The sequence below is a fragment of the Schistocerca serialis genome, chromosome 1 (genome assembly GCF_023864345.2).
Source record: "Schistocerca serialis cubense isolate TAMUIC-IGC-003099 chromosome 1, iqSchSeri2.2, whole genome shotgun sequence".
Lineage (NCBI taxonomy): Eukaryota > Metazoa > Arthropoda > Insecta > Orthoptera > Acrididae > Schistocerca > Schistocerca serialis.
Genome location: NC_064638.1, coordinates 558901149 through 558973237, shown reverse-complemented (window position 1 = coordinate 558973237; position 72089 = coordinate 558901149). Strand labels below are relative to the sequence as shown.

The 72089-nt window shown below is 42.4% G+C and overlaps 2 non-coding genes across 2 annotated transcripts; one reads left to right on the top strand and one right to left on the bottom strand.

Annotated features, from left to right (window-relative positions):
- Positions 1-44672: 44672 nt before the first annotated feature.
- On the bottom strand, positions 44673-44747 carry Trnas-cga (transfer RNA serine (anticodon CGA)). The gene has a single exon. It is a non-coding gene; the product is annotated as a tRNA-Ser (tRNA).
- A 560-nt stretch (positions 44748-45307) lies between these two features.
- Trnas-cga (transfer RNA serine (anticodon CGA)) lies at positions 45308-45382 on the top strand. Its single transcript has one exon. It is a non-coding gene; the product is annotated as a tRNA-Ser (tRNA).
- The last annotated feature ends 26707 nt before the right edge of the window (positions 45383-72089 follow it).

Below are 72089 nucleotides of genomic sequence, written 5' to 3'. Positions count from 1 at the left end.
TCAATTGGTATCTCCTTTTAACGTCACAGAATCTAGCGCGATGTTTCCTAGAATCATTGCTGGGAGGATAGTTAGAAGGTGATGACCGTAAGTTAGGTACGGCTGAGTCAAATGTAGTAGAAAATGAAGTTTGTGAGTGGGGTGTGAAGAACTCGAGCTGAATAACATGTGTTGTAATAACAAATCCTTCATTTTGAGATAAAACATACGCATCGAAATGACCACTAGAAATGTTAAGCATAAAGCATAGAATCTTCATAGGGTTACCTTCCGTTACAAATTAAGCATAAAGGCATCCATTTCGAGAAACTTATATGTATCAGATAGGGACATGTATCAACAAATTAGGCATTGGCTTTGCTGTAGTTATTACCATCACCGTCATGGGATATGACAGAAAATTCTTCCCAGTTCTTTACGACGTGATCTACGATTTGATCACGAACTTCCCTAGCTAACAACTGATTGCCATATGTACGAAAGTGTCCTAAATATGAAGGCTCCATCCCCTACAATATTTACAACAGTGTAAGGCAGCCACGCACGGTTCATACTTAAAATCTCCATATCCAATCGGAAAATACACAAAAACAAACTGTTAAAAGAATTATTAATTCGATAAATTTTCCGCTCACACAAGAAACAAAGCAATAAACATAATCTTGTACAAGCCAAAGAACCTATTCTATATAAAAGAGGTAATGACCCTTTACATGCCTGCCAGTCTCTGCATAAATACAGAGTTCCAATGGTTTTAATTTAATTTCCTATTGCAAGTTAAAAAAAGAAAAAGACGAACTGGCTAATTGGTTCTAAAGTTATTAGCACCAATCTTACACCTGGTACTAAATTCTCTCATCTCAGACGGATATTCGAGTACATGGAATCGCATTTAAACGTGGTTCTGTTTTGTCATCAATAATGTTTACTTCGCCTAGCATTTACAACAATAAAAATGTTGCAAACATATATATTAGGGGTACTGAAAATAATTTTATAAACACTTATTAAGACTACTTGAAACATTAGTGTATTAAAGATCCGTTTCTTTTTCTACGCAGTTTTGCAAAAGTCGATTTGTTGTAGTGGCTCTTCGATTTAGGTCTCAAATTGCAAACCTTCTAAATATTTCACGCTATTTAATGCCATGGAAGCATAGTCTTTGCCTAATGTACTTCTGACCAAAAAGGGTTACTGGCAGCTAGAGTTGTTTGTATTCGTTAATACTGTCTTTTGAATTCTTGTGGTGATATTTCCATGGAAACTTTCACCGCTTAACACATATTCCTTTATTTCTGACCTAGAAGTCAAATACCAATCTTCATACATTTAACTTTAAAATTTTTTCGTAATGATATATTTTCGTAAAACTTTTCATCACCTATTTCACACTCTTAGGGGTTGAATTTCCATATACACGGAAACACTTATTTTTTTGTTCTTATTTCTAACCGAGAAGTTTTCATAGATGTAGCACTACAAATGCTTTAGTGGTTCATCAATAATGATTTATTTTAAAAACTAACTTTCACCTACTGTTGCACCCCCTTATGGATTGAATTTCCAGCAGTACTGAAACACATAATTTTTTTTTTGTTTCTGAGCGAGAAATAGCAATGTTCGCATTTGTAGCTTAAAAATTCCATTAATAACGATAAATTTTCAAAAAACCTTTCATCCTCTATTTCAACTCGTTGAGGTGGATCTTCGAAAAATCCCTTCCTAAACGATACCTACAGCATAAGACCAACATCTTCTCCACATTTGAAGTTTCTATCCTTAGTCGTTTGGGCTGTGCGACGATGAGTCATTGAATCAGTCGGGACATTTCCAATTATAGAGATTGCAGAGAAAGCGTACATGTCCCTCCCGAGACGCGCCTGCCCCACACATAAAAGGAACCGCTGAAATGTTTTCTTGCACCGTCCAGCCTCTTCGGAACCTGGGACGAAAACAATGCCGACCGACCGCGAAGGACGGAATATCCCGCTAGCCTTTGTTGTATCTCACAGTTAGCAGAGGGGGGGGGGGGGGGGGGGGGCGGGGGGGGGGGTGGTCCTTTTGGCACGAGAAAAGCAAACTGCTTCGCTGCACCTGTTGACCACGGAAACTAGCATAATGGACTCGTGGGCCCCAGCAGATGGGAGACCACCCGAGTTTTCTCCGCAAAGCTGAACTTCTTTACAAACACACCGCGAGCTGGAATCTTGCGGGGCCATGAGTGCTATCCCTGGATGCATGCGCAGCAACGGAAATTCAGCTTCCTGGAAACCGGCTTTGAGATGAACAGAAGGACAAAGAGAAATTTTATATTGGGTGACGCTAATAACCCACCAGTCAATGACGAGACATGATACACTGTAGCATTGGCAGCACAGGACAGGGGAGACAGAGAATAAAATGTGGAACTTGAGTCTGGAGAGATGATTCTTTGGTTTCTGGTCTTATTATATCAACTTTCCCTTCTTATAATGTGCTTGGATGATCTTCGGCTCTTACCTTCTGCGGCTTGGACCTCTCCCCATATGGAGTTTCTGACTGATCTGATCTCAGTAATGGCTCTGATGTCACTTGCTGCTCTTCTCTACGACTACGCCCACGCTCTGGTTATTCTCAGATTCCTGGGTAACTTCCACTTACGGCTTATTATTATAACTCTCTCTTCAGCGATCGTTGAAGATAGCTCACACTCCAGTGCTCATGTCGGGATATTGTTGTTCTGTGTCTTTTCTTAAGCTAGTCTTCTATTTCCCATCTGATAATGCTTGTCCAGCTTAATTACCAGTGCCAAATCGAGTTTCGACTCCTATTCATTAAGTGCAGCACACATCTCGGTCAGGTCAAGTCAAACTGTCTCTTTACACGTCTTCAGTCTGTAATCTCATTGACTGCAGTAAAATTGTTTTCAGCGATGATTCGATTTTGAAGTGAGCCCAGGCGACCAGTAAAGACGTGCCTGGAGACGTTTCGGACAGTGGCCCGAGGACGTAGAGTGATGGTTCATAGCTTGGACCCCTTTGGTTGCTACTCGAGGTACCCTTGCACCTCAGCGGTACGTCGATGATATTCTACGCCCTATTTTGTTGCCCTTCCTGGCAAGCCGCCCTGGGCTTATGTTTAAGTATTACAATGACAGCCATCACAAGGCGAGAGTTTCTACTGCTTGCCAAACCGTACCTTGACCAGTAAGTCGCCGGATCTCTCCCCAACAGAGAATGTTTAGAGCATTATGGACAGGGCCGTCCAACCATCCCGGCATTTTGACGATTTAATGTTCCAATTGGACAGAATTTGGTACGATATTCCTCAATAGGACATCCAACAACTCTATCAGTCAATACTAATCCGAATAACCGCTTGAATAAGGGCCAGAAGTGGACCAATTACTGATCTGCTCAATTTGTGAAGTTCTTTCTCTTGAATAAATCATTCAATTTTTCAATAGGACATCCAACAACTCTATCAGTCAATACTAATCCGAATAACTGCTTGAATAAGGGCCAGAAGTGGACCAATTACTGATCTGCTCAATTTGTGAAGTTCTTTCTCTTGAATAAATGATTCAATTTTTCTGAAACTTTTTTTCATTTGTCTGTACGTGTGCATAACATCTAGTGATTTCTGTTCCATTCGGCTAATTCCTTCGTTGTGCGTCTTTTTTTTGTTTTAGAGTTTATTTATGTGCATACATGAAGGTGTAGATGAAATATATTTATACATCATGTATACACATATTTCATCTATGTGTCTGTATATCATTTGCTATACATTTTAATGGCATTCATCGCAATAAAGTGAAATAACAACCTATTGATTAATATCGGTTACGGTTGAGTAGCAACCCTTTTCAGGCCCAAGGGATTAAAAGAAATTCTTTTTCAGCTAACCTGAAAATTAAGGAAAAAACATACATTTTTACAAAAATATTAAGACAAAAAATACTAAAATGCTTCCATGCTTACACCAGAATTAGTGCGTTAATATATTGTTGGCCACAACAACATCGTTACTAATCGTAAAGTGTCAATATGTAAAGGTTGGTCAAGGATGACCGTTAGCGCATAAAACCAGCAGGAAGCTAATCGCTGGGCATGCTTGCCTTCGTCCACAGTGGTTTGCAATTTATAGTTGACAGGTGGCGCACAAGGACAGTTACAATTTTGGGAAACAAATAGAGATAATTATTAACATTACCGTGACGCTTACAAAATTATTGAGAGAAGCAGACACACATAAAAGAAAATGCCTAACCAATACCAATATGAAATTCACTAAATCTTTGTTAAGAATATATAAAGACATAAATTAATTACCGAACGGTAGCAGTTAATACAAAGGGCAAAACCAAGAAACGTAATTTGCATATTTTGAATAAATTTTTACGAATAAGAAGATCGCTTTAATCTAACAATAAAAGTGTTGTCACTCCTACGGGTTGTACGGATATCTTACTCCCACAGTATTTTTATACGAATAATGATTCATGTGCATGTAAGTGAAGGGTACTTCGTCCAGAATATTCACCTTAATCCGACAGTAACCGATTGTCACTTCCATAAAAAGGATGTCACTAGCAACTCTCTTATTTTCTGCTATTTTACACAGTGTGATCCAGAGAGGGCGTTAAACCACAGTCTGACGCATACAGTAGCTACACTCAGTGCTGTGAGAATTTTTGCCTTTTGACAGTTGGAAAGACAGCAGTGCCCCTAGCGGCGAGAATTCTTTAGGATTAACGTTTTTTTAATTATTTTTTTGCTCAACTGACAAAATAGTTATTATATTTTTTGCCTTCGAAGCATTAATAAATTATCGAGAGACGTGAACTATCATGAAGTAAATATACAAACATCCAAGTCTCACTGATTCAATGCCAAAAGCTATTCATGAAGAAATAGTTTCGGGTATGTGTATAATTGCAGTTTATACTGCCGAAATCTAGAGATTATAAATACACGTTTCCTGCATGAGAAAAATATATTTTTGTTGTTGTCTATTCTTATTATGATAGGTAGTTTTCTTTTTTGTTGTTGTCTATTCTTATTATGATAGGTAGTTTTCTTAACACCTAGCAGTTTTGTGTGGAGGCTAATGATTCGCACCTTATTACACTTCACTCGACTCTAAAACGCACGAATATTTTTGTAAATTGAGGTATTTTGCGTCAGAAGCGAAGATGTTGTAGATTCTTGTCATTTATGGCTCAGATGTAGCGACAATAGTGGAACTGAAACTTCCTCGCAGATTAAAACTGTATGTCGGACCGAGACTCGAACTCTGGACCTTTGCCTTTCCCGGGCAAGTGCTCTATCATCTGAGATACCCAAGAGCGACTCATGACCCGTCCTCACAGCTTTAATTCCGCCAGTACTTCATCTCCTACCTTCCAAACTTCACAGAAGCTCTCTTGTGAACCTTTCAGAACTAGCACACCTGGAAGAAAGGATATTGCGGAGATATAGCTTTGCCACAGCCTGTTTGCAGCTAGGGTGTCCATTTAACTATCGTTTCATTTCTAGCAAAACTGCATGGTCATCCACGGTAACTGTTCTTTCGGGAACAGATACTACCGTCATATATAGTTAAAATATGGCTTCCCGGCCATTGACCTTCTTGGGCGAAAGCACACGCTATGCCTGAACTCGTACGGGACTTGGTAGATTAATCTGCCACGAGTAATGAATATGATGGGCAAACATCTATTAGGCGCACTACGAATGTAGTGGTGGGGACATGTTGGGGATGTGGATCTCACGGGGAGCGTACAAGGGATAAGTCCCTGCAGACGCACTATCCTCTGTGCCCGCGGTGGCTCAGATGGATTGAGCGTCTGCAATGTAAGCAGGAGATCCCGGGTTCGAGTCCCGGTGGGTGCACACATTTTCGACATGTCCCCAATGAAGTACATCAACGCCTGTTTGCAGCTAGGGTGTCCATTTAACTATCATTTCATTTCCAGAGTGAGATTTTCAGCCGGCTGGAGTGGCCGTGCGGTTCTAGGAGCTACAGCCTGGAGCCGAGCGACCGCTACGATCGCAGGTTCGAATCCTGCTTCGGGCATGGATGTGTGTGATGTCCTTAGGTTAGTTAGGTTTAATTAGTTCTAAGTTCTAGGAGACTGATGACCTCAGAAGTTAAGTCGAATAGTACTCATAGTGTAGAGTGAAAATCCCATTCTGAAAATAGTGGAATTGGTTCCTTGTTTGTGAGGAAATAGTTTTATGACTTCTGACGTTTCATTATCATTTCCTCTGTGGTTTCCCCTTCAGCTATAGTTGTGGTTGCTTACTTGGTAGATTACATAATGCAAGAATTGGATTCCATACAAGTTTCCTGCGTTTGACATTCACTGATTTGACTGGAAGTTTAGTACACAAAATTTGGACAAATATATTATACTAGAACTGACATGTGATTACATTATCACGCAATTTGGGTGCATAGATCCTGAGAAATCAGTACCCAGAACAAGCACCTCTGGCCGTAATAACGGCCTCAATACGCCTGGGCATTGAGTCAAACAGAACTTGGATGGCGTGTACAGGTACAGCTGCCCATGCAGCTTCAACACGATACCACAGTTAATCAAGAGTAGTGACTGGCGTATTGTGACGAGTCAGTTGCTCGGCCACCGTTGACCAGACGTTTTCAATTGGTGAGAGATCTGGAGAATGCGCTGGCCAAGGTAGCAGTCGAACATTTTCTGTATCCAGAAAAGCCCGTACAGGACTTGCAACATGCGGTCGTGCATTATCCTGCTGAAATGTAGGGTTTCGCAGGGATCAAATGAAGGGTAGAGCCACGGATCGTAACACATCTGAAATGTAACGCCCACTGTTCAAAGTGCTGTCAATGCGAGCAAGAGGTGACCGAGACGTGTAACCAATGGCACCCCATACCATCCCGCCGGCTGATACGCCAGTATGGCGATAACGAATACACGCTTCCAATGTGCGTTCACCGCGATGTCGCCAAACACGGTTGCGACCATCATGATGCTGTAAACAGAACCCGAAAAAATGTCGTTTTACCATTCGTGCACCCAGGTTCGTCGTTGAGTACACCATCGCAGGCGCTCCTGTCTGTGATGCAGCGTCAGGGGTAACCGCAGCCATAGTCTCCGAGCTGATAGTCCATGTTGCTGCAAACGTCGTCGAGCTGTTCGTGCAGATGGTTGTTGTCTTAAAAACGTCCCCATCTGTTGACTCAGGGATCGAGACGTGGCTGCACGATCCGTTACAGACATACGGATAAGATGCCTGTCATCTCAACTGCTAGTGATACGAGGCTGTTGGGATCCAGCACGGCGTTCCGTATTACCCTCCTGAACCCACCGATTCCATATTCTGCTAACAGTCATTGGATCTCGACCAACACGAGCAGCGATGTCGCGATACGATAAACCGCAATCGCGATAGGCTACAATCTTACCTTTATCAAAGTCGGAAACGTGATGGTACGCATTTCTCCTCCTTACACGAGGCATCACAACAACGTTTCACCAAGCAACGCCGGTCAACTGCTGTTTGTGTATGAGAAATCGGTTGGAAACTTTCCTCATGTCATCACGTTGTAGGTGTCGCCACCGGCTCCAACCTTGTGTGAATGCTCTGAAAAGCTAATCATTTGCATATCACAGCATCTTCTTCCTGTCGGTTAAATTTCGGTCTGTAGCACGTCATCTCCGTGCTGTAGCAATTTTAATGGCCAGTAGTGTATTTTTATTTCTTATAAGAAAGCAGTATTCTTCAATAAATATCTGTAGGTCACAAGGGAATCGTAAATAAACTATTTTGTCTAAAACTAACATGGTGAGGCCATGGATGTGTACAATTACGTAAATAAACTGTTCTGTAGCATACAGTTTCATATCTCCCAGGGTCCTTAGGAAGCTAAAGAAAGCCAAGTGTGGTTTCATTTTATATTTTTGTCGATTTTTGTTACACCACATACGCTCTCCATTGTAAAAAAACTGTGTTACAAGTATACGATACTCACTCATCTGATATCGTATTCAGAAGTGTCGCTTGCTGATCACTTGGAGCGCTGGTGTTGCAGAGCACGACAAAAATGAGCAGGAGTGTCGCGACTGTAGACGTTAGACTGTGCTTAAACGTGATATTCATCTGCCTAGCATCATCTTCGTCCCCGAAACACGCTGACAAAATTATTGATTCGTTGCAATGCTAATTTGCGCGATCTGGTAGACGCAATGAACACCTCAAATAAGATACAGCTTGCTCTTCGTACTTTTCAAGAATCCAGTGTCAGCTAAATACAGAAAAAAGTACCACCAGGTCTTTTCAAGCAGTTTCACACTTTGCTTCTTCTCGTCTCCACCCCCACCCGTAGAGGTTATAGAGGAACCTTATATAAAAAAAAGTATTTTTATATAGATAATAAGACACGTGTTACCAAATTTGGTTGAAATTGGTCCTGGCTTTTCTGAGTTATGCATCTATGTGTCACCCGTTTTCACCCTCACCCTAGATCTCAGGGGTGCTAAGAGTGTACTTTTTTTCCAAATAACACCAGAAACCTATGCTTACGTTGGCAGAAGTTGTTTCAGGTGCTACATATATGCTGATACTATATGTCACTGCCTTTATACCCCTCTTCCTCACACCTAGGGGTTAAACGTGGTTCAGAAAGTCAGGAATGAGCCTAGCGATCCTTTAAACTATGCATTCGGTACTAGTGTCAGTCGTTATGGAATATATTATGTCACGAATTCTCATCCCTACCCCAAGCACTAAGCATGGTATCGGTTTATTATTCCAATAGTATTTTTGTATAAATAATGATCTATGTACAGTGTATAACAAATTTGCTTTAAATTACTTCAACTGTTCTTGAGTTATGTTGCTACATTACTCCCTCTTCTTCCGCAGCCCCACCCCTACGGAAGGTACGTGGTTGTTATCCCCACAGTGCTTCTTTCCATATAGTAAGAGATATGTGTATCAAGTTCCGTTGAAATCCATGCAGTAGTTTAGGAGGAGATGTGGAACGTCCATATGTACATACATGCAGACGTAGATACAATGATTTTTATAAACACATAGGTTAGTTATGTATTGGCGGGAATGCTATCATTTTCTAAGTGCCTCTATGAACATTAGACATGTTTGCTTTTCTTTGAGTATATTTACAATGTGTTGCGATACCTTCGGTTTCCTGATCTACCCCATCTGACTTCTTATTTTGGCAAAATCTCCAGAATACTGTTCACAAACTCACCATCACACTATTCACAAACTGCTGGAAAAGACTGAACGCCGTATTGCTGTAATTTCTCAACGAACGTTACAACGTGTATTCACCAACAATGAACGTCGCATTCCACAACTTTGATAACTTCGACGTTTTTCCCATAAGGTTGCGCTACTTTTTGAACACACCGTACAACATACTATATTTAAGTCAAAAATTCTTAGAGTCAGTCACGCATTTGTGCAGCGTGGAACGCATACTAAAACATTTCTGCTTCTGGTGGCATAAGTCGGGAGCTCAGAGTGCCTGAAGGACTGTTTGTCTCAGCAGGTACCTGTGTCACGTGCTTATCCAGCAGCTTCCCTCCTTTGAACCTACACCTGCCCAAACAACGGTGAACAGCTGCTGCGTACCCACAACATAGGCGAGGCGCAAACGGAGGTGCCGCATGTTTTAAGGACTAAGTAATGCTTTAGAAGAAGCAGTGGAGCTTTGTGCACACTGTTTGTGGGAACGAAAGTTATCTTTTGTTATCTCTAACAGTTAATCACGGACTGCCCTGCAAATCAAAATAATTATTATATCTAATCGTTGCACAAAAGGCACTTGGAAATGTGCTATTCAGTGATGGCGTGAACTCCCACTGCATTCTCACCGAACCAGTTTGGCTCGCTTCGGGAGAACGGTGTGGTGTGTGTGTGTGTTTTTTTTTTAATATTTATATTTTGATTTAATTATTATTCTCTTGTGAAGATTCAGAAAACTGTTGTGAGTTTTGCCCACTTCTTGGCGGGAAGAGCAAAGACTTTTCAGAAACTTAAGTACTGTTACTGTACGTGTTGTTTATACGTCACCTGAAATCGTTTGCACCAGGCGTAGCGTTCTCAAGATTAAGAACAGGTTTCGCATTGCCATTTAATTTTTTTGTGTCGTCATCATGTTCGATCACGACCGGATATGAGACATAGTAACTACGAACAGAGAAACCTAAGGGACCAGACAGAGCTGGAAATTTTCTTTGCTATACTACACCACACGTTAAAAGAAATTGGATTTAAATCACAAACAAGGTAAATGGCAAAGCGCCTTCTGCCTACGACGTTTGCCGACATGCAGTCGCTCCCTGGTAGCCGTATGAAAACTATAAAAACACCGTTATTTCTGTTGCCATTAATAGGAGATGGATAGAATAGAAATACTTTAAGTAATAAGCAGACACTAGAGCATTTAAGAGCAAAATATCCAATTCAATTACCTTAGTCATTATTGGGAACAATAGGCTCCGTACAGTTTTAATGATCTAACTTCGATATTTCATCTTAGATGCACACATAAATTCTTACATAGCACTGAACAATAGTAGTATTTTATAATAACTAATTAGTGCGCCGGCCGGTGTGGCCGTGCGGTTCTAGGCGCTTCAGTCTGGAACCGCGTTACCGCTACGGTCGCAGGTTCGAATCCTGCCTCGGGCATGGATGTGTGTGATGTCCTTAGGTTAGTTAGGTTTAATAGTTCTAAGTTCTAGGGGACTGATGACCACAGATGTTAAGTCCCGTAGTGCTCAGAGCCATTTGAACCATTTTTTTGAACTAATTAGTGATTGCGGACCGCGCCACATACGCGTCCGCCGTCTTTAAAAAATATATCAGGACTGTGGTAACAGAAGAGGATTACAATTCTTCAGCTGTCTAAAAATAAGAAACACAGAATATCGCTATCGATACAATTTATGAACAATTCGTATTCTGCGCCGTGGCGCGTAAGGTATTCTTTGAAATATCAGCAGGACGCTGCTCAGCGACCGTCTAAGAAATTTTTACACAAATTGTATGGCTATTATGAGCCGGCATGGTTAGATTATCGAATGTAAGTTTATTTAAGCTATCGAAACAGATACTAATATTACAACGGGGATTCAATTCTCATTCTGCCAACCAGATTTAGGTTTCCCGTGGTTTCGCAAAATCGCTTAAGGCAAATGCTACGATGGTTCCTTCGAAAAGAATGTGGGGTCTTGCCCACTCGTTGCTTATAGGGTGCCTAATGGACATTGCGTTCTTGGAATTCTGTACATCAACTCAAACAAATAACATTATTAGTTTCATTTCTAGAAAGCAAACTGACATTACTTAACTTTAATTACAGCAAATGTCGCTAGCGATAGGAGACATGAAAACTGTAAAGTTCTTGTTACACACAAAGTCCAAGTAAGCACTTTATACGGATCACGACAATCTGATAGCATAGCACTATTGTCCGTTGCAGACGGAACAGACCCGAGCGGTCGAGGCTAGCAGGAGCGGCGTTTATATTCACTTCTTCCAGGTGTCGCTCTTGGTACAGCGCTGCACAGTTCCGCGCACCATTGGCCGCCGTTTCCTCACCGGATTCGCTGCTCTTGCGTTCGCATCTTCGTTCCAGCGCTTGTGGTTACGCCAGAACAAAGAACACGGTTGATTTACGTCGTCATCATTACCCAACATGATACTGTGCTCCATCCCTAATGAGATCGTCCCAGACAGGACGCTGAAGACTATTCTTTGTTGACATTATTTTGTTCATAATTTCGTACTTTATGTGACTATACTGATCACAGATAGGGGGAAATTTAAAAGCTGGCAGTCGCTTCTTTATGTAGGTTTACTGCTTTATTTAAACCACATCTTGTTCCAGACACACAGGGAGTTGCAGATAGTATGTTTTTCTCTGTAACTTACAAAATACGCAGTGAAAGGAATATTTATTTAAATTGCTCAACGTAAGGGACGTTACACTTCCTATGGAGTTACGAACAATGTTTGTTTAGTTACTACCTGCCCCCAGCCACGCACTACTGTCGCTCAGTATGGTTCAACGGAAAAGAAAGAAAAGAGAAGTCTCGCGTTTCTAGTATGTATGGGAGTTGGAATACGTCCTAATCTCCTTCTCCGCCTTGTCTCTGTGCATCTCCTCCTCCCCCTCTCTTTGTCCATCTCCTCCTGCTCCTTCTCCTCTCTGTCAATCATCTTTTCCCCCTCTCTCTGTCAATCATCTCTTCTCCTCTCTATTCATCTGTCCATGGCCCCTCTCTCTGACTATCGCCTCCTTTTCGCTTTATATAACCATTTGCTCCCACCCTTCTGTCCATTTCATGTCCTCCCCTCTCTCTGACATTGAACCTAGTTTACTGTTACTGGAAATTCAGATTCTGTAGCAGTATTCTAATTATGAGCTGGTATGATGTAGCGGGCCGGGATGGCCTAGCGGTTCTAAGCGCTACAGTCTGGAACCACACGACCCCTACAGTCGCAGGTTCGAATCCTGCCTCGGGCACGGATGTGTGTGATGTCCTTAGGTTAGTTAGGTTTAAGTAGTTATAAGTTCTAGGGGACTGATGACCTCAGAAGTTAAGTCCCATAGTGCTCAGAGCCATTTTTTGGTAAGATGTAAATACAACTTTCCTGTCTGTAACAATGTTCCGCCAAATACGTAGCGTGCATGTGTCCATACATTTATTGCAGTAACGTGCAAAAATTTCACACAACTGGGTCGAGCACTTGTTGGGAATTTTGGTAAAAATGTTTCTCCTTTATATATTACATATATTTTAGTATATTATATGTATTAAAATATATATCTGATGCCCATCCGAATGTTCATCACAGCATTGAGTAAAAATTTGAAGTAAACCGGCCAAGAACTTTTCGAGATTTTTGGTAATAACATTTCCCCTTTATATCTTACATAGTTATTCATAATTATATTAGATATGTTTAAAAATTTAAAAAAAATGAAACCTGGGAGTATTCGAATGGAACGTTACGTCAACATTTCAAAGCAACTGGTGAAGAACTTATGGAGATTTAACATTCTGAACAAACGAACGTTTGCATTTTATATAAATTTCTCCTATAATTTTTACATATGTATTTATATATAAAATGGAGTGCTCCAGTAAGAATATACGAATACGTACATATTCTAATGCAGCTTAGTGTCAAAATTTCAAAGCAATCCATGACGAACATTCACAAATTTAAGAGTTTGGTCAAACGAACTTTTACATTTTTATTTATATGCGTCACCTCCTTCGAAGTTTTGACACAATGTTGCATTCGAATACGTGAGTGTTTTTGTATACTGGAGCGCCAATGGTATATAAATACACAGGATGTACAGCCTTAGACATAAAAACTGACCGCCGGCCGAGTCGTTCACTTAAGATGACCAGTGAAACCGACCGCCCCCGACAACGCTAAGTCCTGCCATCAGCACAATCTGGCAACACTGTAAGATGCAGAAGCGTCAGGAGGAAGCGTTGTCTACTTCCGAGATATCGTTGTGTTGAATGAGCCCGTGGTCTAGTGGTAATCGTCGTGCATTCTGAGCTTATAATCGCGTTTTCGCGTCCAACCGTATTTTTTTTAACCACATTTCGGCCCTCGTCTAAAGTTATGAGTCTGATTGAATATATAAGATAATTTGCTTCACGTTCTACCCACTAGCAATAACAAATACTTCCAGAAGCAATTTCGCAGGACAGCTCGTGGCTGTATCGCGATCGGTGCATCTTACGCTCGAGCGTTTCCTCGCGCTGCAGCGGCCACCGGCCATTGGCCAGACGCCGCCCGCCGCCTGAAATCCGGCGCCGTCCAGGAGAACGTGGCGCGACGATGTCAGTATATGTATCAACCGTTATTTTCGAATTTGAAGTTCTAATTATCATCTTGCAGTTAAGCATTGGATTTTGCACACTTGAAAATCGTGAACTACGGTTAAGCGTTACCAAATTGGGTCGCAAGTGGAAAAAGGTGTAACATTTGTAACACAATATTTACTTTTGGTATAACAGAGGGGTGAATGCAGAGGAGGCAGCTCGGAAGACTTAAACTGTGTATAGAGCGAGTGCTTTTGGGGGAAATACGCCAGAAAAAGATATTCTTCTTTCATCAGAGATAGTTCTATAGAAATAAATAAGTGGCATATTAAACGTTGTTGGGTCCATCGTCAAATGTGCGGCACTTAAAAAGTTTCAAGACAAAGCTCTACCGTACAGAGATTTCCTTTAAATCGTGTTTTAAATAGTGAGTCAGAGGGTGACACGCTCATGTATTAGATAAAGTCAACGACTTCCACATCGGATGTATATAATATGTGGATGTTACTGAGTATTCTTCACTAAAATTATTTGCAAACATTTCCTGTAATTTTGTTTGTTCTGATGATAATACCATATTTGTTCTACACAATGTTGTAATATTTGTAAATAGGCACAATAGTTTCTGAAGAAATACCTACATTTTGCAACTAGTTGGCTGTTATTTTTAATCCATTGAAGCACTTAATACACAGGATGGGTCAACTAGAAGTTAAACCGAAAATATTGCGCAAGTGGAAAGTGCTATTGGTGTACGGTTTTCACAGAATGGATTGGTAGTCAGGGGTTCGTATCGTTAGCCAATAAACAGAGTGTAATAATACTTAGAAAGTGTATTTTTCATACATACATACATTTATTGACATTAACAAATTAAATGTAGGATAAATTAGAATGTCAGTGATGTTATTACAGGATTCTATTGTGAGTCGTTTACGAGGTACCGTGTTTTGAAAAGTTTCCACAGCGACACTTGTTTGTGCCATTCAAACCCCGTAATTGCTAGGTACGATGTTGATGTGTTTACTTACAGTGTGCTTGTGTGTTCCTTGAGTGCATTGCGACCTGTTAGTCAGTTAGAGAGTGAGAGTCCAAGCAGTACGTCGTGACTGGACGATGTGACTTACAAATGCAGAAAAAGCCGACGTGTTCATGGTGTATGGAGAGTGCAGGAAGAATGCGGTTAGTTCTTATATGCTGTATGCGGCGAGATAACCCAATAGACATCAGCAATCTCGTTAATTATTATCAGTCTCTGCAACCAGTTACGTGAAAGTGGTAGTGTAGCCCCTATACAACGTAAGAGAAGGAAACAAGAGATGACAGAAGAGTGGGAATTAATGTTTTTGCTGCTGTTGCAGTTGATCCGCACGTTAGCTACCACACAATCGCACGAGGAAGCGGCTTCAGTAAGGTAAATGTCCTACGCATTCTCCAGCAACATAGTTTCCATCTCTATCACATCTCTCTCCATCAAGAGCTGTACAGAAACGATTATGAGATACGTGTTAACTTCTGTGCATGGGCATTAGCCGGCCGGGGTGGCCGAGCTGTTCTAGGCGCTACAGTCTGGAACCGCGCGACCGCTACGGTCGCAGGTTCGAATTCTGCGTCGGGCATAGTTGTGTGTGATGTCCTTAGGTTAGTTAGGTTTAAGTAGTTCTAAGTTCTAGGGGACCGATGACCTTAGCGGTTAAGTCCCGTAGTGCTCAGAGCCATTTGAACCATTTTGAGCCATGGGCATTAAGACAGTATATTCCAGATATATCCTGTATCTTGTTTACTGATAAGCCACATTCACCAATCATGGCCAGGCCGCCGAAACATGCGATATTGGTCTGTTAATAATCACCCTTGGGTTCGTCAGGTGGAACGCCAGCGTCCATGGAGTGCAAACGTGTGGTGTGGGGGTTAGTGAACCATCTGCTCACATGGTTCGTTTCTCATAGACGGAACACTGAACGCGCGCGTATCGCAGCCTCCTAACAGACCATCTTCCACGAATGCTAGAAGACGTTCCTCTGTAGTCTAAGAAGAACCTCTAGTACCAACATGATAGCTGTCCAATCCATAGTGCACAGAATACTACAGCATGTCTTCACGAGTTGTTTCCACATCGTTGGACTGGACGCAGAGGACCTGTACTGTGGCCGGCCCGTTCGCCGAATTTTGATACCTGTATGCTTCATTCTGTCGGAAAACTGAAAGACGCCACGTAGAAGGACATGTCAACTACACACGATGATATGCAATGAGGCATTAGTGCAGCCTGCTCGAACATCTCCGCTGAAATGTTAGCACATCTGCAGCAGTCGTTCCACATCAGACTATAAGCCGTGTATTGGCACTGCCAGTGGTTATTTTGAACACAACCCGTGACGGTCTATTGTCTCGTTACTGGTTAGAATCCACATAACTGGTGTACATGTTGTTTTTTAGTGTGTGCTACCACAGGTATTGTACAAGTAGCGATGTGGGAACTTTCCAAAACACGATATCTCGTAAACGACTCGCACTAGGACCCCGCAACAGACACGACTGACACTTTAATTTACCCTACTTTTAGTTTTTTAATGTCAGTAAGCATTGTTCCATTTAAAAAGATGTATATTTGCACAAAAATACACAAACTATGTATTATTACGACCTGTTTACTGGCTGACAGTACGATCCATCTGTGCAATATTTGCGGCGCAAGTTTTAGGTGATTCAATCTATGGCGCTCGCTGTTGAGGTAGGTATATAAGAGTACGCTAGTATTTAAATGTGACGTTGTGTCAAAATTTCAAAGCAATCGGTAAAGAACTTTCGGAAACACACGCATTTAAACAAGAGAACATTTACATTTTTATTTATATAGTTCTTAGAGAGTTACAGCAACGAGTTATAGTTGTTTCAAGCAGAACACTATTGTTTCCTGCCATGTAGCTGCTTTAGTTAAACCAACTGTGTGCAAATCAATTTAAATCAAATTTATGTCGGTTTTAGTCAGGGAGCTAGAACACTCAAGGCTGTAGAAGTGGATGCAACATGCGGTACATAACTGGCTTTGTTCAGACGGAAATGGAAATGAGCGTTTGGCGTCATTTGCCGGGAGGCCCCTTACGGGGCAGGTCCGGCCGCATTGGTGCAGGTATTATTACATTCGACGCCACATTGGGCGACCTGCGCGCCGGAGGGGATGAAATGATGATAAAAACACCCGGTCCCTGAGCGGAGAAAATCAGCGACCCAGCCGGGAATCGAACCCGGGCCCGTAGAACGGCAATCCGTCACACTGACCACACAGCTATCGGGGCGGACTTCGTTCAGATGAATGTTCCAGAAGCGGAATGTTTATTTAACCGAGGCGTTCAAACAAATGCCCATTTTCCTGAATGTACAGTGTATTAGCTCATAGAAGACGCTGACCAGTTTATCTGACGGCACAAGCCATGATTGCTTCATTGGCATCATGTCAGGATTCACCGAGCATCGGTAACATGGAAACGGAACCATTGGATTTGTATGCCATGCTTAGTCCACGCCAGTATCCGTTGCAGACCGAACCCATCTGTTTGTACATTCCAGCTAGACTTGTATACGGCTGTGTAAGGATACGTTCCACTATCTAACGTACGTGACTTCAAACAGCGCATCGAGTAACCTTGTCGTTCCATAAACCTAGCGACTTTCCGCCTCGTTCGTAGGACGTTAAGAAGCGCAGTGGGTAGTGCATTCAGAAAAAAGGGCACTCGTTTCAGGGCCTCTCTTAAATGTGGATTCCCCCACCAGAACATCCATCTGAACACAGCCCATTATATACAGTACGTCGCATCCATTCTTTCGAACTTTTCGACATGCTAATTCAAAATGATAGAAATTACATGTAAATCAATTTGTACGCACTTCGTGTGAATACGATAGCTACATATTAAAGCAGAAATGTTGAACTTAAAAAATTCTAGTTCGTTGCTATACTCTTTTTTGGAAAATAACGAAATAAATTATTTTCACAACTCTGCAAAAAGAGTAATGTTTCTTACGTTTAGCTCTCTAGATAAATATTATAGTGTAAGTAGCAGACATAACAATCTTATATGAAACATCTTGTATAGTCCAATCTTCAGATGGCCGCGTTAGCATGTGCTCTCACGAGGAGGGTCCAATAGTGTATGTGGAGTGGGTTATTATATGCTATTTTATGGACAAGAAAAGCTGCGTATTGAACGCAGCTAGGATTTCGTCAAAACCGAGAATACTCTGCAACAACAGACGACAAGGTGTTTATAACATGCAGTGCTTAATGTGTGAATGATTGGAATAAATAAGTAACAACAATAAAAGAGTGGCGGTTGACTTTTAATTTTCTCCCAAAACGTAATTTTACTTCTTCCAGCACTTCAGTCGCTTGTAAGCGAGTGTGTTTGAGCGGCGTCACTGGTTCATGCTAAATAATTGATGTTTCACCCATTAGTAAAGCTCAAAGCCCTACAGGTCCTCCGTCCCCTCATGCAGTACTCAGAAGTTAAATGTTCTTCTTTCCTGCAGGGCAGTATCACGGGAGAGTAACTCTCAGAAACAAACTCTGCGTTTGTCGTCACGATAACATTCAGGCGTTGCACCAGTGCAGTGTAAGTACCGTTTCGTTTGTTAAGAAATTGACTGTGTAGATAATGCAATGTTTTCTTCATTTCGTTACCCCCATCCCCCAGTTCTTGGATAGACTTAAATAGATTTGTTTTTATTTAGCACATGACAAAACTACAGAAAAAATTGGAAAATACACTACTGGCCATTAAAATTACTACACCAAGAAGAAATGCAGATGATAAACGGGTATTCATTGGACAAATATATCATACTAGAACTGACATGTGATTACATTTTCACGCAATTTGGGTGCATAGATCCTGAGAAATCAGTACCCAGAACAACCACCTCTGGTCGTAATAACGGCCTTGATACGCCTGGGCATTGAGTCAAACAGAGCTTGGATGGCGTGCACAGGTACAGCTGCCCATGCAGCTTCAACGCGATACCACAGTTCATCAAGAGTATTGTGACGAACCAGTTGCTCGGCCACCATTGACCAGATGTTTTCAATTGGTGGAAGATCTGGAGAATGTGCTGGCCAGGGCAGCAGTCGAACATTTTCTGTATCCAGAAAGGCCCGTAGAGGACCTGCAACCTGCGGTCGTGCATTATTCTGCTAAAATGTAGGGCTTCACATGGATCGAATGAAGGGTAGAGCCACGGGTCGTAACACATCTGAAATGTAGCGCCCACTGTTCAAAATGCTGTCAATGCGGACAAGAGGTGACCGAGACGTGTAACCAATGGCACACCATACCATCCCGCCGGGTGATACGCCAGTATGGTGATGACGAATACACGCTTCCAATGTGCGTTCACCGCGATGTCGCCAAACACGGATACGACCATCATGATGATGTAAACAGAACCCAAAAAATGTCGTTTTGCCATTCGTGCACCCAGGTTCATCGTTGAGTACACCATCACGGGCGCTCCTGTCTGTGATGCAGCATCAAGGGTAACCGCAGCCATGGTCTCCGAGCTGATAGTCCATGTTCCTGCAAACGTTGTCGAACTGTTCGTGCAGATGGTTGTTGTCTTGCAAATGTCCCCATCTGTTGACTCAGGGATCGAGACGTGGCTGCACGATCCGTCACAGTCATGCGGATAAGATGCCTGCCATCTCGACTGGTGGTGATACGAGACCGTTGGGTTTCAGCACGGCGTTCCGTATTACCCTCCTGAACCCACCGATTCCATATTCTGCTAACAGTTATTGGATCTCGACCAACGCGAGCAGCAATGTCGCGATACGATAAACCACAATCGCGATAGGCTACAAAAAATGTTCAAATGTGTGTGAAATCTTATGGGACTTAACTGCTAAGGTCATCAGTCCCTAAGCTTACACACTACTTAACCTAAATTATCCTAAGGACAAACACACACACCCATGCCCGAGGGAGGACTCGAACCTCCGCCGGGACCAGCCGCACAGTCCGTGACTGCAGCGTCTGAGACCGCTCGGCTAATCCCACGCGGCGATAGGCTACAATCCGACCTTTATCAAAGTCGGAAACGTGATGGTACGCATTTCTCCTCCTTACACGAGGTATCATAACAACGTTTCACCAGGCAACGCCGGTCAACTGCTGTTTGTGTATGAGAAATCGGTTGGAAACTTTCCTCATGTCAGCACGTTGTAGGTGTCGCCACCGGCTACAACCTTGTGTAAATGATCTAAAAAGCTGACCATTTGCATATCACAGCATCTTATTCCTATCGGATAAATTTCGCGTCTGTAGCACGTCATCTTCGTGGTGTAGCAATTTTAATGGTCAGTAGTGTATTACGAAATAAGACAAAGCAAAAATAAGGCTGTGTTTCTTTATTCGTGTCAGAGGTACACTAAAATGAACACATGTCCAATACATACAAAGAAAAATATGCAGTATTCGCCCAGAATTGGGCAACTTTGGTACCATTGGGCGCTGCAGACGTTAAGTCCTTCATGATACAGCTGGTTGGGCATGAGTTACGTTTGAAGAGATGCCGGGTAGTCTGCAATTCACCGCATCACAGTGTTGTGTTGGCAGTTGGCAGTTAGAAGTTCCATTTAAGGAGATTGTCCCTCAATCTTGAGACTCCGTCCGTAGTCTGTTCAAGAACTTCCAAATGACCCACTTCTCCATGTGTCCAGGCGGCAGGGATTCTTGCGGTGTCATCCAGTTTGACAGGTGTTGGCATCTTTCTTTCCACTTGATGAGTCTGGTAGCCGCAGCTGATCCTTCTAAGGGCTGTGAAGTTGTTAGGAAACTCTTCCTGGACTTCAGCCTTGGCTTCGCAGGTTGATGTCCAAAGAGTGGATGTGAGGTCACTGTATTTGATTTATGCCTTTCGATGTTAGCGGCGACCTCTCTTCCGATGTCAAATGGAGCAATCTCAGCGAGACATTGAACTTTGTCCATGGGGTTGGCCTTAGGCAGCCTGTAACAATCCTACAGCTGTCATTTAAGGCTACATCAACCTGCTTTGCCGGCACTGAATTGTACCACGCTAGCATACTCTCCTGCAGAATAGCATAAGGCAATGGATGTTGTTCTTAATGTTTGTGGATGTGTATCCCAGTTCGATCCCGCCAGTTTCCGAAGAAGGCAGTTTCTGGAGAATACTTTCTGCTTCAGCTTCAGACAGTGTTCCTTGTAGGTCAGTGTACGGTCGAGAGTGACACCCAAATACATGGTGTGGGAACAATATTCTAGTGCAACTCCATTCCAGAATATTTCAAGTTTCCTGTCAGCTTGTTTATGTTTCAGATGGAATGAACACACTCGCGTTTTCTTAGGATCGGGTGTGAGTTGATTCTTTTCATAGTAAGTACCAAGCTGTTGTAGACCGTGTGTAAGCATTATCTCTACATATTCAAACCGATTGCCCTGAGCAGCAAGAGCAAGGTCATCAGCATATATGAAGCTTTTGCATCCTTGAGGCTGTGGTTGATCGTTAGTGTACACATTAAATAAAATAGGTGACAGTACACTTCCATGAGAGAGACCGTTATTTTGAGTTATCCGTCAGCTGTGTTTTCCTAGGAAGTCGACGAAAAAACGTCGATTCTGTAGGAGTGTTGCAATTATCCTCGTCAGCGCGTAGTCGTTAGTCAGGCTGTAGATTTTGTGCAGTAACATTCTGTGGCTTACGGTGTCAAAGGCCGTCGAAAGGTCAACAAAAGCTACACCTGTTATCTTCTTTGCTCAAAGCCATCTTCTATGAAATGAGAAAGATAAAGGATTTGTGAGGTGCAATTCTTGCCTGGTCTAAAGCCAGCTTGCTGCGAGATAAGAAGTGGATCAACTACTGCAGTTAAGCGGTGAAGAATCATTCTCTGTAGGATCGTATAGAGATGGCAAAGGAGAGATAGTGGCCTGAAGTGTTTCGGACCCGTTGGTGGCTTTCCAGGTTTTAGTATCGCAATCACGCGTGCCTTGCGCCATAATTTCGGGATCTTGAAACAAGCTAGACAGTGGTTATACAGGTTTAAGAGCCAGTCTTTGGTTGCGGTGCCAAAATGTTTAATTTGCTCTACACAAATGTCGTCTAATCCTGCCGCCTTGCCATTTTTGCATTTGTGGATGGCTTCTTCTAATTCACCTAGGTTGAATGGTCTAGTCAGGTTGTTATTCTGAGATTGTTCCTTAAACTTTAATTTGAAGTCAGATTTTTTGATAGGAGGTCTTGGTTTAGCATTCTCAAGAATCTGTGTATCAATTTCATTTGGAGTAATGTTAGCGTGATTGGCATGTTTGGTTGGATCGTTATTTAGTTTTATCAACAGTTTCCAGGCCTTCTGGCTACTAATTGAAAGATATGTTTCCTCCATTAGTTTAATCCATCTTTCTCTTTTGTTTTTTGCTATGGAAGCCAATAGTTCTTTACCAGCCAAGATAGTTGGCTCATTGAATGAATCTTGTTCAAACAGCGACAGGTTTTTCTTTAGGGCTGCCGACTGAGTTGTTAATCCGTAGAGGTGTTGTGTTGTGCAGCCCCGTGGCATAGATGGCAGTGATACCTTCTTCACTCCATCCACAGACTTATCGTAGTTTTCTGGTGTTGACTGGAGATCAGTTACAATTTTATCCAGGTTGGAACTAAAAAGCTCCCAGCTAGCCTTACGGAAGTTGTATCTTCCGCATAATGGAATGGTTCTCGGTTGGGATACTGCAGTAACTTGGCACACCACAGGGCGGTGTTGAGAATGGGGTTCAGGGTGGCAAACTGTCTTACCACACTGTTGGCCTATGTGCTCGCTTGCAAAGATCAGATCTGGGCTGGCTGTGTTAACACACTATTATAAATTTATCGCAAATGGATGTCAACATAAGCATTAATATTACTAATTCATCAGAGATCTATGTCCAGGGAACTTACCCACTCAGAAACCTATGGAGTTGCATTTCTAAAGTTGTTCCAATGCCTTGATATCTATTCATCTGACATTCACTAATTAAAGTGTTCTACTGTTTGTTCCATTGTGCCACTATCACGTTTTGGGCCGTGCGCAATACCACATGTATGAAGGCAAGTTTTGCATCTCACTTTTCTGATTCCTGTGGGCTAGTATGGGACCCAGATTTTCCTTGTTATCTGCACAGATCTATGGACTACGGTTGGGGTACTCTGATTTCCTAGGCTTATCCAGCAAATAATTATGAGTTAGCTGTGTGGTGTTTTTCTAAACCTCAACGAGTAGGCTGGACCAGGCTACTGAGATCCCTTTCATTCATTTTCTGGTGTGTGGAAGGTAGGAGCGGATTTTGTTGATTGGAGAGCACCTAGGAACCGGCCCGTCCCACATCTTACATTGTTCTCAGTCCACGGCCTGTTATCGAAGGTAAGATAGGAATCCAACTAAAGGGTATTGATTTTAGTTTACTGGTGACATTTCTCATTGTGTCGTTTAGTAGGACATCAGTCTTGTTGACATGATTTCTCGTACCCCACTCACAATCAGTAAAATACACAACAAAATGCGACTAAAAAATTTAATTCGAGATAGCAAAAGTAATAATGTTACAGGACAAGAAGCCGCTGAACAAACAAATTGCTTCATATATTTGCTATATGAAGTAACTTACTATACAGTAACTGAAAATAAACTAAAACCTACCAGGAGCTGAAGAAGCAATGCACAGAAAAAGACACAATGAAAGTCTGTGTAGAACTATGGCTGCCCCGATGCTAATACATGGAAAAATCAAAAAGTAACATACAGCAGGTGAAATGAGATTTCTTAGAAGAGAGTGTAACTATGCGAGAATGGGCAGAATAAGAAGAAAAATTTTAAGAGAGAATTTCAAATGGTTCAAATGGCTCTAAGCAGTATGGGACTTAACATCTGAGGTCATCAGTCCCCTGTACTTAGAACTACCTAAACCTAACTAACCTAAGGACATCACACACATCTATGCCCGAGGCAGGATTCGAGCCTGCGAACGTAGCAGCGGCGAGAAATTTCATCTTTGCAACCTCAATGAGAGATAAGATCGAATCTTTTAGATGGAATTTGCATCTGGTGTGAAGGGGCAGTGAAACATTATCTCTAAAAATCGAAAATTATGAGTTTCGTGGCAAACGAAGAGTGGGCATTCATCCTGTCAAATGGGTGCTTTAAGAGACCACATTGCCTAATGCACGAAAAGTAATAGCTGAGGAAAGGTTTGCTGTTATGATTGAATTCTTCAATAACTGGTCTGGTGCAACTCCCCACGCTATTCTCCTCCCTACATCCCTTTGAGGCTGCTTTCTGCTTCGTAAAAAGCTTAGTGTGGCTCTACAATCTTCGTTCTCCGCGCTTGCCCCATTACTAACTTAAGTATTCATTGATGTCTCAAGATGTGCCGTAACAACTTATACGCCATTTTGGTCCATTTGTGCCTTAAATTTCTATTCAGACCAATTCCATTCCGTACCTCCTCGTCAGTTACTTGACCTATCTACTTCATCCTCAGCATTCGCCTGTAGCACCAAATTTCAAAACCTTCGATTATCTTATTGTCTGTTGTCTGCATAAGGCCACACTCCAAGTACTGAACAAAAAAACCTGCCAAACTTAAATTTATGTTCGATGTTAACATATTTACCCTTTTCAAAAAAGTTTTTCTTGCTATTGCCAGTCTGCATTTACTGTTCTCTTTATTTCTGGCATGGTCAGTAATTTTTTTGTCTACTGCTTTAATCGTCTTAATTCATAATCTAATTCCCTGAGCATCACCAACCTTAATTGGACCATCCCTTTACCGTTGTTATACTTATTCACGGTTATTGTGTAATCTGTTTAAAAAGTCTCAACCGTACTATACTCTGTATGTCTACGTGACGCGCCTCCACGCCAGGACCGCTGCACGACTGCGAGGCCTAAATGATAATGGATGGGACTGAATAAGGAAGAGAGCTGGCTCGCTTACGGTCCCTGGATAGCGAGAAGGACCGAGTGCGCTATAACGCCAGGCACTGCCAGGAGTTACAGCCCGTGAGACTTGGTATACGGATTTTTACGCCTGTACGGAAAAATGGTTCAAATGGCTCTGAGCACCATGGGACTCAACTGCTGAGGTCATTAGTCCCCTAGAACTTAGAACTAGTTAAACCTAACTAACCTAAGGACATCACAAACATCCATGCCCGAGGCAGGATTCGAACCTGCGACCGTAGTGGTCTTGCGGTTCCAGACTGCAGCGCCTTTAACCGCACGGCCACTTCGGCCGGCGCCTGTACGGAAAATTAGGACTATATTTAAAGTTACTAAAACGGGTAGGTAGCCTGTCCACAGTTGAGAAATACTTTGCTGCTTTCGAGCAATCTAGGATCTCATGAATACGCGCATCTTCTTTTATCTTTTTTCATAATAGTGTTCAATTTTTCGCTAATCGATGCCTTTTGAGGATCACTATCAAGGACCAGGAACTCTCTGAAGGCAGAATGATGCCACCTCGCAGTCTGAGAAAAGGAGAAATGTGTCGAAATACATGTAGGAATTCGGAGTGACAAGATTGTGGCCTACCGAGACTGCTATTTATCTTCATTATCCGATACCGTTTATCACTTCCGTCGGGATACCACGACTGTCATGCGACTACAGAATCAACAGCTTGAGGACGGCCATGTTGAAGGCCATGCCGGATTTCAGCGTCTAGCGCTCGGCCATGCAGGATCGCACAGCCAAGTGACGTACCGTTGGCTCAAGAAGTTGTCTTGTCTGCAGCAAGACAAGTATCCACATGGATAGTGCGACAGTGTCTGGGGCACCAAGTAAGTCAGCATGGACATCATCACTGCGGCTTGCCTTGACGCGACAGTAGAGAGTCAGTGGTACGGCCAACAAAACACTGGGCACAGGAGTGGCGCCACGCCATCTTCTCAGGCGAGTCCTGGTTCTACATAGAGTATCACGATGGACGTATCTGTCGTGGAGGCTTCGGGGAGGAGTAAATTTTGCAGAATGCATTCGTCTTCGTCATATGGATCCAGCATCTAGTGTGAAGGTATGGGATGCCATTAGGTACACCACACAATCACCTTTGATTCACTAGCAGATATTCTGGACAACATTCGTTCCATTTATGACGTGATAAGGTTGCTGGCTGTGCCCTACCTTTTAGGTGTCCGTGACGTTACGTTTAAATAAGAAAACGTGCTGTCCTGAGCTATCTCTATCAAGAGGGTGTTGGACTGTAGCCATAGGCACCATTTTCCCAATGCTTCTCGTCCACTGAAAACATTTGCTCACGGGCTGCTGTGAGATACGTACCACCATTCACCAACGTCTACGATTGTCTCTTTGGCATAAAGCAGAAGCAGTATGGGATGATGAACCCACATCTGCTTAGTTCGACTTAGTGCCCAGCTGGGTTAGACCCGCAGTTGCTGCCAGAGGTTGTGGATCTGTGTACTACGTTTCTTACCCAGTATACCCCCAAATCACCTGAAATCGTGTACTCTCCCTACTACACTGTATGACATTACTGCCACATATCACTAAGCGACACTGATTAATTTTTGCCACCATTTCATGGTTAATTTTATTTAGAGTCTACTGGGCACATTTGGCAGAATTAAAGCTTTTCATTTTTCTCACTGGGAAGGTGTTCTCCCGGTATGGTGTCACGTCATCTTTGTCGGCAGCACGTAGTCAGTGAATCTTATTAGGAATGACGGAGGTCCCCTGGGTGCTGGGCAGTTTTCGCGGAAGTAAGGCTGCCACCTGCTTCATTCTTTTGTCAGCAGAGCTGGTGGCTCTCCCAGCCCTGATCGGAAGCCTCTGTGCAATCACTGCCATCCCCGTACAACAGCTGAGCACGAGAGTTTTGCCTGTTGTGTTTGGACATCAAAAGACGAGAGACCGAGACGCAGTCCGATCATCATGGGAACTTCCGTTGCTTTCACCCCAAAATTTGGTTTACCCAGTAGGATTGAGTCTCCCACCACTGTGTTTGATGTGAAGAAGCTAGCCTCATTTTGTAATTTGTTTTAATATTTTGAGAACTTTAATGTGTCTTAATTTTTATCGTGATTTTTGTCAGTCATTATAGTAAATAAGTATTTTTTAACCTCAGTCATAACTGATTCCAAGGTCCTTTACATCATCCTACAACTTATTCATGGCTAGATGAATCACTAATAATATATATACTTGGAACTTCACACACTGCCACAGCCTCATTACCAACATTGGATGCAACGTCGAACCTGTTCGTGACAAGCTCCATGTTGTATTGAATGTTTGTAATGAGGCTGCGGTCGTGCGTGACTCATAAGGAAAGTCACCAACTGTCTGTCTGCACCTCTTTATGATACCCATGTACATCATATGAAGAACTATGCGAACAGTTAATAAGCGATTTACAGTAATTTTACTCTCTCCATCACTGCCCTTTTTGCATATGTAGTCTGACACATGCGCCTTGCAAACATTTTAAACGTCACATGCAGTATTTGTCACCGTAAGCGATGCCATCCACTCATTTGTGATGTAGCTCTACTTAGTAATTTTCTACATGAGCAAAACCCTGTATTGGTTTGCGTTGTAACTCTACTCCTTCATAATGCAACTACTTGCTATACATATGTAAAGCCAATTTCTCAGTCTTAAGGTTATTTCATTAACTTGTTTTATGTTTAATATTTTTAAAATTTTCTGTCCGCCTGCTTAGCTGAATGGTAACGTGTTTACCTACCATGCAGCGGTCCCGGGTTCGAATTCCGGCCGGATTGGAGATTTTCTCTTCTCGAAGACTGGATGTTGCGTGGTTCTCATCATCCTATCATTATCATCACCGTAACGCAATTTGCCCAATGTGGCGTCTTCTGAAATAAGACTTGCACCTCGGCGGCCCAACTTCTCCGGATGGAGCCCCCCATCCAACAATGCTACAACATCATTTCATTTCATTTTAAAATTTTCTGTACTCTATGGGTAAATGGCGGTATATCGCTTCACTAGCACCCTCTGGTGACTTGACGTGAATTAACACAATGTAGCATTACGATTAGTTTGCAATTGGCTGTGGTACACAACGTGTGACGAGGCATGTACCCATATGTCAGTAGTCAACAGTATTTTAGCATGAAGACTATTTATATTTTTAAAATTGGTAAAATTTCTTAATAACTTTTGAAGTGTCATTGTAACAATTATGAACCATTACCTACTTATGACGCCGTAGATATGCTTCTTTGTAGCCTTCGAAAATTATGTAGTATCGAAACATGTAAGGTAATTTTCTTCCAAGAAAATTGTGTGGTCGAGACAAGTGAAGTTTCAAGTGCAGATATAGCCACGACTTCTTATACTGCGTTTTTGCTTAGTATCAAGAATAATAAATAGCACCTGGTGCACACTTAAGCTTGTTGCTCTCGCTGTCACGGTGTTAACATTGTGCTTAAGAGAACACTCAGCGATCCCTGGAAATTGAAAATTTATGGTAAGATCTTATGAGACCAAACTGCTGAGGTCATTGGTCCCTAAGCTTACACACCATTTAATCTAACTTAAACTAACTTACGCTAAGGACAACACACACACCCATGCCCGAAGGAGGACTCGAATCTCTGACGGGGGAAGCCGTCCGGACCGTGACAAGGAGCCTCAGACCGGGTGGCTACCCCGCGTGGCCCAGAGATGGTTCCAAAGATATGGAGACTGAAGCGGACAATGAATATTTGTACCATGGCCAGGATGCGAACCGGTGTCTCCTGATCACTAGGCATATGCGTAGTGGTTAGCGCATCTGCCTAGTGAGCGAGAGACTCTGGTTCGAATCCCAGCCATGGTAGACACTTTCATTCGTGGCTTGAGTCTGAATTAATATTAAAAATGTAGAGAAAGAACGAGAATTGCACTCAGTAGTTTTGTAAGACCAAAAGATTTCTTTCATAAATGGCATGGCACTTATGCTCTTCGACTCTGATTCAAAACTGGGACGCAACTTTCAACTGCATGGGTACAATAAGTAAAATTCTGTAATTTGCTATCCTTCCTGGCTTAACACTTTTAACGGCCAGCAGTATAGAAATCTATCTGTCCCTTGTTTTCCGTGAATGTGGCGATGTGGACATAGGTGAGAAAGTGAGAGATAAGTGCTTCCATCATTACGACGAACAAGTGCGGGCAGAGATTGATGGGAGAGTAGTGGGATGGTGTCTGGAGCGAGGCAGCGTCTCGGCTGCACCTGGCATCGATCCCGGAGCCGGTCCCGCCACGCCGCCGAGCAGCCAGACCAGCAAAAGCGGGGCAGACGCGGTCGATATGGCCGTTGCCGCCGCCGCCGCCGCCGCCGCCGCCGCCGCCGCTCAGACGGCTAAGCGCGGCTCACTGTATCTGTTAGCGGACGGCTGTCAACCAACTGTTCCGTCACGGACGCGCTGGTAGTGGGCCCAATCAGGACACCGCGTCGTCCGGTCGCCGTCTGCCCGTTAACACGCTAATGCAAGTGACGCGTCATTCAATGTACGACCCATGTGATATAGAGGAAAGCCGGACTCCATCTACATATAGGCTGTTCGGAAATTCCCGTTACAAACTTCTGCGGCTTGTAAATAGGAGTGGGTGTATAAATTTTGATTGGGAACCCATGTCCGTAGACGTACCGTGTCCGTGCTACAGCCGTTTGAAAACATGTTTGCTAGGTAGGTTTGCAACAGTGAGGCATGGATGGGGATGGTTACGTCGGATCGGTTGATGCCATTTGACGTCTGTCCTACCTTTCTGACCTATTTGGAGCCTCATTCAAGTTTCTGTGAGTGCTGGAGCAACACGGTTGAGTACACGTTTGCGGGATACGACGACACGATGCTTCTGTATGCCGAAGCTCACGGTAGTGTGAGAGCTGCTCATAGCCCCCATCAACACCGTGCTCCACAAAGTTCGACTCGTCGCGCACCCTTTACGCTATTGTTACGCAGAGAAAGGGTAACGTAACGGCAGCAGACGTGACTGTAGTGCGCCGCACATCCGAATTAGAAGACACCGTACTCCATCACATTCAAGAAAACCCATCAACGGGTTTGGCTATTAGCGACTGGAAATGTAAAACAAGTGATTTTCTGGGTCACGCCTAATCGATTACTTGTCAAAGTGGTTGCGTTACCAACATGTTTTCAAATGGTTATAGCACGGAAGCGGTACGTTTCCGGACATGGATTCTAATTCAAAATAGTACCTCCTCGCTCCCCTCTACATGTCTCAGAAATTTGTAACGACAATTTCCGAACTCCCTACATACAGGATGTTTAAAAAGATGAGTCAGAAACTTTAGGGATCTATTCTCGATATCAGAACATTCCAAAAAGCTCTGATGAACATCGGTCCGAAAATCCATCGTTAGGGGCTTGTGGAAAGATTTATTATTCATGGTAAAAAATTATAAATTTACTAAAAACATTTACACTTACAAAAATTGCTCGAAATGACCACCACCTCCGCCGGCCTCTGTGGCCGAGCGGTTCTAGGAGCTTCAGTCTGGAACCGCGCGACCGCTACGTTCGCAAGTTCGAATCCTGCCTCGGGCTTGGATGTGTGTGATGTCCTTAGGTTAGTTAGGTTTAAGAAGTTCTAAGTTGTAGGGGAATGATGACCTCAGATGTTGAGTCCCATAGTGCTCAGAGCCATTTGAACCATTTGACCACCACCTCCTTCCAAGCATCCTGTGAGCCTCCGTTCCATAGTTTAACGTATGTTGTCCAAAATCCCCGGCGTGTTCCATCTGTGATCAAATCCATTCTACATATGCTCCCTCAGAACATTGACACTGGATACAGGAGTTAATACACTAAGAATTTTAAATGTGTCCAAAAGGAAAATTCCATTATTCAAATCTGACAGGCTATGTAATGGATCCCCATTGACCAATCCACCTGTTCGTAAACTGGCTGTCGAGATACTGACGAACTACTCGTGTAGAGGAAGGTGCAGCACCATCATGCTTTTTGTGCATGAACCACATTATTTGGATGACTTCCACAGCTACATTATCAAATAAATGAAGCAACTCCTGTCTAAGAAACCGTCCCGTACATCTACATCTAGATATTCGGCTTCTGCAAGCCACCGTACGATGCACGGCACAGGATATCTTGTACCACTACTAGTCATTCCTGTTCCACTCACAAATGGAGCGGGGGAGAAACGACTGCCTGTATGCCTCTGTATGAGTCATCATTTCTCTTATCTTATCTTCGTGTCCTTACGCGAAATGTACGTTGGCGGCAGTAGAGCCGTTCTGAGCCGGCCTTAAATGCCGGTTTTCTAAATTTTGTCAACTCTGTCTCGAGAAACGAACGTTCTCTTACCTCCGGCCATTTCTATTTCAGTTCGCGAAGCATCTCCGTAATATTTGCGCGCTGACCGAGCCCACAGGCCCGGCCGCTGTGACCGAGTGGTTCTAGGTGCTTCAGTCTGGAACCCACAGTGCTCAGAGCCATTTGAACAAATCTATCAGTGCCCTTCCGATTTGCTTGCATGTCTTCCTTTAATCTGTCCTGGTGGGGATCCCAAATAATCGAGCAATACTCAACAATGTGTCACACAAGTGCTATGTACGTGGTCTCCTTCGTAGGTGAGCTACAGTTCCCTCGACCTACCCCAATGAAGCGAAATTGACCATTCCCCTTCCCTGCTTCCGTCCCTCCGTTTTCGTCACACTTCATATTGCTTTGCGACGTTTAATCGATGTGATTTCGTCAAGTAGTACACTACCAACGCTGGATTCAAATGATACAGAATCGTTTTTCCTGCTAAGCTGCATTAACTTGCGTTTTTCTGCGTTTAGAACAAGTTGCCATTCATCAAAGCAAACAGAAATTCTGTCAAAGTCATCCTGTATCCTCCTACACTAATTAAACGTCGACAGATTCCCATACACCACAGCGTCATCAACAAATACCCGTAAATTGGCGTGCACCCTGTAACTGGTAGCGGAGAGAAGTAGAGGCTAGTGAGATGGTCTTTAATGATTCCACCCCATACCTTGAGACCGAATCTGTGTTGAAGCGAGTCTTGTCGTACTTCATGAGGCTTTTCTTAACCCCAGACGTGAATTCTGTGGTAACTGCAGATCCCGTCACTTGAAAATCCAGCCTTGTCAGTTAAAAAAATACATGCTTTTGCAGAAAAAAAACGCTCTAACATGCTTTGAGAGACTGTTGTTCTCAGCTGAAAGTCTACCTCATTTAATCCTTGCACCCACTGAAAGTTATACTCGTACAGAAGATTTTCTTGCAGAATGATCCAGATCACCACATGATTAACGTCTTCCCTTCTCGTAATTCTCCTTGTACTAGTTGATGGCGTTTCATCCACAGCGCGAAGAACCCGTTCTTCATGCTCAGGCTTCCGTACATCGGTCGTCTCCCACCATCTGCAACTCTCCCCCTAAATGAGTTTTTCTTTCTCCTGCATTGATGGAGTCGTACAACGTCCTTGGGCAAGGTAACTGCCTCAGGATAAAGTTGAGCAAAAGGTTGACGTGCTGCGTCCGCGTTCCCACCTGCTACACCGTATATACAGTGCATATCCGTCACTTCAGACACTGAATACATCCTTGTGATCTGTTGACGTGCAAGTTGCTCTAAAACAGCACAAATTTCAATCACAAAAAAAACGAAATCGAAGATAAACTGTAAACAAGAAAGTCAGTAAAAATGTACGTATGAGGAAAATTACACAACTACGACTGACTACACGGAAATCCTTTCATACCTCCCTAACAAAAGATTTTTCGGATGCCTCTTCATATGAACTTTGTCTAATGTTTTCATGTCAAGAGTAAATTGCTAAAGTATCTAACGCATATTTTTATACATCTCGGTTAAAGGATGAACCCCAACTCCACAGAAAAAATTTCGGAAATTGTTCAAGAGACTTCGGTATAAGGAAAGAGAGGTCTCTGGTGGCTCGTTATAGTGCAATTGTAATTCGTTTTATTTCTTGTCCCAATTTATATTTGTATCTTCACTGATCTGAAGATATCTAGCCGACCGGAGTGGCCGAGCGGTTCTAGGCGCTACAGTCTGGAACCGCACGGCCGCTGCGGTCGCAGGTTCGAATCCTGCCTCGGGCATGGATGTGTGTGATGTCCTTAGGTTAGTTAAGTTTAAGTAGTTTTAAGTTCTACGGGACTGATGACCTCAGAAGTTAAGTCCCATAGTGCTCAGGGCCATTTGAACCATTTGAAGATATCTACGAAGCAGCCCAAATGTCGACAATGTGCGCTGTGTATCTTGTTTCGAAACAAGCTTGTGCCTGCCACTCACTCGTGGTACGGCAGTAATGTGCAGTGAACTCTTCACTTCAAGCTTGCATTCGATTCTGTCTCAGGTTTATATTTTCAGATGCGTTATTAGCACGTTAACAGTAATACGTAGCATTTTGGATAATATTCATCTTTTGGACTTGCAGCTCTTGTATTTCTTCTGTGTTTGCTGTTAAAATTATTTGGTAAGGATTCCGCCTTCTCCTAAGCGCAATCATCAGTGTGTTTTGTTTATTGGACAACTTCATTTTACGTTATATGATTTTGCAGGACCATGTGTATGCTGTCCTGCACTGATAGCTTGCCATGTTTTGTTGCGACTGTCCTTGCTCTTTCTCGTTCCGAGGGCACTGCACACACACACACACACACACACACACACACACACACACACAACCTACTGATGATGGCACAGAGGAGCTGAAACATGTTTGGGTAACAAGAAAAAACAGTGTTTTGCATAAAAGGCGGAGCCTATACTCATCCATTTTGAAAAAGTTCACTAATGAAGATTTGGTTGATATGCAACCCGTGTATGGGTTCACTAAATGCAGTGGAAGTGCTGTGTTGAGGTGTTCACTTAATGATAGCAACCACATCTTCATTTTTATAGTTTCTGTCGTTTATTAGTTGCTTCTAATGATTGCAATTAATATCCGCCTCTACCGACTCTCATAGCCTATCGAGTACCCCGCCAGCTTGTGAAACCGAAGCGAGAGCCATACCGACATCGAATCTGCGTGGCACGTTAGTTTTTAGGTTGTTTCTTACCCTCGTTTAGGCAAATTGTTGGCATATCCCCAATTTTCGACTCAGAAAATGATGGCAGACACGGCTTCTTTCCCTTGAGTAACTGCGGCGTTATTTTCCAAATCCATGAGTACATGAGACCGCGTACTAGGCGGAATAACCGCTAACAAGGAACCTCTTGAGTACGAGGTCCCAAATGGCCAATGATGTTTACGGCGTTCGACGACCCATGTATTGTCTGCCATGCAACCACAATATCGGTTGCTATTGTGGCGGAGCTGGAGGTATCACAATGGCGAGCACAACCCGAGGCTACGGAGCGCAGTTGAACTGCTTAGTCGACGAGTTACACACAACAGAGCTACAGTGCTAGAGGTGCTGATACAAAACACAGCAATGGCAACGACAAACAAAGAAAACATCGCACTATACATACAGCAACAGTTGCAGAAATTGACATTTCGTCACAAATGAACCCAAGCAATTTCACAGAGTGAGAAAGAAGTGGCAGATGAAATATTAGCGTTTCTGCAAGATGAGCCAGTGGAATGTGTGGTGTCGTATACGCCCGACTGTGCGGACAGTGTACACGAGGAGTTCAATGATGAGATACGTGCTTAACAAGTGAAAATGATACTGGAACAGGTGTCGAGCCATGTAGTTATTCATTCTTGTCAGACAGGGATCCATAAATCCCGTCTCCAGTGAAACGTACGAGAGTAATCCCAAAAGTAAGGTCTCCTATTGTTTTATAAGTACATAGACCTGTTTATTTCTACAATGGTTTACATCACTTTACAGCTTGAACATTTAGTTATTTTTCGACATAATCACCATTTCTGTCTACGCATTTTTGTAGACGCTGTGGCAGTTTTTGTATCCACATGTCATAACAGCTCGCCGCCATGATGTTTAGAAAGTTATGAACCTCTTCTTACACCACGTCGTAGGAGCTGAATCTCTGGGACAACACAATTAACGCTGACAGGTACTGTGAGACTCTGCAAAAACTCAAACGGGCAATTCAGAACCGGAGAAGAGGAATGTTGAGCAAGGGCGTACACATTCTCCATGACAACGCTCGCCCACACATCGCTCGGCAAACCGTTGCTCTCCTGCAACAGTTTCAGTGGAACATAATCACCCACCCACCCCATAGTCCTGACTTGGCGCCCAGTGACTATCACCTGTTCCCTAGGTTAAAAGAACATTTGGCCAGAAAGCGATTCAGCTCCGACGACGAGGTGAAGGAAGATGTTCATAACTTTCTAAACAGCATGGCGGCGAGCTGGTATGACAAGGGCATACAAAAACTGCCACAGCGTCTACAAAAATGCATCGACAGAAATGGTGATTATGTCGAAAAATAGCTAAATGTTCATAACACATACATGGAAGGTCATTTGCAGCATAGTAAAAAAAATTATGGACAGATTTCGAATAAGTCCGTAGCAATACGACAGTATAGTGCATAAGAAAAACTACGTGTATTCAAGGGAGGACAAAGCGCACTTATTACAAAAACTGATGTTTGCGTGTTTCGAGAATTCTCGATACAATTTTCAGATTGTGCATTATAGTGACCTATTACGTTATGCACATCAGATTGCGTGCGACATAGATTACAGTGACTTCAAGGGAAGCGGTGGATGTTTGCAAAACTTCAAACAGTGGTACAGAATTGGATCACGTAGGAAGACCAAATTTCGAATAAAGCATCAACTTGACGATGCACAGCAAACTGTTGAAACGGCTGGAAAATTTCTAGATGAGATAAACAAACTTACCCCATCCTTTAATAAGGAATTTGTTTTCAACTCCGACCAATCAGGATTTGAAAAAGGAAATTCATGTGAAAAGAACTCTGGAAGTTAGAGGTACCAAGAGAGTTATATCAAGATCATTTAACATAAAGGCCTTAACACATTCGTATACAATTATGCCGACTGTTGATCTGGATTGCACATTGGCTGGAAAGTTATTTATTGTGCAGGGAGAAGTTGAAGGTACTCTACACCCTACGTTTCTTTCTCGTGTACGTGATCTTAAAAGGGCAGTAGGGAATATTTACGTCACAACAAGCAAGGGTGGGAAAATTGGCGTAAGAGAACTGCAGCTATGGTATGAGCACTGCTTTTGGCCAATAGCTGATCAAAACAACTTGCTTTTGTTTCATTCCTGGCCCATGTATAAAAGTCGTACACCCTTAGCGCAAACTATACCTCCTGAAATGTATATGACATTGCAGTTCAAGCCACCGGATGTTTGTTTTTTCCGTGCCTATAAAATAATTATCCCACTCTCTGCAGCTGCGTCTCAAAGGACAGCCAGTTCCATGATACGCTCCACGAGAGATCGTTTCACATTCGGTTGCATACTCCTACATTCCGTCAGTTCTCATCACCCCTTCACACCAATATGATTCTATATGCAGTCCTTAAGAGTGAAGAACCTAGCTGAACGTCCTGCGCGGTTTGTTAATCCCAAGGGGTTCGCCTTCGATCTCGATGGTGCGAACCTCTGTGATCACTGTGACGCATCATTTTTCATACGGTGTCCATGGTGCAAGTTGATGGTTCGGTCTGAACATTTCTTGAATGTCGATGATATCCTTTTTTGGAAGTGTAATACATAGGTCTAATCCCGGACACTAAATTTCTGTCGCCCTCCTGATGCTCATGGTGGGTCATTAGCAGTTAATATTTTTCTGTCATAGCTGTTAACACAACATTTTCAAATGAGACTTACTAAAGACTGAATTTGCGACCTCGCACTCAAGGGGTTCCTTGTCAGTAAAAGGAGAATGTCTTCTTCAGGATATGACCCTTTTATTCAACTGAGCGATCGGGTGTTTGCTTTTATGTAATACACGTTTCATTTCTTTTTATTTGTGAGCATCGTCACGACCCTATAATGCATGTTTGTTGTATGCATATAATGAATGTTCACATGGTTCAAATGGCTCTGAGCACTATGGGACTTAACTTCTGAGGTCATCAGTCCCCTAGAACTTAGAATTACTTAAACCTAACTAACCAAAGGATATCACACACATCCATGCCCGAGGTAGGATTCGAACCTGCGACCGTAGCGGCCGCGCGGTTACAGACTGAAGCGCCTAGAACCGCTCGGTCACTCAGGCCGGCAATGAATGTTTCCGGATATATCACTATAGCATAGTTTTCTCGTCACTGTCTTATTGTTAGGTAAGAAACAACATATTGGAGTACAGGTATCGTAAGGTTAAATTACTTTTTGATTCTGCTTACGGTTTTCTTAATATTTTGCTGTCATATACCTACAGTATGAACGCAAGTTTCGTAATGTCCAATTGTTTCCAACCAAACAATAGGAGAAACCACTGGATGTATGTATGCATGTATATTTGAATCTTCCAGATCTCCTCCTAAACCAAATTTGGTACACTTAATCCTTATTGTCCGAAAACAATCGCTGTGGGATAAGAATTACCTGTCTATCATAGTTCAGGAGATGTGACGTCATAAACAGTGGGATATCTGATGAGATGTGTGAAAAACTGCCGCATCATGCATGACGTCTAAATTTATTACTTCTGTTCTAATAACTCTATTCGCAATACGTTTTGCAAGCAGCATCCACATGTGCTGCTAAATGCAGCTCCAGAAATATATCATGGTACCACAAGTAGTTCAGGAAGTATGACATAAACATTGAGATGAAAGAAAAAAATGGTTCAAATGGCTCTGAACACTATGGGACTTAACATCTATGGTCATTAGTCCCCTAGAACTTAGAACTACTTAAACCTAACTAACCTAAGGACATCACACAACACCCAGTCATCACGAGGCAGAGAAAATCCCTGACCCTGCCGGGAATCGCACCCGGGAACCCGGGCGCGGGAAGCGAGAACGCTACCGCTGAAAGAAAAACTGCAGCATCGTGCTTGACGTTTAAATTTATTATTTCTTTGCTACTAACTCTATCCACAACATATTTTGTAGACAGTATCCACATATGCCGTTGACTGTACTTATACAAATATCTAATTGAATGACATATAGTTCAAGAGTATGACATCATAAACACTGAAATGCGTAAAAAGTGCCACATCACGCATGACGTTTTAATAGATTTATTCTTTACTACTCAGACACTCGTACCGACGAGTCAACTTTAAGAAATCGCTGACACCTGATAGTGCTTTTGACAGTCTTCATTTGTGAAGCGCAAACGGCTGAAGGCGAAGGCAATCGCCGTCTATAGAGCTACGAAGAGGCGTCGCCATAGAGATGTTTACAAATTCAAGCTGTAGATACGCGAAGCAGCTGCGCTCAGCGTATAGAAACTGTCCGGCATATTTCACTACAAAAACAGATAATTTTTGTGTTTTCGTTTCTAATATAATACTGGCCAAATGAACATATGGTCAACTCCCGGTTTGTCAGTTAGTAAAAAAATGAAAACCGGTCAACTGGGCGCCGCGCGGGGTAGCAGCGAGCTCTAAAGCGCTCGTCACCGTCCACTCGGCTCACCGTCCCAGTCGGAGGTTCGATTCCACCCTCGGGCATGGGTGTGTGTGTTGTCCATAGCGTAAGTTAGTTTAAGTTAGATTCAGTAGTGCGTAAGATTAGGGACCGATGACCTCAGCAGTTTGGTCCCATAGGAACTTGCCTCAAATCTCCAAATTTCCGGTCAAGTGCGACTACGAACCGCGCACTGAGGGTTCCGTTCAAAATGGTTCAAACGGCTCTGAGCACTATGGGACTTAACATCTGTGGTCAGCAGTCCCCTAGAACATAGAACTACTTAAGCCTAACTGACCTAAGGACATCACACAACACCCAGTCATCACGAGGCAGAGAAAATCCCTGACCCCGCCGGGAATCGAACCCGGAAACCCGGGCGCGGGAAGCGAGTACGCTACCGCACGACCACGAGCTGCGGACGAGTGTTCCGTACAAAGTATTGGTTTTCATGCGTGACTCTGCAAGTATCAAAATACCTGATACATGGCCGTATCTTTTGCCTGCACTGACGTAGAAGCTTAAATTTTTTATGCCTCCAAAGGATCCTAGGCTTCAGTATTTGACCTAAATTTCAAGTTTATGTGTTTGCCCGTCCCTGAGAAAAAATGATGTTAACAGACAGATAGAGATACAGAAAGGTGGACGTCAAAGTGATCCTATAGGGGTTCCGTTTTTACCGGAACTCAAAAAATGTGTTACAGTAATCTGTTGGAAACACATTTATTATATGCACACAAGAAACAGGTACTACGGGCCACTGAGCATTGCTCGCAACGAAAAGACCGAAACGCGTATGACATAAAAACAGACAGCATGTCATTCAGTTACACAGTTGTATCGCAGCTCCAAAAAGATGTTAATAACACTAAGTTTTATGTCTGTTTGAGACCTATCACATCACGCGCGTTCAGTGTTTTGCGTTTTGTTGAGTACATACTGCGGACTTTTTCATTGTGAAGGTGTTTTCACAGAAGTAAAGCTAACAAACAAATTATAATTACATTTTATTCAATATAATAATTACATTTAATTTAATTTAACTGCATTAATCCGTAATTTACTCTGCAGTGCTGTTCGTAGAACGTCGTAGCAATATTAGTGTTTTTTTGTCGTACTCCGTCCCGTATTTAACAGCGGAAACGTGGCTGTCTATATACCCCTGTAAACACCCTAATCTCCCTTATCTTACTCTCGCGATCCCTATGCGAGATAAATCATGGTGGCGACACATTTATCGTACAATTCTTCTCGAGTACAGTTGCACTAAATTTACCTAACCGCGTTTCGTAAGAACAACATCGCTTTTCTTCCAAAGAATTCATTTTAAGTTCCCCGACTGACTCTGTTAGTCTTTTGTATGGGCATCACCGAACCAATTAGACCTCACCAGCGTGTCTCTCACTTCGTTCGATTTCTACTGTCATTTTTACTTGAGCAGGACTCCAACCTCGGGAGAAATTCTTTAGGCTTTTCCGCACTTCCATCTTGTAAATACAATGAATTTTCACAGAATGCTTAAAACAGCCCTATGTCTTCTATTCACTTTCATTGACACTGAATTCACTCTATCACACAAATTCACATAGCTTCTTACAAGGGAAACTCCCCACCGCTCCCTTCTCAGATTTAGTGTAAAGTGGCCCATTGGATAGCCCGTCAAAAGCTGAACACAGATTTAGCACGAAAACAGGAAGAACGCGTACTAAAGTATGAAAAAAGAAGCAAAATGGAAACAGTGCACAGTCCAAGCTCAAGATGTACGACGTCAAGCGAATTGCAAGAATCACGGGGTTGCGGTTGTGTGGTCACGGTGTCGGACTGCAAACCAGGAGATATCCGTATGCAGCTCTCCTTCGTGCCACTTTCTTTTTCACGAAATTATGATCTTTCCGTCCGGTCACTGACGTGTGTGTTCTCCTTCTGTAATCTTGGCAAGTCATACTATACATTGGTTACACACAGAAGAGGAGTCAAGTCGTAAGAATATATTACCGTCGCAAGTAAATGTGATGAATATTGAGAGCATGCCACATGTCGTATAGACCTCTCACAGAAATTAAAACAACAAATAAACGTGTGTGGACTATGTCACAACAAAGAATTTCAAGAGCCAAAACTTCCAAAACGGAACGCAAGAATCATAACTTGTGGTACTTGTGTAGAACAAATAGGAGACACATACGACTGCAGGTCCAGTCCTTATACCTCGCTGTTCCAAACGGACATTGCAAAACGACACAGACATAAATTTGAATACAGCGAGCAGACACGTCAATGACCGGACGGACAGTTCACAATTCTGTAAAAATAGAAAAAGGAACATCTGGAGCACTATGGAGATTTCAACACAACACCGTGACCACGTTGTGGCTCATGAAGTTCGCTCGATGTTGCACAGCTTGCTCTTGGACCGGTCACTGTTTCCATTTTGTTTCTTTTTTCACAGTTCAGGAACCATCTTCCTGTTTTCATGCTTGGTCTGTGTTCAGTTTTTGACGGGCTCTCCACTAGGCCACTTTACCACTAAATCTGAGGGGGTTGCGATGGGGCGGTTCCCTTGTTAGTACGACTCCAAAATACTTAAACTATGTCACGTTCTCGACATGTTCGCCAATAACCTTGTAGTGGGATGTTGTCGGGCTGTTGTTGATATAACTATTATACCTCCAGTATTTCGCTTAGCCACACTTAAAGAGAGCGGAATGTTATCTACAACTTGAACAGTCTGGTCTGGTTAGATTGCAGTTGTGACAGTCGAAGACTATGGATGATAAGCAGTAGTTGAGAAGTAATTGTGACAGGGTTGTAGCCTCTTCCACATGTTATTCAATCTGTACCTCGAGCAAGCTGTGAGGGAACGAAGGAAAAATTTGGAATGGGAATTAAAGTTCAGGAAGAAGAAATTAAAGCAATAGCATTATATTCCGTCAGTACTTGGTTGAACATTGACATATTGAAAACTAAAATATCCAGTACTGATTTTCCACGAGATCAATAGTGTGTATTTCAGTTTTTAGAACAAATGAAAGCTCTTAGGTTTGCCGATGACATTGTAATTCTTTGACGGACGGCAAATGTCTTGAAAAATCAGTTGAATGGAATAGTGTCTTGAAGAAAGGTTATACAGGGTGACAATTTTGGAATGATATAGAAATTTACTGAGATGACTTACAGATTCGGTAGATGTGATTTTTGTAGCAAACAACCTCAAATTTCACAAAAAAGTGTCAAGAGTCATTTTGGTTCGATGTGATAACTATTTGTCATGCGGTAAACATCCCACCCGTAATCAATTTCTTCCCACACTCTTTGCAGCAAATCGGGATTTCTGCAACGTAGGGGAAGAACATACACGCGGTCTTTAATGAAGCCCTAGAGAAAGAAATCCAGTGGTGTCAAGTCTGCGGAGCGAGGTGGTTATGCGTTTGGCCTTTCACGGCCAGTCCACCGACCTAGGAAGGAATTATCGAGGAAACCTCGAACTTCCGAGAGGAAATGAGGTGATGCACCGTCTTGCTGGTAGTAAACCATCCCATCTTGGTCATCTTTATCGATCTGTGGAATTTAAAAGTTTTCGAGCATATTCTCCATGAAGAAGGAAGGACTGTACACGTTAGCTTTGGCAGCGAATGTGTTCCAGTACTGCACGTAGATTTTCGCTGCCCCACATTCTTCAGCACTGGGTGTTCACCATCCCACTAAAATGAATGAAATGTTGACTCATAGCTGAAGATTATTGTTGTATTGAGGAATGTCTTGTCTTCCACTATTCGATGCAACATTTCTGCACCGAATCTTCCACGAGCAACCTTATCTGCATTACTGTTCCATTGTGAATCTGCATGGTTTCAAGTGTAAACGTCTACACAATACTCGCCAAGCAGTCTTTAGTGGAATACCAATCTCTCGAGATGATCATAGCGTACATTTTTATGCACTGCGGGGAAAAGTCTCCCTAACCTGTTCGATATAATCAACAACACGCGAGTGCCTTGGTGATTCACCATGTCGCACTGAGCAATCACAGAAATCTTCTGCCAAGAGTAAATTGTGGGCCTGCTTGGAGGTTCCTTAGCGGTTTAGGTGCGAAATTTACACCGACCATTTGTTGCAGAGTTCGTTCCATGAAACTAATACACACAGCGAGCACGCTCTGCACCAGTGAGAGTAGCAAAATTTAACTGTACAATCCCCTTGTTCTCCTCGTGCCGGAATGGGGTACTGATGTACTACGCGAATCAGACTTGAGATTATTTGCTACAAAATGACACATGTACCGATTCTGTAAGTTATCTCAGTAAATTTCTATATCATTCCAAAACTATAAAGTTTTTTTTTGACTCATCAAGTTTAGTGAGCATCAACAAAAGTGAAACAAGTGTAATGAAATGTCGGTGAATTAAATCAGGTGGTGCCGATACAATTAGATTAGGAAATGAGACACTGAGAATAATAGAAGAGTTCTGTTATTTGGGTAGCAAAATTAGTGACGATGGTGCCTTACTGAAGGTATTTGTCTGGTCTGTAACGTTGTATGGGAGTGAAAAAGTGGATGGTATGCAGTTCAGAGAAGAAAAAATAGGAACATTGCAAATGTGGTGCTAAAGAAGACTACTGAAAATTAGATGGGCGATTGGATAGCTAATTAGAAGTTAATGAACTGAACTGGAAAAAAATAAACTTGTGGTACAACCAGACTAAACGAATCGATTATCTGATAGAACACATCCTGCGGCATCAAGGAATTGTCTGTTTGGTAATAAAATGAAATGTGGAGGATAAATTGTAGAACGAAATTCTGTAAATCTTGAAAGTATGAATATGCTCACTGATGTCAATGGTTAGATCTTTACGAACTTGTCTGGCAGTACCTGTCCTTAAGCACAACACATCATCAACTTTAAAAACTCCTCAAGTAACTAAATTCTAAACACAAAAGTACACAATTCACAATAGAGTTTTGGGGGTAATAGCATAAATCATTTAGATCTAACCATGGACATCAGTGACTGTATTCATACTTTCAAGATTTGTAGGAAACCTAGCACCACAGATATTGTAATACTGGCCAGTTCTCAACACCCACAGACCCATAAACATACTGCCTTCCATTCAATGATTCATCGTCTAATATCCATCCTCATGAGTGAAGATAACTTTCAAACAGAATTAAATACAGTCAAAATAGCATCAAACAGTGACTGTCCTACCTTACTGGACTCCATAACGCAAAAAAGCAGAAGCAACAGGTGTGCTTTCTTCTTTGCCCTGTCCTTGACCCGCCACCCCAAGAACGCTACACATTGTGCACGATTTCATACGTAGGAAAAGTGAGTTCGTGACATTTGCACAGAGTGACACTTGTACGGAGAGGGAATGTGTTGAAATTTGCTCGGAGTCCAGGTAGTTGAAAGGGTGTTCCAGAAGTATGATACACCGACCTGTTCGCCGCTACCTGCGACGTATTCTGTGTAAGACCAAAGCCCACTTCCTGCACAAATTTTCATGTCCCCGCACTAGTTTGTAATGAGCGCGGCTTTTTCCCAGAATTCAGTACTGCAGTGGACTGCTTACTGGAAAGTAATGTTTTGTCCTTTGTGGCTGAGCTAATGGAGTTCACCGAGATCACCAAAGGAAAGTATTTACCGATTTACAACGGGCACCAGTATACAGTGAACTATACATGCAAACAAGAAGTGACTCACTGACGTTGTGTAAACTTTAAAAAGAATAAATGCAATGGAAGACTTTCCAGAAAAAATAACAGTTTTAGTGGAAGGCGGCCATGTTTGCATTCCTGATGAAACAGCAAATGAAGTCTGAAAACATTTTGTCGGCGCAAAGAAGCGAACAAAGGAAACAGACGCTACAGTATCGTCAGTTTATGTTGAAGAAGAAGGGAAGCCCTTCAATAGAGGCTACGACTTAGTAATATCGTTACCACCATACCAGAAGTGTGAAACAATCGTTACATCGAATTAGGTGAAAATATCTGAGAACCACAAGATCCCACCGATTCTAGAGGTGTATTCTTCCAAGAAAATATCTAGTGATGAATTATGGTAGCAATTTTTTATTTGCAAGTGATGACAGGGGAACGAAAGACAGAGTACTGGTGTTTGTCAGCGACAAGGGATAATCGTGTTTATCAAACTGTGAATCATTCTTTGTGAATGGAGCGTTCGAGAATTCGAGTAAGCAGTTTGGACATTGAAACTTCCTGGCAGATTAAAACTGTGCGCCCGACCGAGACTCGAACTCGGGACCTTTGCCTTTCGCGGGCAAGTGCTCTACCAACTGAGCTACCGAAGCACGACTCACGTCCGGTACTCACAGCTTTACTTCTGCCAGTACCTCGTCTCCTACCTTCCAAACTTTACAGAAGCTCTCCTGCGAAACTTGCAGAACTAGCACTCCTGAAAGAAAGGATATTGCGGAGACATGGCTTAGCCACAGCCTGGGGGATGTTTCCAGAATGAGATTTTCACTCTGCAGCGGAGTGTGCGCTGATATGAAACTTCCTGGCAGATTAAAACTGTGCGCCCGACCGAGACTCGAACTCGGGACCTTTGCCTTTCGCGGGCAAGTGGTAGAGCACTTGCCCGCGAAAGGCAAAGGTCCCGAGTTCGAGTCTCGGTCGGGCGCACAGTTTTAATCTGCCAGGAAGTTTCATATCAGCGCACACTCCGCTGCAGAGTGAAAATCTCATTCTGGAAACATCCCCCAGGCTGTGGCTAAGCCATGTCTCCGCAATATCCTTTCTTTCAGGAGTGCTAGTTCTGCAAGTTTCGCAGGAGAGCTTCTGTAAAGTTTGGAAGGTAGGAGACGAGGTACTGGCAGAAGTAAAGCTGTGAGTACCGGACGTGAGTCGTGCTTCGGTAGCTCAGTTGGTAGAGCACTTGCCCGCGAAAGGCAAAGGTCCCGAGTTCGAGTCTCGGTCGGGCGCACAGTTTTAATCTGCCAGGAAGTTTCATATCAGCGCACACTCCGCTGCAGAGTGAAAATCTCATTCTGGAGTTTGGACATTATTTTATACTCCACACCGACCTTAATTGTTCTTAGGAGGAACAAACACCATTTTAATTGTTTACGCTTTGTTGCGAAATAAAAAACAAGAACCATATTAACGTTTTTTAAACTATTAAAATTAACGTGCCCGGATGAAACCCTGCGCCTCTGATGATGGACTCCGAGGTCTCCGTCATCCAAGCAGCTAAAAGTTTGCTTCCTACAACAGAGATTACTGATTGCAATTATCATTTTAATCAATGTTTGTGGAAACAAGTTCAGTGTTACGGCCTCGTTCCATTTTATAAGGAAAACGAGCAAATACGGTATCGCATAAGAATGTGTTCTGCTTCAGCACATCGTCCTCCAGAAGTGTTGGATGATCCTTCTCTGTTTCAGGAACTTTTGGGGGGAGAATTAAATGACAGGCAGGAAATATTAAGGGGATCGTAGTAACCTTCGGAAGTGACCAACGGCCACAATGAAACCACGTGTAGAAATAAGTTGAAATACTTCCGAGTGCTAAAGTTAAGCTGAATTACTGGCGTGTGTACTATAGGTTGGAAATATTTAAGAAATGGAGTAGACGAGTACTTCCACGTGGTGAGTACTGTGTGAGTCTCAATCTGTGTATGAGATAAAGGATAAAGAGAAGTACTCGTCTATGGTATCAGTTGAGGACTCGCGTGTGTGACGAATATGTTCTTAATATTACTTTGCGTGTTATGTTTCCGTGTGACGCTTGATTCAAACTATAATACTCTGAGAGTGAAGCAAGGTGAGTCAGCCGTCTATCCAGCAACGCCACTTGGCTTGCATTGCACAGGAAGACGTGCATACATCCTCCAGAGTTCATAGCAGGAAAGAAAAGTTACGAAGTGGGGCAGTGTCGTGTGAAACTGGGATGAATACCAATTGAAGTGGCAAAGCTGAAAGTGATGTGATTATAACGTTGTGACTATTCTTTGTGTTGTATTCCATGTTGCCAGTGTGGTGTATTTCATGTAATTTAAGTACGTGTGGTTTGCATGGGAGAGTAGCAACATAGGTTCAGAGGCAGTGGGCTATGCATGTTCCTTTATGTACCGCTCTGTCTGGAGGAAATTTTCGTGATGATGGGTGTGAGAGTCGAAGTGTGAGATATAGCAAAAGATCCACCATCCTATCCAGAAAGTGCACTGTAGTGTTAGATAATTATGAGACCATAAGATAGAGAATCATCAATGTTAAGCCATGCCCATTGGGCGGAGTTTCTCATGTGTAATTGTTGTAGAAAATGTAATGGTGTGTTTAGGTTATAGAATTTATTGGAATAAAAAAGATAGTGAAAAGAAAAAGATTGGTGGTCTTTTTCTTCGAATAGTATGTTGTCATGATATCCAGAATTTATAATGTGTGCGCCATTCATATTCAGTGCGTTGGCCACGTGTTGGTCAAAGCCATTGGGTAAGAAAGAAAATGTGGTATTGCCAGTGCGTAGTGAACAGTCAGAGTTGTGTAAATTACTAATAGTCAGATGTGCGTTATCCGTTTCCGTTGCGTAATATTCAAACAGGAGGATAATTTGTAACTTAATTGTGAGTACTAGAGCTCATGTTACTTGATAAATAAGAATGAATCCACTCGCTTGGCAGACCACTCATCTTGCAGGCCTGACTGCTTGATGCCACAGTATGAGCAAGGCATGTGGGAGCCTCTCAGTATAAGCACAGCTGCTTCACATGCCTGCTTAATATCACTATTATATCTTAGTTCTTCGTAATTTAGGCCCTATTAAAGACAAGATTATTTCGTTCAGTCACATCTTTGGAATATATTACCAAAGTTTATTGTTCAGTTATTTTCTTATATGTACAACTGTAGTAATTGGTCTATAGTTCATAATTTTATCTTTTTTTATTCCTAATTCTAACATTAACACTCCTCATCTCTGGAAATGGAGATACGCTGTAGATGCACTAGTTTAAAAGCTTTGATCCATCAAAATTTCACTGCACAACATATTTACCTTTGTACCTGATGGTGGTGTAACAGTCGAAAACCAGTTCGTGTAACAAATAATAGATATCGTAGAACACTACATCACTTTTGTGTGTGTTTCATTCGTAATGTATAAAATATTCTATCAAGAACCGACGGAACAATCAATTAACACAAAATTGTCTAAATTGAAGAAGGAGAAGCATAAAGACAAAGATAGCGCACTTCAAGTTTTCTCTCCAAAAAACAGAGTTATTGTATTAGACCTCGCCGAGATCACGTCGTTAGTTAAACACCTCATCTAAATCTACAGGGTGTTACAAAAAGGTACGGCCAAACTTTCAGGAAACATTCATCACACATAAATAAAGAAAAGATGTTATGTGGACATGTGTCCGGAAACGCTTACTTTCCATGCTAGAGCTCATTTTATTACGTCTCTTCAAATCACATTAATCATGGAATGGAAACCCACAGCAACAGAACGTACCAGCGTGACTTCAAACACTTCGTTACAGGAAATGTTCAAAATGTCCTCCGTTAGCGAGGATACATGCATCCACCCTAAAAAAAAAAAAAAATGGTTCAAATGGCTCTGAGCACTATGGGACTTAACATCTGTGGTCATCAGTCCCCTAGAACTTAGAACTACTGAAACCTAACTAACCTAAGGACATCACACACATCTATGCCCGAGGCAGGATTCGAACCTGCGACCGTAGCAGTCCCGCGGTTCCGGACTGAGCGCCTAGAGCCGCTATACCACCGCGGCCGGCATCCACCCTCCGTCGCATGGAATCCCTGATGCGCTGATGCAGCCCTGGAGAATGGCGTATTGTATCACAGCCGTCCACAATACGAGCACGAAGAGTCTTTACATTTGGTACCGGGGTTGCGTAGACAAGAGCTTTCAAATGCCCCATAAATGAAAGTCAAGAGGGTTGAGGTCAGGAGAGCGTGGAGGCCATGGAATTGGTCCGCCTCTACCAATCCATCGGTCACCGAATCTGTTGTTGAGAAGCGTACGAACACTTCGACTGAAATGTGCAGGAGCTCCATCGTGCATGAACCACATGTTGTGTCGTACTTGTAAAGGCACATGTTCTAGCAGCACAGGTAGAGTATCCCGTATGAAATCATGGCGGTGAATCGGGGAAGTACAGTACATACTGACGAAACTAAAATGAGCTCTAACATGGAAATTAAGCGTTTCCGGACGCATGTCCACATAACATCTTTTCTTTATTTGTGTGTGAGGAATGTTTCCTGAAAGTTTGGCCGCACGTTTTTGTAACACCCTGTATATCTACTTGCATACCCCAAAAGCCTCCATATCGAATGGCAGAGGGTACTTTGTACCACTGCTACTCATTTCCTTTCCTGCTCCATTCAAAAATGGGACGAGGAAGAACACGACTGTCTATTCACTTCCGTAAGAGCTCTAATTTCTTTCATCTTCGTGGTCCTTACGCGAAATGTACCTTAGCGGCAGTAGCATCGTTTGGCATTCACCTTCAAACACCGGTTTCCTACTGTTCTCAGTACTGTTCCACGAAAAGAGCGTCGCCTTACCTCGAGGGACTTCCATTTGAGTTCCCAAAGCATCTCTGTAATAATTGTGTTTTGATCGAACCTACTGCTATCAAATTGTATCGGTGTCTCCCTTTAATCCGAAGAGGCAGGGACCCCAAACACTCCAGCAGTACTCAAGAACTGGTCGCACCAATGGCCTAAACGCGGCCTGCTTTACAGATGAACGACACTTTCCTGAATTTCTCCCAAACAACCGAAATCGACCATTCGCCCTCCCTACTACCAACCTTACGTGCTCGTTCCATTTCGTATCACTTAACAGCGTTACGGTTGGATATTTAACCGACGTCATTGTGCCAAGCAGCTCACTACTAATAGTGTGCCCGCCCGCCTAGGCGCGCGGTCTAACGCCCCCATAGTGCTCAGAGCCATTTGAACCATTTTTGACTAGTGTCGAGGTCCGGTGAGCCGGCCAGCCTGTGGATAGTTTTTAAGGCGGTTTTCCATCTGCCTCGGCGAATGCGGACTGGTTCCTCTTATTCCGCCTCAGTTACACCATGTCGACGATTGTCGCGCAAACACCGTCTCCACGTCTGCGGACACCATAATTACTCTATCACGCGAACGTTTGGGGTACATTCGTCCGGTATGAGACGTTCACGGGGAGGACCACTGGGGGCCGGCCCGCACAATAACCCTGGGTTCGGTGTGGGGCGGCGGTGGGGTGAGTGGACTGCTGTAGCCTGTTGTGGGGTTGTGAACCACTGAGGACTACGGCGGGACGAAGCCTCTCCGTTGTTTCTGGGTGCTCGGTTTAGTAAATAATACACTAATAGTGTATTCGAAAATAAGAGCATTGTTTTTGCTAGTCATTTGCATTAACTTACATTTATCTATATTTAGAGAGAGCTACTCATTACATCGAATAAAACTTCTTTCTAAGTCTTCCTGCATCCTCCTGGTCACTGAACGACGTCACCTTTCCATACACCACAGCGTCATCAGCGAACAGCCTCAGACTGCTCTCACTCGATCCGCAGATCATTTACATATGTGAAGAACAAGCCAGTTATTGGTTCCACACCGTACTGTGCGGGCTTCCCTATGCCCACTAAACAATAAAACTCGCGTAGAAAACCAGCAGCTTAAACAGAATTCCAAGCCCGCTCAGGGGAACGCATTTGTGAACCCTCTCAAAACTTTCCGCACTGGCAGGCTGATTTCATTGACCACTCAGGATCCCTCATTCCCGGCTTCATAAACAAAACACTTTTTTAAAAGCTCAGTTCTGTCCTACACGGCCCACGATACCGTCCCAACCTCATGAGGGCCGCCGGTCACCGACTTCCCACATCATGAGCTCAAAAACCCACTCAACGAAAGTACTTTAACCAGTCAATCTCAAGAGCAAAATTGAAGACTGAAACTTCTTTATTTAAATGTGTGAGTCTGTACTTAAATTGCTGAATGACTGAGACCCACAATATCCTAGCGCAACGCAACCTGACTGCTCAAAAAACTTACAACCTGGCTTCAAATAATTAATTCAAAAGAATGTCCCTAACTAAAAAGAAATCTTAACAATAACCTATACATTTCATTAAGCTTTTACCTCACAAAAATCTTCATTATGCGAACTACTGCAATACAGCGAGCCTCAATACTGCCAGCTAAATAAAAGATTCTAACTAATAAAGGCACTAACTACTACTAGACATGTGGTTAGCAAAGGAAACATTTTGTTGCAAACCAAATAATGTACTTTTTACGTTAATAATGTGACATCCAGTTCAGACACGAATCTAAATCGTTCATTGACATCCAGTACAAAGATATATAATCATGAATAATTTTCAATTCCAAGTCGGATACTTCCAGGTCGTTAGCCTATGCTAACACTTCAGACCTCTACCCTCCATCAATGCTAACTTCTCACATTTAACATCCATCACTGCTGGCTGTTCACCTCCAACTGCTCAACAGTACTTCCATCACTGCTGGCCACTAACTTCCAACTGCCCAACACTACTGGCGATTAACTTCCAACTACGAGTCAACCAGCCACAGAGTCTCTTACAAAGAAGGCGCAGTTAGAGTTCCAATGCAAAGCGCTACACAGCGCTGCCAACACAGAAGCAGTCCACTTACAAGACATGAGCGCAAAAACGGGCTTACTCTCAAATGTAAAAACTCAGAGCTAAGCGTTGCCGTCTGTTATTGGGTACAGGAACTATCAAAGCTGACATTAATCACAACCGATTAGGATATTTAGGAGTGAGACCAATGTCAGTTTTGATAGTTCCCGCACCCAACAACAGATGGCAACACTTATCTCTAAGTTTTTACGTTTGAGGGTTAGCCCATTATTCAGCGCATGTCTTCAATTCAGTATTTTCATTGGTCACTTTTTGCTGCCATCAACAGTATTCCGCAAAGTGCTGCTCTTAATAATACTGTTCAGTTGTTCCTTTCCAAGAGCTCATTGAAAACATTTACTGTTGTGGAAAATCACAAGCCCTTAAGTCTGCTTAGTAGATACTACTTAGACGAATTATACAAAAAAAAAAAACATGCCCCCGATCTAGAGGCTGGAGAAGAGCCCCCATCTTCTGGACTTCGTAAACAGGCTCAGGAGTGCACAATAGCCAGAAGATAAGCCCAAAAGGGCGGCCAAGAATGATATGTTGCACCACTTCACTCGTTACTGAAAATCTTCATCAGCGCAACCGATTTCGGTACATATTCAGGCATATACGCTCTATCACGTTGCCCAAAGACGCAGCATAAACTGGATCCAAGTCTATGGGCTTGGATGCCGATCGTGTAATATATTTGGGCAAAGATCTAATGCACGTAGTGTTAGACCTCTGTATGGACAGAACACATTTCGAAACAGAGTCTGTTAACACTTTTCAGCAGAGGAGCTGATAACTGAAGGAAGGAAGGAAGATTGGGTTTAACATCCCGTCGACATCGAGGTCAGTAGAGACGGTGCTGATAACGTATACGACGTGAGCAACTGCTGCCTCGGCACATACAGCCTCAGCACGAAGAAAATAATAATGTACCAAAAATAATCATGATACACAAATATTTTCGCTGAACTGCAGTACTTTTAGACAGAAACACGGCGTAGATTATGTATGTTACAGCAGTGATATGACGAATATCACATGTAGTTGTACAAAGCCTGCTACCAAACAGACTATCTGAACACGAAATACGGTTAGCATTTCTTAAAAATTTTGCGTAGAAAGTGAACTATATCACGCGTCCAGTTTATAAATGAACTTCTAGGTATTTTGAAGCGCTAGGTGGGGATTACATGGGTCGCTGAGTGTAGTAGATACATATAAATAAAGAAGTTAGCAACCAGCATCGAGCCACTGGACAGATTGATGAGTTAATAAGAAAAAAGGGGGTGCAATGTATTTGCTCCCTCTCTTACGAAATCCCCATCCCTTCTTTCATTCTTACAATCCCAAAAATAAATTTTAATATTTTAATAATATGGATAACACAATAATTATAATGGATTAGAAGTTGCTTTCGTAACAATTTGTGAGGCATGAATGTCAAAAGAACAGTGGAGCAAGGTATTAGAATTATGGGAAGACAAGGAGACACAATGTAAATATTAACGGTCTTTGGATATCGCTTGGTCAGTTTCTCTCAAGTTTCATTTACACTAGCTGGGAGCGAGGTGTGAAGTTTTAATGTTTGCCGGGAGTGCACCAAGGATATTCCAAGGTTCACTTAGTTACTGTGTTTTTGTACGACATGGTGTGTGATGGATTTCTGAGACAATCTCTTCTGAATTTGAACCCATAATACCTGTACAAGTGGACGAATATTCTAACTACTCATCAATCAGAATTGGTAGTAAATAATAACAGTAATAATCTCTGTATATAAAAGGCAATGTCATGACTGAATGACTGGCTGACTCATCATTGCCCAGCCCAAGCCGATAAGGATAGAATCTTGAAATGTGGAGAAGATGTGGCTCTTATACTGTACGTGTCGTGTCGGAAGCGAGTGGTCGAAATTCCAACCCTAAGGAGGTGAAATAAAGGATGAAGGTTTTTTTTTTGGAAGATTTTGCTGTTAAGGAAATTTTGTAGCTAGACCTACGAAAATTGGTATTTAGTTTCTCGGTCAGAAATAAATAAATACTTGTTAACCATTTTTGAAGATTTAACCTTATGGAGGTGAAATAGTGGGTGAAAGCTTTTTTTGAAAATATATCATTATTAAAGAACTACTAAAGTATTTTTAAAGCTACATTTATGAACATTGCTATTTAACCTCTCTGTTACAAATAAAAGAATACATGTTTCAGTGGTTTTGGAAATTTAACCCCTAATGGGCCGATATAGGGGATGAGATTTTTTATGAATATATTTTATTACGAAAGCATTTTTAAAGCTAAAAATATAAAAATTTAAATTTGGCTTCTCTGTTAGAAATAAAAAATACGTGTTTCACTGTTCTTGGAAATTAAACACCTTTAAGGATGAAACGTAAGATGAAAATTTTTGTGAAAATATTCAATTGTGCAAGCATTTTTAAAGTTAAATCTATGAAAATTTGTATTTGGCTTCTCTTTTAGAAGTAAAACATACGCATGTCAACTATTTTTATAAATTCGACCTCTAAGGGGATGAAATAAGGGGAGCACCATTTTACGAAAATAATTCATTGCGAAAGCATTTTTGAAGCCAAATCTTTGGAATTTGGTGTTTGGCTTCTCGGCTGGAGATGAAAAAATACGTATTTATCTGTTTTTGGAAATTCAACTCCTAAGGGGGTGAAACAGGGTCAGATTGATTCACTAACTCATCATGGCCTGCCCAAACCGCTAAGGATAGAAACTTGAAGTTTGGAGAGGGTGAGGATCTTGTACTGTAGGCATCGTTTAAGATGAGATTGTTCAAAATTGCTCTCCTAAGGGGGAAAAATTGGAGGTGAAAGCCTTTTTGAAAGTATGTCGCTATTAAGAGAATTTTGAAGCTATAACTAAGAAAACTGGTATTAGGTTTCTCAGAAAATAAAAAGAGGTGTTTTAGCATTTTTGGAAATTCACGAAGGGACTAATATAGTGGGTGAAAGTTTTTTTGAAAATAAAGAATTACTAAAGAACCACTAAAGGATTTTTAAGGTTACATCTATGACAGTTGGTGTTTAACCTCTCGGTTAGAAATAAAAATATATGTGTTTCCATATTTCTGGGTATTTAGCCCCTAAGGGAGTGTAATAGGGGATGGAAATTTTTAAGAAAATATTTGGTTACATTAGATAGGTTTTGAAGCTAAATTTACGAGAACTGGTATTTCACTTCTAGGTTTGATATAAAGAAGTATTTGTTAGGGGCTGAAAGTTGCTACGGAAATATCCCCACAAGAGTGCAAAAGGCATGATCAATCAAAACTTTGGACTCAAGGTGCTAGAATCGCTTTTTGGTCAGAAGTACATTCAGAAAAGACCATGCTTACATGGCCTTAAGTAGCGTGAAAAGCTTAGAAGGTGTTGCAATTTGTCAACAACATAAAAATTCGATTAAATAAAAACAAAACAAAAAATCTCTGGAGTCCATACAGTCTACGCGAACGAAGCACCGCGTGCTAAGCTAGTGTAACTATTAATTTAGCTTGCAGAAAATTGGACTGGTTATGGGAACTGTCCCATTGAGAGATGAGAGTTGAGATAAACGCCTAGAAAGGATAAATAATAGAGTGTACTCCATAAATGTATAAAACGCTTTTAATAAGCACGTGGTCCATTTTGATGTTCTGCAGGAAACATTCTTCCAGGATAATAAGTTGGGTTGCACTTGCTTGATGCTTACATAGCCCCGAGAAAAATGCTTTTGCAATGACTGGCGAGGAGGCTAAACCGCTGAAACTGACAACTCTAGGCGGTTGCAACTAAGCATGAATGCTTGTGTGAGTTAACGTTTGCAACATCTATTTGACAGCCTCAGCAGCCCGTGCGGCCAGTTACGTAAGACGGTTGCGGTCAGACAAGTTACGTGACCACCGCACGCTTTGCCTGCTTGATCGGTTCCCCGCTGCGCAAACACCTCAGTATCTCGCGTCAGGGATTAAGTACCTGTCATCTCACAAAAATCGAAACACAAAGTCTCCGCTACTATGCCAGCTATGCCTACGCATACAACAAAAACATTTGCAGTCTCATTCTCTGTTGCTACCCTGCACTCTCCGCACGAGTCAGTGCCCTGTTCCTTTCAAGAGGAAGCTGAAGCAGTTCCTTCTGCCTTTCTCATAGCTTATTCCCTAACGTGAGTTTTCCCATGCCAAACAGAAAATCTAATGCCCCCGTCTCCTCTGAGTTAAACCTCTTTCTGTTTTCATTTGTCAATAAGTCACGCCACTTCCTTTTCATCAAATTTTATTATTTGTTTGTCGTCACGTCCGTCTTGTAACATCTCGAATGCTTTCTGCCTTCCATCGTGGGTAGAAATTCTGCCGTAATTTTTTAATAAAATGTGAAAGTAGTAATTCAATGAGTAACCTCCATCTGAGACAAGGCAGCCACAGATAAGTATCAAATGTACGGGATGACCCAAAAATCAAGGAAACGAGCCCACAGACAAGGATCAAATGCACGGGATGACCCGAAAGTCCGTTAACATTCAATACTTCACGGAATAACGCAGGTAGTGAGGTATAAATTAACACATATGCTTGAAATGGCATGGGATTTTATTGAAACTAAACAAAAAGTGCACAAATTGACCAACAGGTGTCGCTTTGTGTGATACTAAAGCAATCGTTAACACAACAACTGACTTTCTGCAAAGACGATGTTCTTTATAATAAGTGCTCAGCAAGTCGGCCGTCATACATCAACTACACCTGTAGTCGATCGACAGTGTCGTGAAAAGCACTGTATAGCATTTCAGTAGGTCCGGTGAGAAACTGCCGGCAGATGTTGTCTTTTAACGTCCCTAAGGAGGTCGGACGCTCGCGGTAGACTTGCGACTTCAGATGACCCCGCAACCTATAAGCACACGGATTGAGGTCTGGAGACCTGAGAGGCGGAGTACGACGGAAGTGGCGGCTCAGCACGCGATCCTCATCAAAAGATGTGCTCAAGAGATCTTTCACACGTTTAGCACTTAAAAGTCGAACCTTCGAACAGGAGTTTATCGTCAGGCAAGGGATGATGTGATGGTGTAACATACCGTCGTACCCCGCACTCGTCACGCTGACAGTTTTAAAAGCAGCACCTCGCTGTCCGGCGCCATCTATTCGCCTGTTTCTGCCCTCGTTTTCGGTTTTAATAAAACCACATATCCTTCCAGGCACGTGTGTCAAATTTTACCTCGCTGCCCGCATTATTTCATGAATTAATGCATGTTTAAATGTTAACGGAGTTTTAGATTACCCTGTGCATCTCTGCAAAACGTCTTACATTTCCCCTTCCGTGGAGGAAGACTATATGCATCCATTTTTTGGAGAGAGAAGGGCAGGCAAAAATGATATATGGTCGCCATTGCACCATAATACAGCAGTAAACGAATGTAAGTCACGTTAACTACAAAAGATTAAGTTTTGAAATGTTAAACTTTTAGACGCCGCAATTAGAATGTTATTGTGTGAATGTTGGGAATAGAATAAAGGAAAAAGGGGTATAAACATATTTTTATTTTACAAATGATATTAATGACATTGAAAGTTGTGTTCCAAAATCCTGTCTCAGCTCCACAGTCTCTTCCATGTCCATTGCTGCTGGCGCCCACAGTTTAAATCTACCTGCTTGTAATTTGTATTTATTGTTGTAACTGCCATGAAGAAATATAAACTGTGTTTTCTCTGGACCATTTATGTCATAGTATGGGCCAAATGTTGGTTGCAGTACTAATTACAACATGCCTGTCGTAATGAATGTAATTTACAATCCCAGTAACCAGTCGCACGCAGAGCCCTACAAATTAATACTTTTTACTATCTTTTCACTTCTAATTGAGGATTACTTTTCATACTGAGTCGATCTAGACGTGTCCACGTGTTACTACACAGCTGCTGAATTGGTGGACCAAAGTCCAAAGACTGTACAGAGCCTGTATTTAGATGCAGCATAGCCCAGTACTATTTGAATAACCAATCAGAAGGCGTGGGAGAGAGGCGGCGTGTCTGCCTTCAACGTCTGCCTGCACAGAGACGCTCCTGAATTACTCTCTCTTGTATTTAGCATCTCCTCCGGGGCAATTGGCTGAGGCCACCTGCCACCGCTCTCTTGAGCTTTAGCTCTGCTCCGAGGAACATGATTTAAGCCACCCTCTTGTATTTTGCATCTGGCCCTGTCTCTCTTGTAACTTGCAGCTGCCGGCTGCTGTGGCCGAGCGGTTCTAGGCTCTTCAGTCCAGAACCGCGTTGCTGCTACGGTCGCAGGTTCGAATCCTGCCTCGGGCATGGATGTGTGTGATGTCCTTAGGTTAGTTCGGTTTAAGTAGTTCTAAAAGTCGAGGGGACTGATGACCTCAGATGTTAAGTCCCATAGTGCTTAGAGCCATTTGAACCATTTGAACTTGTATCTGCCCCTCCGGCCGGCCGTGTGGTTAAAGGCGCTGCAGTCTGGAACCGCAAGACCGCTACGGTCGCAGGTTCGAATCCTGCCTCGGGCATGGATGTTTGTGATGTTCTTAGGATAGTTAATTTTAACTAGTTCTAAGTTCTAGGGGACTAATGACCTCAGCAGTTGAGTCCCATAGTGCTCAGAGACATTTGAACCTTTTTTTTCTGCCCCTCACCGTCTCTATTATTCCGCGTTAATATCACTCATGCTTTCGAAAATTTTACCACCACGTGACGCCCAAGCGACTGCCTAATGGTATTACTTCATGATTCTTCGTGGGTCCCACTGTAAACCCTAAACTGCAATAAATGACGTTTTCTTTGTATTTATGCCCCTGACAGTCACGTCTTTCATTCTGCTCACATACAACTGTCCTGTACAGTAATGTAAAATATGAAGAGTGGTTAGAAGCGATAGATTGGGCGATGACCCTAATCCTGACAGGTTAAATACATAAATAAAAATAAACCCTATTTTTTGGTAATTTTGGATTCCCGCTCCTCTCTAGGCGGGTGCCTGGCTCACCTGCACTATAGTGCCGGCCATGACTGTTCTGAAACAAAGAAAAGTGAAACGAACACAAAAAATCACATCGATAAGATTAGCTAATATCTATGAGCAACAGCGGGTAAGTCCCGCTGTCAGGAGTGATAACACGTCGACTTGTCAGCAGCAAGTATTCAAAGAACTAAAGGAAAAGACATTTCTATCCACCACTTCGAGCTCACAGGCTAGTGTCTGACCACTGTAAACCTCCGCCACTTTATTCATTTATCCCATACTGAGACCATTGCTGTAACCTGGATGGCACCGATCAAACAAACTCTATTGGCAAACTACAATTACCTTACACAGAAATCTTTTACATCCTATTTTCTCTGTGTCCAGACACTATATAAAGTTCTGACAAGTCTTCGTTTTGACTGTCGACGAAAGCCAGTTGAAAGAAGGCAGGGGGAGCAACTTTTAACGTCACACCGACGCCAAGATCATTAGAGATAGCACAAGCTCTGGTAGGGGTAGAATAGGAAAGGAAATACTCCGTTTCCCTTGAATACAAACCATCCCTGTATTTGCCGCAAGCTGTTTAGCGAAAACATCGCAAATCTAAATAACGATGGCAGGACACCGGTTTGAATCACCATCCTCCCAGTACAAGCCCACTGTCCAACCACTGCGTCAGCGCACTGCTGATCCTCTCCTATAACGCTACGGAGATACGTAGCGTAAGCTCGTGGTGATCCCAGTCTGTAAACTATGAAGGTATCTGCCATATCATTTAAAATTACATTTCTGTGCGTTTCCTTGTTCCATTTGTCTGAGGCTGGAAAAGGAGACGAGTTATAAATGGACACGTAAAATGCTCACTAAAGCAACGCACTGCCTGGCTGATTTGCCTGACAGTGCCAGCAACTGATTACATAGCAGCCACTGCACATTGAGGCGACAAAAGTGTTGGTCCTCGTTACGTCCGTCGTATTCCAGCAACTCAACGTAACATGAACTCAACAAGACGTTAGAAGTCCGCTGCAGAAATACTGAGCCATGTGCCTGTATAGCCGTCCGTAATTGCGAAAGCGTTTCCGGTCTAGGTTTTTGTGCACTAACTGACCTCTCGATTATGTCCAATAAATATTCGATGGCATTATACCGGGCGACCTGGGTGTCCAAATTATTGGCTCGAACTGCCCACAATGTTCTTCAAACAAATCGCGAACAATAATAGCCTGGTGACATGGCGCGTTGTCATCCATAAAAACATTCTATCGTTGTTTGGGAAACATGAAGTCCATAAATGGCTGCAAATGGTCAATGATTATTTCAGTTGGACCAAAGGAGCCAGTCCATTCCGTGTAGACACAGCCCGCTCTATTATGAAGCCACCACCAGCTCGCACAGTGCCTTATTGCCAACAACTTGGGGCCATGGTTTCGTGCGGCCTGAGCCACACTCGAAACCTGCCTTCAGTTCTTACCTACTGAAACCGGGACTCCTGTGACCAGGCCACGGTTTTCCAGTCCTCTAGGGTCTCACCGATTTGTTTCAGAGCCCAGGAGAGGCGCTGCAGGCGGTGTCGTGCTGTTAGCAAAGGGACCGCGTCGGTCGTCTGCACCTGCAGCCCATTAACACCAAATTTCACCGCACTGTCCTTACGGATATGTTCGTCGTACATCCCAACTTGATTTCTGCAGTTTTTTCATACAGTGTTGCTTGTCTGTTACCACTGTCAATTCTTCTCAACTGCCGCTGCTCTCGGTCGTTAAGTGAAGGCCCTCGGCCACTGCGTTGTCCGTGGTGAGAGGTAAGGCCTGAACTTTGGTATTTTCGGGACACTCTTGACCCTGTGGATCTTGGAATATTGAATTCCGTAAGGGTTTCTGATATGAAATGTCTCATACATCTAACTCCAAGCACCATACCGCGTTCCAAATCTGTTAATTTCCGTTGTGTGACCATAAACACGTCGGAAACCTTTTTACATGAATCACCTGAATACAAACGACAGCTCCTGTAACTCACTGCCCTTTTGCACATGGTGTACGCGATACTACCGCAATCTGTGTATGTGCACATCGCTATCCAATGGCTTTGGTGGCCTCAGTGTAAATATTTCGCTTGTCCAATAAAAGCAAGACACTGGCGGCATGAGACTCTGGTGAAAGACTTGCAAATATATGTATGGGCCAACACATTATGATCGCCTGCTTAACAGAGAGGAACGCCCTATAGCTGCGATTCTGGGTGGCGTGGACTCCTTAAGTCGTTGGTAGATTTCCGAAGATACGTGGAACCAGATGTCGTGTCGCTGGTCACTCGATTCCCGGAAATTAGTGACCGGTAGTTTGTGGGCGAAGAACTGGTACCCGATATCGTCCGGGATGTGTCCCATTGGGCTCAAATGAGGTGAATTTAGTGACCAAGACATCAGCGTGAGCCCACTATCATACTCCTCAAACCACTGCAGCATAGTTCTGGCTTTGTTGTCTCGCTGGAAGGTGCCATCGCTATCGGGAAGATATCAAGAATGAGGGGACTCAGGTGGTCCAGTGTAACGTTCACATAGTCCACAGCCGTCGTGATGCTTTCGATTACTACCACAGGTCTAGTGGAAGCCCTCTTTAGCATAATATCGTTCCCACTGGCATGCTCCCGCGATGTGGTGCAAGTTTCGAGCAACCATACGCCTGGATGACGGCATATCCGGACAAGATCAGCGACACGGTGTAACAAGAACGTGACTCATCCGGCCACGCCATTTCTCTGGCTCTAGTCACTCCTACCTTCAACTGTCCGTTCGTTTGATTTTTCACAGATATTAATCTCTCAGGGCTTAATACTTATAAAATAGAAACTATGCTATGTTTACATACATACAAGTTCAAACATTTCAGGTAATACGATAATTTAATCAAACAAAAAGAAAGAATAAATACAAATAAGCACGCCATGAAAGTTGCGTCACAGAACTTCAATCTACACATCATACATTAGCACAACTGTTTTATCTACATACTACGAACTTACTTAACAACAATGTCCAAAGAGATTTTTTACTTTAGCTGTTAAGAGAGCTCACCCAAAACACATTTGTTCTTATTTCTCCGCATAAACTATGCAAGGCTGCTGCGCAAGGTAGTCGTACGATCGTAACTCGTTTTACTTCAGATTAGTGATGATTTCGATGTCCTAGTGTTGCTTTTGCGATCGTGGTTTACGTTTCTTTCTCTAATTTTAAGTTCAGTCGACGTGTGTTTATAGTAGTACTTGAAACATCCTCTTCGGAAAATTATAAATTACTGTGCTGGTAAACCTCTTACGTTATTTGATTTTCAAAAGAGCTGAGCAAAACTGAACGTACTCAGACATTTCTCTCTATACTTATTCTGATCAACAGTAAACTGACACACATATATTTTTTAGCGCAGCGCAGTTTCAGTTTCAATAATCCCTACAAAAGAATGGCCCTGACTAACAATAACCTATACCTTTCATGAATCACTTACCGCACAAAAATCTTCGTTACTCGAACTACTACAATACTGCGAGCGCCAATACTGCCAGTTAAATAAAAGATTCTAACTACTGAAGGCACTAGGTGATAGGCATAGTTAGTAACTGAAAGATTTTGATACAGAACAAACAATGTATTTACCTTAATAATGTTCAAAAGTCATCGTATATATATCAGTTCATGATATTCAGTATTACAAATTTACTCTTTCTGATGGACGCACGTCCAGATCGTCCGCTCTCAAAATTCTGCCATCTCTCTCCCGACATCCACCACTGCTGGCGGCTCACCTCCAACTGCACAACGCTACGCGCTGTTCACATCATACTGCCGAACACTACAATAGTGAATATTCCAACAATGCCAACCAGCCACAGATTGCACGCAGCACAGTCAGTGATTTTCATACAGAGCGCTACGTGGCGTTACCAACATAAAAACCTAAACAGCCTACTTACATACTGTCTACAGCGTCTCATTGCATTTCTATGAAGTTTACATGCTTACTGTAATGATTAGCCTATTCAGATACTCCGAATGTCGCAGCGTTCGGTTACTCAGTTTCCATCACCAAGCACAAGGTAGACCAAGCTGTCACGGCCGGTGTTTCGCGATGTTTTACTATGCAATACAATTCTATGGAGTGTCTCCTGAGTGTTTTCTGCAAAGATCTAAACTTTGTACAGGGTTATTACAAATGATTGAAGCGATTTCACAGCTCTACAGTAACTTTATTATTTGAGATATTTTCACAATGCTTTGCACACACATACAAAAACTCCAAAAGTTTTTTTAGGCATTCACAAATGTTCGATATGTGCCCCTTTAGTGATTCGGCAGACATCAAGCCGATAATCAAGTTCCTCCCACACTCGGCGCAGCATGTCCCCATCAATGAGTTCGAAAGCATCGTTGATGCGAGCTCGCAGTTCTGGCACGTTTCTTGGTAGAGGAGGTTTAAACACTGAACCTCTCACATAACCCCACAGAAAGAAATCGCATGGGGTTAAGTCGGGAGAGCGTGGAGGCCATGACATGAATTGCTGATCATGATCTCCACCACGACCGATCCATCGGTTTTCCAATCTCCTGTTTAAAAAATGCCGAACATCATGATGGAAGTGCGGTGGAGCACCATCCTGTTGAAAGATGAAGTCGGCGCTGTCGGTCTCCAGTTGTGGCATGAGCCAATTTTCCGCGGGCTACGCGTGAAACTTGCCCGCACGCGTTCAACCGTTACTTCGCTCACTGCAGGCCGACCCGTTGATTTCCCCTTACAGATGCATCTAGAAGCTTTAAACTGCGCATACCATCGCCAACTGGAGTTAGCAGTTGGTGGATCTTTGTTGAACTTCTTCCTGAAGTGTCGTTGCACTGCTATGACTGACTGATGTGAGTGCATTTCAAGCACGACATACGCTTTTTCGGCTCCTGTCGCCATTTTGTTTCACTGCGCTCTCGAGCGCTCTGACGGCAGAAACCTGAAGTGCGGCTTCAGCCGAACAAAACTTTATGAGTTTTTCTACGTATCTGTAGTGTGTCGTGACCATATGTCAATGAATGGAGCTACAGTGAATTTATGAAATCGCTTCAATCATTTGTAATAGCCCTGTATAAGGGCAGTCAAATGAAAACGAGACAGATGGAAATAAAAGTAAGCAAACTGTTAAATATTTCAAAAGTAATCGCCGTAACTGTTATTGCATTTATACCACTGTGGGGTAAGATGGTCAGTGCCTTCACGGAAAAGTGTTTGCGGCTGCCCAAGAAACTATGCTTGTCCTCAGACGTGTACCTCTTCGTGCAAATCAAATCGACGGGCACTGATGTCTTTCTTCAGGGATCCAAAAGTGTGGAAATCGCATGGGGAGATATCGGAACTGTAAACAGGATGTGTAAGGGCCTAGCGAAACTTCTGCACGATAGCCTTTGACAATATGTAGGCGGGAATTATTACGCAACACAATGACGCCGTCCATTAACATCCCTGGGCATTTGGACTTGATGCGGCGCTTCAATCTTTTGAACGGTACCCACGTACCACTGTGCGTTAATTCTGGCGCCGTGTTCCAGAACGTCAATCAGCTGCGGGACCTTGCAGTCAAAGAAAATCATCATGACTTTCCCGTAGCCGGTGTCCCTATTGTTTCGATTACGCTGCAAGAGTTTGGTTGGGAAGCCCTTACATATCCTCCGTACAACGCTTATCTTTCTCCATGCGATTTCCATGTTTTTGAAGCCCTGAATAAAGACATTCGTCGGTTTCGCAGACAACTGGAAACATTTTTCCATGAAGGCATTGACCGTCTTGTCTCACAGTGGGATAAAGGTGTTCAGCTATGGCGATTAATTTTGAAATAATAAACAGTTTACTTACTATTTCTCCATCTGTCTCATTTTCTCTTCACTGTCTCTTATATGTTTATAACACGCGAATTTTACTTTTTAACTTTGTCTGTGGTCAGTTTCAAGACAGCCTTTTCCAGTGAGCGGTAAAATAGTGGGCAACTGTCAGTTTAACGTTTCGGTATCTTTATCGATGGAAAAATCTTGGAATAGTGTGTAACACTTTTATCGATATTAACTATAATTGTCTTACCTAACTTCTTTGTCTATTTCTACCTACTGTGACTTCGGTATAACCATGCTCATTGATGTAACGTGTATGTAAATGTTTTTTTTTTCACTATTTATGACGATTTATACAACTGTAATAATCTGTGGATGTAATTTCAAAAAAAAAAAAAAATGGTTCAAATGGCTCCGAGCACTATGCGACTTAACTTCTGTGGTCATCAGTCCCCTAGAACTTAGAACTACTTAAACCTAACTAACCTAAGGACATCACACACATCCATGCCCGAGGCAGGATTCGAACCTGCGACCGTAGCAGTCGCGCGGTTCCGGACTGAGCGCCTTAACCGCGAGACCACCGCGGTAATTTCAAAAGTAATGTACCGTAAAAGTATGGGAATGTTAAAGCCACAGCAGATCGATGCTGCCATCAGCTTCATCTCAAATTATCATCTGAGCACTACATAACTGCATGCACCAGTTAAACAATTTTGATTTCAATAATAAGTTTGCATTCTGTAAACTTTGTATTGAGCACCTGTATTTTAGCCTAAACAGGGTCCTACCTTAAGTGATATGATATTTCCGAGTATTCTATTTTATTGAGCTGAAAAATCATTTAAGTACATTTTCACAACAGTTAATAAAGTTCGTGTAGTGGTAAATTTCATAATTCTTCAATGAGTATAAGATTTGAAGTGATCCGCGTATTTTTCATAAAGGATAGTTAAAGTTTCACCAAATTTAAATTGCCAAGAAAATATTTAAAGTATTCAACTTAAAAATCGTTCTTATTGGAATTTGAGTACAACATTTCAGTTATCTGAAGAAACTGAGATGACTGATAGTAGTTACTGTTCAGTAGACTTTCAAGGACCAGCATAAGAATTAAATATTGTGTACATCTAGAAGTAAAAGTGTTTGTAGTTTCATGTCTAGTAGTTAATAGTGTTTCTCATATTGTGTTGCGACTAATATGTTCAGCCTTCATCTGAGTCTACTGACAGATTATTTTCTGTGTCCCCATGCAAATTGTTGCGCCAGATTTTTGTTTCATGTTACAATTGCAGTATTAATGAAGTGCACTTGCGGGCTATCTTGTATGTGCTTGCTATAATAAGCAACTGGCAACAGCTATTCAAACTATTCTAGAGCCAGATACCACATGTTCCATTTGTTCTAATTAATATAAGGAAGTGAATGCTCCTTTAGTATACAAATAATAATAGGAATAGAGAATGTAATAACCTGACAACTGTTTCAAGGACAAAAATTAAACTCTTGTCAAAATCAGTATTGCTGCACCATTAGTAATTATTTACTTATAATAATAATTACTATAATAGACAGACAATAAGTGTTACTGAGAGCCAGTTGTTGCAAAAGTGGTTAATATTCCTTCTGTGATGTTCATGTTAAACTACTGTTACATTGCTTGATAAATTGTGCCACTACTTGGTATCGTATTTGCAAAACATAATTTCAGTATCACGTAAAGTTCTTTATTAACCGTGCTAGTACTCGGTACAACTTTGCCTAATTATGCTGGCCACCGTTTCCTTTCACATAATTACAGTTTATTTGATTAGTAATAGAACCTTGGTTCGATTTCCGTTTGTTCTTCTAATGCTTCCTTTCAACAGAAATCCTTAGAGAAACGAAAATAGTTCGATATCTTAAACAATATACCCACGATCAAGATCAAATTAAAATCCTATTACACGAGTGATATTATCGGTGTATCGGTAGTTTAGTTGCAGCCGGTAGTGTTATAAATGTTTGCCCCATTCTTTCTACGTGGTCCCTCGGTCAATTGCTAAGTAGTGATCTCAAATTTTATTCCAGTTTTATGATGCGAAACCATATTTATTTTGCAAAAGACGACATAGCGCTTGAATTACTGAAATAAAATTTTACTATACGTTACTTTCAAATTTTATATGGAAGCAAAACAATATGTTAAAAAAATGTATCAATACATGTGGCTATGTAGAGGTTCCCCAGCTAATCACAGCTGTGGGATCCGCACAAGTTTAAACGTCTGTCGGTGAAGGGTAGAAAGAGAAGAAGAGGTAATAATCTAACGAAACGAGGACGGCGTCGTGCTAGAAATCAAATCCATGCGTTGCAACCAAGAAGCACACAAAAACTAGTACAGTCAATGTATATTTTTCTCAAGAAATAAAAGCATTAGATTTATAAATTTTATCTCTTCTTCATTTAGATGTAAGTAATTGAATGCACAAAAACTGATGAGTCTGTCCCATACACTGTGATTTTCATACTTTCTTCAGTTTATAATACATGTGGGGCTACCTCCGTGCCCCATATTAGTAAGACAGCGTACAAAACGTTTTAATTGCCTCCTGTAACAGACAAATTAATTCTGTGAATAGTCTTGAAAATCACGGCTGTGCGTTCAATATCTCCTCTAGTATACGTTTTTTGTTAATGAGAATGGTTAAAACAGACAAAACGCATTCGTATTTGTGGTATAAGACCAATTAGCGAAGAACTGCGCTTCCTGATAACAGCAAAAACCAGCCTGTCAGCTTTACGTCGCCCTAAAAAGACCTGTTTATTAACCTCCAAGTTATCGCTTTGGATACCTTCCTGTTTTCACGTTTGGAATTCCGAGTTTCGCTGCAGAATGCTTGCTTTGAAACTACCTAAGTAAATCGTCTCTTTATATTCACTAAGCTCAACTGGTGCAATGTATAAGACTAACAACCAAGTTACAATCAAACGAAATATCGTCAAAAATACACGTTCAGCTCGTTAATTTGTTTGATATAAGAACCCAGACACTAAAACAGTAAACTGGATGGCGAATGCCCAACAAAAATGAAAGTAAAATCCGGCGTGCCCCAACGAAGCGTAACGGAACCTGCGAAGTCCTCAACATAGATAAGCGATTTAGGGTCAACGCTACTATCAGAATGTTCGCTGACGATATCATGTACAGAAAATTAGTATCATGCAACGATCATAAGGAAATGTAAAAGGCCGTCGATATAATTTCCATTCGGTGAAATGAATTGTAACTCTCTTTGAATACCAATAAATTCAAGCTTATACCTGTAAGACAGAGAAATATATTGATAGTACTCTATTACAAGATAAGTGGTGAATATCTGGAGCACTGAATATCATATAGTATATCCTTCAAGAAGGCTAGGAGAGTATTTTTGCTAGAGAGATAGGCAGTTATTAGCATTATTTAATTTCAATGTGATGGACGTATAGGAATTATGGACAAAGTATATACGGATTGTAGATAGCATCCTTGGAAATTATGTGCCGAGTATGGATTAAGGACGAAAAAGAGCCACCATGATTTAATTACAAAATCCGGAAAATGCTGAAGTAGCTCTCGGTTCAAAAAAGAACTTGTAAATGAAGACAGGTAAAGGATAGTAGAAATTCGTGCATCTGTAAAAACATCGACGCGCAAACCATTCAACTACTAATTTCGTCATACTTTATCAAAATGTCATGTCGAGTACCCGGAAAATTATGGTCCTACGTAAAACCACTAAGTGGGTCGAAGGCATCTATCCAGTCACTCGTTGATCAGCGTCGTGTGCCATCAAAAGACAGCAAACGAAAAGCCAAAGCTATAAATCTCGCGTTTAAGGAATCATACAGACAAGAGTACTGTGTAAACATGCCATCGTTTGACTACCGCTCAGCCTCCCGTATGGGAGAAGTAGTAAAAGGGATCCCTGGCGTAGAGAAACAATTTGAAGTGTTGAAAACAAACAAGTCGTCAGATGCAGATGGAATCCCAATCCGGTTTAACATAGAGTACTCTAAGGCATTAGTCCCTTATTTACCTTGCATTTATCGCGAATCTTCCGCTCTGTGCAATGTCCCAAGTAAAGCGGAGATGACTCCTGTATATAAGAATGGTAAAAGAATGGACCAGCACAATTACAGATCGATATCCTTAATACCGATTTGCTACAGAATTCTTGAACATATTCTCAGATCGAAAATTAAAAAGTCCTCGAGACGGTGAAGCTTGTGTCCACAAATAAGCGCGGATTTAGAAAATATAACTCGTGCGGAACTCAAGCTGCCGTTTTCTAGCAAGGTATCTGTGGACCACGTACGAAATGCAAGAGGTAGAGCCAATATTACAAGTCTTACGAAAAGCTTTGCCATGACGCCCTACCGCAGACTGTTACGGAATGTTCGAGCATACGGAACAGATTCACAGGTATGTCAGGACTCCGTAAGTAATAGGACGTAGTACGTTTATCAGAGGCAACGGTATCGTCAGGTGTGTCCTAAAGAAGTGTGATACGACCGCTATTATTCTCTATAGACACTCTAAGACAAAGAAAACGACACAGAGCGAAGGAGTTATCTAAGACAAAAAAGGACACAACGAAGCTGTTATAAAAATTGGCCACAAATGAATATTCATGCAGGTAATCATCTCGGGGTTGAAGCTCTTTTTTCCGTGTTTACTTTAACAATGCATATGTTTTGGATAGGGTCCGCCTTTAGCAAAACACAATTTTCTTTTTTAACCCAAGCATGTTTCACTGCAGTTGCAGCATCTTCAGTGGGCTTTTATTTTATGGCTGTTAAAGATAAAGAATGTTCTTTACTTTAACTACTAATTTTTAAATCGTAATTACAGATATTTGAAAAAACACATAAAATTATGAAATTATGAAATCATACCTTTTTACCACATGGTGTGCTTTTTCTGATGTATTGTGTTTCTACGGTGACTGTTTTGTTTCACAGTTTGTCATTTGCAACCACTTACACCTTAAAGTAGATAAATTGTTTAACCCAAAATTACGATTTGAAAATTGTTATTTCTATGCCTGAAATTAATTACTTCTGTGTGTGTGTGTGTGTGTGTGTGTGTGTGTGTGTGTGAATTTGACAGTGATGAAGATGAGGAAAAAGAAAACGTAATCGAAACATAATGTAAATAGACACACACACACACACACACACACACACACACATTCGGAACGCAGGTACTTTCCTATGAGCCTCTGAAACCCCGGTGGATTCCAGTGTGCAGGTGGACCCGTTTGCTGGTCTGCCAAACTAATTTGACTCCGTGCCATGACTATGCATGACGGAATATGTCAAATGTTTAGACAGCTGACTCAAGACAAATAAGTACACCCACGTATGACTTACTGTGTGCGTGGTGCTAGAAGCAGTACTTCTGATGGTTCAGAAGGTGACTGGCACACTGGCAAAGGACACAAGTCTCACCGTTTAGGTAAAGACCTGCAGTTCTTTACTAACGAAGCGCCAGTACCAGAGTCATTTTCTCTTTCTGTCCACTTTCCTCCTCAGCTCGGTAGCAAAAGATCATTTACATCTTAGACTTCTCCCACTTTAGCACAAGCCAATCACGAGCTGGAGCGCGGCATTCGAAGCCCGGAGAGCGCCCCTTGCTCTGCATACACCGATTTGACCAATCAGAGACTTTAAAGTTAATTGGCAGAAAAGAAAAAAAAAAGATTCAGCTTCGCGGCCTCTTTCCCGTGCGTTCACGCCTTGTCCTTTGCTAACAACATGACCAGGATGGAACCACACCCCTCCATAAAAGCTTGTTATCTCCCCTGTTGTGTCCATTTAATAGTTTCCAAAGAAGGGCCATAAACTCACTAAAAGCCTCGTGCTTTCACAAATATGTTTTGTAACAGAGTCTGGACGTCTGGGCGCCAGTGGCCTGTCCCACAGAAATTCGCAGAACGCTCACAGTTGTTCTGTTGGCTTCCTGTCTAACAAGGGCCCATCCTCTGCTTTATTGATGGTCTAGAATGTGATGGCCATTGCAGCGGCGACTTCTCAGCGCTAGCCAGTCCACCTGGACGCAGCTGCCTCCTGACCAGTGCCAATCAACATGCCTGTGCAATGAGACTGCAGAACTCGGCTGTCTGAAAATGTTTCCACCCAGGTTCCGCAGAAAAAACGCGCTTCCCTCAGCCCACTGTCGCTGTGCTCTTCTACTGCAGTCATTAAATCCGCACCCTATTCCTTTGAATGGAGGTAAAGCTTACCATTGTTCCTTCCCCAGAGCATGCAAGCAAGAGCATTAACTACTGCCCACCATTTCATCAAGATGTATGAAGTCAAATCGCAATAAAGATCATATTCCCTAAGAACATGAAGCGGCATAACACCGAATCAGAAATGAGAGTGCCCTGCAATCTCTCAATGTTTACAAAAGTGTAGTTTATCTGTAAAGGAGTCTGCATACAGAACACTTGTGCGATCCATTCTTGAGTACTGCTCAAGTGTTTGGCATCACTGCCAGGTCGGATTGAAGACAGACATTGATGCAGTTCAGAGGCAGGCTGCTAGATTTGTCAACATTGATTTCGATCAACACGTGAGTATCACGGAGGTTCTTCATGAAGTGAAATGGGAATCGCCAGAGGCAAGGCGACGTTCTTTTCGCGAAACGTTGTTGAAAAAATTTAGAGAACAGGCATTTCAAGTTAACTCATAAAGACTGTACTATTGCCAACATACATTTCAGGTAAGGACCGCGAAGATAAGAGAAATTAGGTCTCACAGAGTGTCTTTTTTTCCCTCGCTCTATTTGCGAGTGAAACCGGAAAGGAAATGATTAGCCGTTGTACGCGCGAGCTATGCACCTTACGGTTCCTTGCAGAGTATGTACGTAGATGCAGATATAAATTTTTGGTGTTATTATTAAGTAGGGATATTAAATAGGGCGAAGATAAAAGTTCAGTATTAGGGAAGGCGAATGGAATATTCAGATTTTTATGGAAAAGTACTGGAAAAATGTAGTGGATTTGCAAAAGAAACGGCGCCCAAGGCGCTAGTGCGGTCACTTCCAGAGTACTGCTTCAGAGTTGTTAGTCCTACTGAAGCAGACACGCCGGAGACATCTAACGAAGTCAGAGACGCACTCCAGCGCTCGTAATAGGTTGGCAAAGCCTATACGAAAGATCACGCAAATGGTCGCGAAATTTAAAATATGTGTGTACTTGGAAGAAGATGCAGTTCTCGAGCAATACTGTTGGCTAAATTTAGAAAAGCTCTGTTCCAAGAAACACGGTCAACAGTTTTGCTGTTGCCGCTGCATATTTTTCGTATGGATGGTTAGTGCACCCACTGAGGTACATAGACCGCCATTTTCTTTTCACTTAATATGCGAATGGAATATAACAGAAATCCGTTAAAACTGCGTAAAAGTACCCTCCACCACACACTGTACATTGCCTCCAGAAGTATATAAGCACATCGGGCAAAAAATGTGCCACCCTCTGGAGACATTACTTCAACACCGTGAAACACCGCCTCTAGCCCCGAATATGGTCCCAGATCACGGGGGTAGAAAGTTAATAAATTTCTTCATGTAGGCCACATCCAGCTGAAGCTACTCGTTGATGATTAGACCCAGCAGAGCTATCAAATTGCGAGGATGTTGATTTATATGTTTCACTCGCTACACCAAACAATCCAAGACATTTTTTATTGGATTAAGGCCGTGTGGATTAGCGAGCTAATTGGAGTGCAATAGCGGCACCTGAGTTTTCGTTAAACTAGGAAATGTGTGCAACCCTTTGAACACAGCTGTTGTCAACTTGGAACGATGAAGTTACAACAGCATACTCATTATGCAAATGATGAAGAAGAAACATCGCTTGGTCTCCGAGGACGTTAAAAAGGGCATTCTGGGTCATATTCACCGTAACCTGAAAGAGTGAGTTCCAATCATGGTACGAAAGATGTGGTGTCATCCAAAGGTCGCAGTCGATAACGCTAATCGATACCACAGACATTAGCGAGGGCTCACTGTAATACACAACGATGTAAGGGACGCACTCTTGAGGACCATGCCCGTCCCCGAGGACTACAGCGCCAACACGCAACGGCAGTATAGTGTTAAGCATGCAAGAGCTCTGCCACAGTTCGAGACCTTAGTTACT